The sequence below is a fragment of the Triticum aestivum genome, chromosome 6B, assembly GCF_018294505.1.
Source record: "Triticum aestivum cultivar Chinese Spring chromosome 6B, IWGSC CS RefSeq v2.1, whole genome shotgun sequence".
NCBI lineage: Eukaryota > Viridiplantae > Streptophyta > Magnoliopsida > Poales > Poaceae > Triticum > Triticum aestivum.
Window position 1 is genome coordinate 29,229,875 of NC_057810.1, and position 72,089 is coordinate 29,301,963.

The 72,089-nt window shown below is 45.0% G+C and overlaps 2 protein-coding genes across 3 annotated transcripts; one reads left to right on the forward strand and one right to left on the reverse strand.

Annotated features, from left to right (window-relative positions):
• Window positions 1-27,751: 27,751 nt before the first annotated feature.
• LOC123138696 (uncharacterized) lies at window positions 27,752-28,831 on the forward strand. Its single transcript, XM_044558618.1, has 2 exons — window positions 27,752-27,943; window positions 28,016-28,831. Exon 2 carries the CDS (start codon window positions 28,202-28,204, stop codon window positions 28,829-28,831), a length of 630 nt encoding a protein of 209 aa, XP_044414553.1. The 5' UTR covers window positions 27,752-27,943; window positions 28,016-28,201.
• Window positions 28,832-40,432: 11,601 nt separating this feature from the next.
• LOC123135527 (disease resistance protein RGA5) lies at window positions 40,433-54,710 on the reverse strand. 2 transcript variants are annotated; one of them, XM_044554630.1, is made up of 8 exons: window positions 54,473-54,710; window positions 53,405-54,242; window positions 47,261-49,318; window positions 46,887-46,995; window positions 44,580-44,717; window positions 41,797-41,915; window positions 41,192-41,306; window positions 40,433-40,983 (listed from the first exon to the last, which is right to left on the reverse strand). In XM_044554630.1, exons 2-8 carry the CDS (start codon window positions 54,226-54,228, stop codon window positions 40,567-40,569), a joined length of 3,780 nt encoding a protein of 1,259 aa, XP_044410565.1. In that variant the 5' UTR covers window positions 54,229-54,242; window positions 54,473-54,710; the 3' UTR covers window positions 40,433-40,566. The 2 variants fall into 2 exon arrangements, with proteins under 2 accessions (XP_044410565.1, XP_044410566.1); XM_044554631.1 differs by having other exon boundaries at window positions 53,405-54,236; window positions 54,473-54,643.
• Between the last annotated feature and the right edge of the window lie 17,379 nt (window positions 54,711-72,089).

Here is a 72,089-nt window from a genome sequence, read left to right on the forward strand (position 1 = left end):
TGTGCAAGGTGGCCTAACACAAACAGTTTTTAAGAGAATGTCATGTGTGATTGCTCATCGATCCAACACGGTTTATTCCTAGAAACTGTGTGCATTGCCTTAGGTCATCGCCCATGGTATTTTCTCAATAATCGTTTGCAATAGCAAAAACCAATTAGCAGGCTAATTGCCCTATTATTAATAATTCATTTATTAATCTAATTGACATTCATATTAAACACATAATATATTTCATTCCCATATTAAGGAAGCAGGATTTCATAATTGAAATGCATCAGAGTACAACATGATATAGCTTCAGCACTCAGCTACCCCATTTCACAACTGCACCAGCACCAAGTTTCACATGCAACATCTAGAACCTTTCGAAATTAGCATCATAGACGGTACATAGACAGATGCATGTCATCTAGAAAACTGCTGAAGCGGAAGGCGAATATTGAGCCTTCATTCATGTTGAGGGTCTTTGCAACTTTAGGCCAGTGCCTGTGGATGATTGACCGTCCATCCTACGTCCTCTTCAGGAAGACTTCAATATTGAACCGTGGGTGTTGTATGAAAACTTTCCTCGCCTCCTGACAATAGAGGTGGTTTGAGAGGTAATCATCAGTGAACTGATTTGGAAAGGCCTGAAAACAAGGATGTGCATAAACATCAGTGGTTTGAGAGGTAATCATCAGTGAACTATATAGGGTATAGAAAAAATGTTGATGCAAAATAAGCACATTGCAGATTCATCAGATTAATTCAAGCCACATGGAAAACACATTTATCCAAACCAAGCATGATTAAGAACTAGGAAATATAGCACTTGTATATGTTTCTCATGTACTAAGTGCAGCCAAATTCCATTTCTTCCTCACATGGTATACAATAACAGAATGCAGCCACAACAATTGAACATCACATTGCAGAATTGAACCAAGCAGTTAACTAAACACGACAACAAATGAACCAAACCTTAACTGAGCAACACATTGCATAATATACAATATTCCTAATAGAAGATCATACAGTTAACCAAAGCAAGCATGCTTAACAACTTGGAAATATAGCAATTGTATTTGTTTCTCGTGTATTTAGTACAGCCAAATTCGATTTATTTCTCACATGGTATACAATAACAGAATGCACACACAACAATTGAACATCGCATTCCAGAATTGAACCAGACAGTTAACTAAACACCACAACAAATGAACCAAACATCAACTGAGCACCACATTGCACAATATAACATACTCCTAATAGAAGATCAGACAATTAACTAAACCAAGCATAATTGACAACTTGGAAAATTGCACCCTAAAGAATTGAACATCACATTTGCAGAATTGAACCAAGTAGTTAACTGAACACCAAATTGCACGACATATAGAACATATACACTAGAGCAGAAGATTGCATGGTAAAAGTAGATAGCACAATTCACTAGAATTTGTTAAGGAAAGGCAGCAGCGAGCAAACTGAACATGGGTCCTTATAGTGAGCTTAGAAGACAAGCTACTCATTGTCAGAGATATAAATGATGATTGGCTCCTTGGACATGGAAGAGGGCGAGGCCTCCGCATCGTGGGTGCCCTCGTCATAGTGGTGAGTTGCCTAAGCCGCTCCGGGCACCAACCTGCTGGCTCTCCAGATGAGGTAAGCACGTGCACGATGAGAAAACACCTCGTAGTCTTCGTCGAAGGTACCGACGGTGACCTCGAGAAACGCCACGAACTGTCATTTAAAGCAGCCAACCACTCTGCAGCATCGGCGCGCGAGGCGTCGAAGGTGGCCTCGACGATGAGGTGCTCCTCCAAGATCTGGGGGTCGACACGAATGGAAGCCATCGCAACCTCATCCGCGCGTGCGGTTGCAATTTGCTTCTCCGCTGCCAAATGCTCCTTGAGATCCTGGATATACTGCGTGCACCATGGCTTAGGATGGTGCTTATTTGGTGGAGGGGTCAGTGATTTGGGTGGAAGGTGTCACGCTTGCGCCCGCGGTCGGGGCATGTGGAATGTGGAAGGAGGAGGAGGATGGGGTTCGGGTGTGGATTACCTACATGGATAGGTGAGGCCGAGCAGCGTGAAGGAGGGTCACCGGCGAGGAGGCGGTGCTGCAATTAAGGAGTGAAGGTTTCAACTTGGAAAGGAAGGCCAAAACATGGGAAATGTGGCTTTTGGTAAGGGGGATGGGGCGGGAAGGTAGATATTTCCATGGAAGCCGAAAATTTGGAATCGCTTCAGCGATAAAACTGGCGTGGAAAGTGTCATTAGACACAGTCCATTATTCAGAGCGGGCTGTGGACTATAGCCGACGAACCTTCTCGAGTAAGCCATAGGCGTACTATACAACGATGATGCTCCAGGATATTTTTTAGTGCATCTCACATGGTTGGTGATAATAAACTATGTGGGATCTACTTGATTTTTCATCTTGATTTGAATTATATAATGTGGTCACAGCTCCAAAGGATGGTGTTTGAATTGCTAGAACTTCTATCTATAGTGAACATGCAACAATAGGTGTGTCGTCAAAAAAATTGGAATTATTCAGGGTTCGTTTGGACATTTTTATACGGTAACTTGGTTTTCTAGGAATTTTAGGTGCACAATTCAAAATTAAACCACATGCACATGCTCCGGTGCACCAAAATGGGTTGTAAAATGATATACATGTCCATGGCTTGATGCTTATGCCCATTCAAGAAATGGGGATGAATTTCAAACACCACGGCACTGTGGCTCTCCGGCAAACGTTGAGGTGCTTGCTTTTGTAATTCTAGTAAATCCAAAAGTCGTCGGAAATTCATGAAACTTGGCATGCTATCATGGAGCGGCATCAACATGCCGTGGTAAATTTTTTGTCCCATTTAGGGCAGGTTTGGGTATAAGCTTCTCATAAACCAGAGCTTCTCACAACAAGTGTGACGGTTTCGGTAGGGAACGTTTCACCTTTCTGGACGAAACGCTATCTGTTGCATCTTCTCGATTTCAAGTTTTTCCCTATTGTTAGCATAGAACAACATGAGTGTTGTGTCAATTTTTGAGATTTTTTAGGGTTCGCTTCGACTATTTTATACATTAACTGAGTTTTCTTTGCATTAATGTGCATAATTCAAATTTGAACTACATGCACATGCTCTAATGCATATAAATTAGTTGAAAATTCAAATCTGTGTCCTTGGTTGCATGCTTAATTAGATCCCATGCAAGAAATGAGAATGAATGTCAAACACCCTGCTACCGTCACTCGGCCGCAAACAGTGAGACATATACCTGGTTTTTAATTCTAGTAAATCCAAAGCTCGTCTGAAATTCATGAAACTTGGCATGTTGTCATGGAGCGGCATGCTCATCCGAATTTTTTTGTCCCATTTGGGGCAGGTTTGGAGATATGCTTCTCACAAATGAGAGCTTCACACAACAAGCCCGATATAGGGAACATTTCACCTTTCTGGACGAAACGATATGCATTTCCTCTTCTCGATTTCAATTTTTTCCTAGTGTGAACATAGAACAACATGGGTGTTGTGTCAATTTTTGGGATTTTTGGGGGTTCCGCTTGGACATTTTTGTACATTAATTGAGTTTTCTATGCATTCATCTGCATAATTCAAATGTGAACTACAGACACATGCTCTAATGCATATAAATTGGTTGAAAATTCAAATATGTGCCCTTGGTTGCATTCTTAGGTCCCATGCAAGAAATGGGAATGAATGTCAAACACCCTGCCACCGTCACTCGGCCGCAAACATTGAGATACCTGGTTTTTAAATTCTAGTAAATGCAAAACTTGTCTGAAATTCATGAAACTTGGAATGCCGTCATGGAGCGGCATCAACATGTCATGGTAAATAATTTCACCCATTTGGGGCAGGTTTGGGGATATGCTTCTCACAAACCAGAGCTTCTCACAACAAGCCTGATGCTTTCGGTAGGGAACATCCAACCTTTGGGGACAAAACAATATCCATTGCCTCTTATTTCTTTGAAATTTTTTCTCATGTCAACATAGAACAACATGAGTGTTGTGTCAATTTTTGGGATATTACGGGGTTCGTTCGGACATTTTTATGCATTAGTTGAGTTCTTCAATGCATTCATGTGCATAATTAAAATGTGAACTACAGGCACATGCTCTAATGCATATAAATTGGTTGAAAATTCAAATATGTGTCCTTGGTTGCATGCTTAGGTCCCATGCAAGAAATGAGAATGAATGTCAAACACCTTGCCACCCTCACTCGACCGCAAATATTGAGATACCTGCTTTTTAAATTCTAGTAAATGCAAAACTAGTCTAAAATTCATGAAACTTGGCATGCCATCATGGAGCGGCATCAACATGCCGTGGTAAATTTTTTGTCCCATTTAGGGCAGGTTTGGGGATATGCTTCTCACAAACCAGAGCTTCTCACAGCAAGTGTGATGGTTTCGGTAGGGAACGTCCAACCTTTGGGGACAAAACAATATCCATTGCCTCTTATTGCTTTGATTTTTTTCTCATGTCAACATAGAACAACATGAGTGTTGTGTCAATTTTTGGGATTTTCCGGGGTTCGTTTGGACATTTTGTGCATTAATTGAGTTTTTCAATGCATTTATGTGCATAATTCAAATTTGAACTACATGCGCACATGCTCTAATGCATATAAATTGGTTGAATATTCAAATATGTGTCATCAGTTGCATGCTTAGGTCCCATGCAAGTAATGGAAATGAATGTCAAACACCCTGCCATCATCACTCGACCGCAAGCATTGAGATACCTGGTTTTTAAATTCTAGTAAGTCCAAAACTCATCTGAAATTCATGAAACTTGGCATGCTATCATGGAGCGGCATCAACATGCCGTGGTAAATTTTTGGTCCCATTTGGGGCAGGTTTGGGTATATGCTTCTCATAAACTAGAGCTTCTCACAACAAGCATGATGGTTATGGTAGGGAACGTCCCACCTTTGGGGACGAAACGATATCCATTGCCTCTTATTGCTTTCAAAAAATTTCTTGTGTCAACATAGAACAACAGGGGTGTTGTGTCAATTTTTGGGATTTTTCGGGGTTCGTTTGGACATTTTTATGCATTAATTGAGTTTTTCAATGCATTTATGTGCATAATTCAAATTTTAACCATTCACGTGACACCACATGTCTTGGTTTTAATGGATCTTGATTGCAAACATTTTAGAAAGAACACCCGTATGCAAAGTGAGAGCAGGATTTGTGCATCTCCTCAACGTAAATGGTTGTTTTGGATGACCCGTGTGAAACCACTTACAAACAATTTGGTAAGATTTGCATCTGTCATATTGGGTATGTTGCCATTTGTCAAACTAGAAAGATTGACATTTGTTGATCTAGTAACATTGCCATTTGTCAACCTTGTAACACTGCGATTTGTCAAAATATGAAGCTAAAAATCACTAGCAGTATCTAATTTTTGCAACTAAAATTCAGTAATTAAGCATAGATGGAGGCGAGGAGGCGTGTTCAGCCGGGCGTGCAGCGGGCGGTACAGTACTATTCGATTTGACAGCGGGCGGTGCAGTACTATTCAATTTGATAGCGGGCAACATAGTTCCCAATACGGCTTTAATGCAGATGAGGGAGAGGGTAGCGGTTCCCGAAATGTTGAACGGCCAATGATGCATCCTCCTTCAATTAGCATCATGAATGCATGAGGGAAGTAATGGGAGGAGGACCGGGAAAAGAGGCACCACGATCTGAATGCAACGCAGTTTGCACTCATATAAAGGCGCCCCTCCATTCCAATGCATCTACCACATCATACGCACCTAAGCATTTGCCTAAGCACCTACACTAAATGCAAAAGTGCTCACTCCAGACCCATGCCAGCGATGTGCGCGAGTGGCCAGTGGTTGTGCTAGACGGTCCACGACGCCGGCCTGCGGCATGGCACCGAGGATCATCTCCAGACGGTGTTGGTGACCGACTGGTGGATTGCCGTAGTCGACGCTAGCTACGACTCTCAGTTGGACCAGATGATCGTTGCCACCACGAACAAGTTCACCGTCGTCAAGAAGCTCGCGAACGACATCGTCGTACTCCTCCAGCCCGTGCGCGTGGGCTCCTCATTGCCTGCCATCCTAATCGGTGTTGGAACCTCTTTCAAGCACTGGTGGCCCTCCGACTTCCCGCCAACGCCACGAAGAATGTCCACCTGTAGGTCGCGCTCGCCGTGCGCCTCGCCCTACAAGAATTCGTCGACCTACACATCCACGTGTAGGATTAAATCGTGTACATAGGTATCTACAAGGCCAGTGAGGACGCTACACCTTTGACCTTCTTCAACCGGCTGGAAGCCTTGGATGCCTTTGCTGAGAAGCACCTTGACCTCGCCACAAAAGCCGCCACTCCTTAGCCGCCGATTGGTGACCCAGCGCACTGAGTTGAGGAGGAGGAGGTCATACGTTGATGGATGCATCTTTCTTCTTGCCATCTTAATTCTTATTGTGCTATTGCATTCTCGTTCCGGTCAATACAGACATGTGTGACCCCTTTGCTTAATTATATGCATCACTGTAACTAGTACTCCATTTGTCAATTTATAAGTTGTGCTGCCAATGTTTGGCGCCGGCGCACGACACAATAAGCACACCCATGACGACACATAAAGAGAGGACATCCAGCGGTTCCAATGGCGATTTGTCAAAATATGAAGCTAAAAATCACTAGCACTATCTAAATTTTGCAATTAAAATTCAGTAATTAAGCACATATTTCATTCATAGATTAAGAAGTCGTGCTTAATTTATACAAACAGTTCAACTGTTAGGTGCAACAGCGCGCTCTGCTCGCGTCCGTCGGTGCGCTCGGGTTGTGGACAGCTTTTCCATGCGTGTTCAACTGCTATATGCATATATATGGTTGCTCGCTGTTGAGGCGACCGCAGAGCACTCTGCTCGCGTCCCTCGGCGCGCGCTCTGCCATCGGTTGGCCCTGCACACGATCACATCGGGGGGCCCATATGCATGCGGTTGTGCTGCGTGCGTTGCCATGCGATGCAGTCACGTGCGACATGATAGAGTTACACGTTGTGAATTAGAACTACCATTAGGACGTGCCATCCAGTCTCCCCTTTAATTACCGTGGCCATTATAACCTTAGTCTCCTCAACCTTTTGATCGCGCCCCACAACACAACAAGCACACCCACGACGACACATAGAGAGGGGATCTCTAGTGGCGCTCCAATGGAGTTCGGAGAGCATAAAGTGGAGACCCATGCGAGGCATAAGGATCTCTCGGTGGTGTACACGATCGACCCGGCCATGGTGGATGACTACATCAACACCATTGAGAAGTTGCTTGCTAGAGACAAGTACAAGGTGGTCGGCATTGACCTCCAGTACACCGCCGGTAGTCCCGGCATAGATCAGAAGGTTGACGTTGCCAAGTTGTGTGTGCGCCATCATGTCCTCACCTACCACTACTGCATGGCCAGAGAGCCTTGTGACCATTTCAACAGGTTTGTCAACATCACCAACTACAAGTTCGCCACGATGGAAACCACCGATGATGTAAAAGCGCTCAGTGTTACGGGCTTGGCCTGCGAGAACCTTGTCAAAATCCGTGACTACTACAGGGTCTGGGGCAGCACGAAGAAGGGCTCCCTGGTCGAACTCGCCTCGGCCATCATTGACCCCTACTACAAAAAGATGAAGCAGGATACCCAGAGAACAAATCCCGTACCCTGGCATAGGGCCTGGATGCGGTGACTGGATGAACCTCACCTCATGTTTGCGGCCAAGAGCGTGTACAGATGCTACAAGATGCACAGGCGGATCGTTGACATGAGGAAGTGCCTCGTTACCCATATCGACCAGCCTGGATCGAGCCACAAGGAGAGCAAGCGTCACAAGAAGTAGATGATGATCAGATGTTTGTTTATGCTAGTTAATCATGCATGTAATATATAGTTTACTTTATTGGTGTGTGGAAGTATCACATGTGTAGTAGCCACCTATGTAATTGGATGTTTAATTTGGTTAATCATGCATGTAATATATATATATATATATATGTGTGTGTGTGTTATTGTTCTATATGCAATCCCATCGCAGAACACACACGTCTTATTAGCAGCAATCGTCTGTGTTATTATCGGTCTTCACACACATTTCTGATTACAGACCTGTTTGCCGCATATCACACACATCTTGTTATATTGAACCGTTTATGTTCTCTTATCTCAACACAAACTGTTCATCCGCATGAACCGCATGCCGTATATCACACACACCTTGATTTGGCTGACAGTTTCTTTTGTGTTGCCTAATCACAAACAGTTCATCCTGGTGAACCGTATGCTGTTTATCGCACACACCTTCATTTGGGTGCCCATTTCTTTTGTTGCTCCGCATCGCAATCGGTTAATTGCATTGAACCGTATGCCCTACATCACACACGGAACTAAAATCTGAACCGTGTTTAATGCATCCGTTATCACAAACGTTTTCACCTTTTTGACATTTTTTTACACCACTGTTTGCGATTAATGCATCGCACACAGTTTCGTCAAAGGGTCTCTAATCATAGTGTCGCGTTAGCAGCATCCTGCAGTAGTGATTGCAATAACTCCATGGGTGTCCCTCTTCGACTCACCCAATGAGAACATCACCGCAAAGTGCCTCATGGCTAAAGCCACCAACAAGGTAACCCCCAACATCAAAACCACCATCACTACTAATCCTTCCTTGACGGATTGCATTGATGAAAGTGAGGGGTCGAAGGAGGAATAAAATGGATTTGAGTATTTTATGAGTAAGCTCAAGGGTAAATCCAAGAAGCACTTCGTTGCTCTCTTGGAACAACTTGGTGAAGCCAATGACATGATCGAGGCTCACGAAGAAACCATCTCTAAGATGGAAGATCATAGTCGTGACTATGCCGATGTCATATCGGATCTCTCTAATGCACTTGAGGAAGAGCGTGGTCATCGTTTGGCTCTTGAGAAATCACACAATGATGATCATGCTAAGTTAAAAAAAGATCTTGATCATGCTCTTGTTGTATCTCGTGTGCTCAATTCCGAGAAGGCTAAACTTGGGGTTGATCATGCTAGACTCAAGGAGGAGTTTGACATACTTGACAAGGCTCACAAGGCCTTGAAGGGTGCTCATGCAGGCCTCAAAGAGTCTCATGATCAACTCCAAGTGAAGCTAACCAAGGAGAAAGCCACGTTTCCTCATATGGTTTTAATTGATAATGCAAATGCTACTAACCCGTGTTGTAATCATGTGCATCTTGTGGAGGAGAATGCCAAGTTGAAGGAGCAACTTGAGAAAGGCCTTGCATCGTGCATACAAGGAGAGAAGAACCTCGACGACCTTTTGAGCAATCAAAAGGAATTTGTGGCCAAGTAGGGGATTGGGTTTGCAATCAAATCCAAGAAGAAGAAGAAGAAGAAGAAGAATGACAAGACCATGCAACCTCCTCCTCTGAAGAAAACCTTTGTGAAGGAGGGAGAGGGTACTCCTAAGGAGAAGAAGAACAACACGAAGGGTGTCAGTGTCAAGAAGGGCAATGCTACTCCTCCCAATAAAACCGGCGATTTTAACCCATCTTATGTGTTATGGCGTGCTAGTGATGGGCATGTTTATGCCAAATTTGTTGGTTCTTATTATGAGTACATTGAATGGTCTATTTGGGTTCCTAAGACCCTTTTTGCTAACATGAAAGGACCCATTACAAAATGGGAACCTAAAACCAAGCATTGATCTCTTGTAGGTGTTTGCTTTCGGTGGGGGATCATGGTTGCTTGATAGTGGAGCCACAAATCATATGACCAGAAGCAGGGACTTGGTGGTGGACGTGCATAAAGTTTCATCTATGCCCACCAATGTCGAATGGGGTGATGCTTCATACTCTAAGGTATTGGGGCTTGGCAAGGTTTGTCATTTCTCATGATCTCACGATCGTGAAAGTCATGCTTGTTGAGTCCCTTGCATACAACTTACTTTTCGTTCGTCAACTTGACTCATGGGCTTTGCCACTTTCTTTGATATTAATATCGTGGCCCTCTTGTGGAGCAAGACTCTTAAAGCAGCCTTTGTTGGCCATGTCGAAAACGGTCTTTATGTGATTAACTTTTCAGAGCGACTCACTAAGAACGCGACATGGCTAATGGCTAACGTTGACGTGGGATGGCTTTGGCATCACCGTTTAGCCCACGTCAATATGATATCTTTGCAAAGTCTTCTCAAGGGAGACCATGTCCGTGGACTAACAAATTTTGGTTTTGCCAAAGATCGTGCTTGCAGTGCTTGTATCAAAGGAAAGCTACATGAGAAGGCTCACCCACCCACGACTATCATCTACTCGAAGATGCCCTTGGAGCTCCTTCACTTGGATCTCTTTGGGCCTCCATCCTTGATAGTCTTGGGGGTAGAAAGTATTGCTTGGTGATTGTGGATGATTATTGAAGATACACTTGGGTATATTTCTGCAAGAGGAAGAGTGAGACTCAACAAAACGTCGTCGACTTTGCAAATGAAGATCAACGTCAACACAATGCAAAGATCTTGACAATAAGAAGTGACAATGGCACAGAGTTCAAGAACTACACCTTGGATGAGTTTCTTAGTGATGAGGGGATCAAGCATCAATATTCCACACCTTACACCCCTTAACAAAATGGTGTAGAAGAGAGGAAGAACCAAACGTTCATGGACGTGGCAAGGGCCATGATGGCGTAGTTCAAGTCTCCCTACAACTTTTGGGCCGAAGCCATCAACACCGCTTGTCATGCATCCATTCGGCTCTATATCTACAAAGGATTGAACAAGACTCCATATGAGATACTTACAGGTAACAAGCCCAACCTCAAGTACTTCCGGGTGTTCGGTTGTAAGTGTTTGATTCTCAAGAAAGGTGTTCGTTTCTCTAAATTTGAGGCTAGAGCTCATGAGGGAATATTTGTTGGTTATGCTACAAACTCTCATGCTTACTGTGTCCTCAACAAGTCCACAGGACTCATTGAGGAGACGTGTAACGTGGAGTTTGACGAGAATAACGACTCCCAAATGGAGCAAAGTGGTACTTGTGATGTAGGTAATGAAATCCCTCCCCAATCCATAAGAAGAATGGGTGTTGGTCATATCCTACCCATTGAGGAACTCCTTGTGGCTGAAGGAGAAGGACAAAGTTCCACTCAAGTGGATTCATCACCAACCCAAGACCCACATGCTTCCGAAGAACAAAGTGAAGGGCCTCAACCAAGTGAACAAGACCAAGGGCAAGATCAATCTCAAGATGGTGGTGAACCACCAAGTGATGCCCAAGCTCAAGTTCTACCCCCCAGCAAGTTCAAGATCAAGTGCAAGCTCGAGATCAAGAACAAACTCATGACAACGCTCAAGATGATCAAGTTACCGCTCCTCAACTATCTCAGGAGGAGGAATTGGATCGTTGTGCCGCCAAGATTGCTTCCAAGATCACTACCAAAGATCATGTCATGAAGAATGTGCTTGGAAGTTTGAGAAAGGGGGTAACCACTCGTAACAATTGGCAAACTATTGTGAACATCATGCGTTTGTTTCTTGTGTTGAACCCCAAAAGGTCTATGAGGCGCTCGAGGATCTGGATTGGCTCAACGCCATGCATGAAGAACTCAACAACTTCAATCACAACAAGGTGTGGAGATTGGTGCCAAGGCCAAATGGGAACCATAATGTCATTGGAACCAAGTGGATATTCAAGAACAAGCAATATGCTCATGGGATTATCGTTCGCAACAAGGCTCGTTTGGTAGCACAAGGCTACCCCCAAGTCGAGGGTATCGACTACGGTGAAACATGTGCTCCCGTTGCTCGCCTTGAATCTATTTGTTTGTTGATTTCTTATGCTTCTCATCATAACTTCAAGTTGCAACAAATGGATGTGAAGAGTGCTTTTGTTAATGGTCCTATTAATGAGTTGGTGTATGTCAAACAACCCCCGGGGTTTGAGGACCCCATGTTCCCCAATCATGTGTACCAACTCGATAAGGCACTCTATGGCCTTAAACAAGCCCCACATGCATGGTATGAGCACCTTACCGAGATGTTGCAAGATTGTGGGTTCGAAATTGGGAAAATCGACCCCACTCTTTTTACAAAGAAGGTCAAAGGGGAGTTGTTTGTATGCCAACTATATGTTGATGATATTATCTTTGGTTCTCCTAACAAAGCTTCCAATGAGGAGTTTGTCGCTCTCGATCATGACCTCGAAGTTCAAGATGTCCATGATGGGGGAGTTGAAGTTCTTTCTCGGATTCGAAACCAAACAAAGAAGATAAGGAACCTTCATCAACCAAGCCAAATACACCCAAGACATGCTCAAGAGATCCAAGCTAAGTGATGTCAAGCCGGCTTCCACTCGAATGCCCATCAAATTCCAACATGACATTGATCCCAATGGTAAAGCGGTGGATCAAAAGTTATGTCGTTCCATGATTGGCTCCTTGCTTTACCTTTGTGCATCTAGACTGGATATCATGTTGAGTGTGGGAACTTGTGCAAGGTTTCAAGCCGCACCTAAGGAAGGCCACTATGTGGCGGTCAAGCGAATCTTTCGATATTTGGCTCATACCCCAAACTTTGGCTTATGGTACCCAAGAGGAGCTAACTTCAACCTTTTGGGCTATTCAGACTCGGATTGGGCGGGAGACAAAGTGGATAGGAAGTCATCCTCCGGAGGGTCTGAAGGAAATATGCCCTAGAGGCAATCTTAAAGTTGCTACTTATATTCCCTTATATCATGATAAACGTTCATTATTCATGCTAGAATTGTATTAACCAGAAACTTAGTACATGTGTGAATACGTAGACAAAACATAGTGTCCCTAGTATGCCTCTACTTGACTAGCTCGTTAATCAAAGATGGTTATGTTTCCTAAGCATTGACATGTGTTGTCATTTGATGAACGGGATCACATCATTAGAGAATGATGTGATGGACAATACCCATCCATTAGCTTAGCATTATGATCCTTACAATTTTATTGCTACTGCTTTCTTCATGACTTATACATGTTCCTCTGACTATGAGATTATGCAACTCCCGAATACCGGAGGAACACCTTGTGTGCTATCAAACGTCACAACGTAACTGGGTGATTATATATATGCTCTACAGGTATCTCCGAAGGTGTTTGTTGGGTTGGCATAGATCAAGATTAGGATTTGTCACTCCGTGTATCGGAGAGGTATCTCTGGGCCCTCTCGGTAATGCTCATCACTATAAGCCTTGCAAGCAATGTGACTAATGAGTTAGTTGTGGGATGAAGCATTATGGAATGAGTAGAGAGACTTTCTGGTAACGAGATTGAACTACGTATGATGATACTGATGATCGAATCTCGAGCAAGTAACATACCAATGACAAAGGGAACAACATATGTTGTTGTGCGGTTTGACCGATAAAGATCTTCGTAGAATATGTAGGAGTCAATATGAGCATCCAGGTTCCGCTATTGGTTATTGACCGGAGATGTGTCTCGGTCATGCCTACATAGTTCTCAAACCCGTAGGGTCTGCATGCTTAACGTTCGAGACGATTTGTATTATGAGTGGTGTGTTCTTTATGACCGAAGTTTGTTCAGAGTCCCGAATGAGATCACGGACATGACGAGGAGTCTCTAAATGGTCGAGAGGTAAAGATTGATATATTGTAAGGTAATATATGCACACCAGAATGGTTCCGATGAAGATCGAAGATTTTTCGGAGTACCGGGAGGTTACTGGAACCCCCCGAGAAAGTTATTGGGCCAATTGGGCCATAGTGGAGGAGAGGAGGCAAGCCACGGGAGGTGGCACGCCCCCCCCCCTTGCCCCAATCCTAATTGGACAAGGGGAGGGGGTGCAGCCCTCCTCTTTCCTTCTCCCTCTCTCCCTTCCCCTTTCCCATCTCTGTTGATTGGAAGGAGGGGGGCCGAATCCTACTTCGACTAGGAGTCCAAGTAGGACTCCCCCCTTTGGCGCGCCCCTCCTAGGCCGCCGGCCTCCTCCTCCCCTCCTTTATATATGGGGCTGGGGGGCACCCCAAAGGCACACCAAGAATTCTCTTAGTCGTGTGCGGTGCCCCCCTCAACAATTTACTCCTCCGGTCATAGCGTCGTAGTGCTTAGGCGAAGCCCTACGCGGATCACATCATCAACACCGTCGCAACTCCGTCATGTTGACGGAACTCCCTCTCGACCCTCTACTGGATCAAGAGCTTGAGGGACGTCATTGAGCTGAACGTGTGCTGAACACGGAGGTGCCGTACGTTCGGTACTTGGATCGGTTGGATCGTGAAGACGTTCGACTACATCAACCGTGTTAACTAATGCTTCCGCTGTCGGTCTACGAGGGTACGTGGACACACTCTCCCCCTCTTATTGCTATGCTTCTCCTAGATAGATCTTGCGTGATCGTAGGAATTTTTTAGAAATTGCATGCTATGTTCCCCAACAGTGGCATCCGATCCAGGTCTATGCGTAGATGATATGCACGAGTAGAACCCAAAGAGTTGTGGGCGATAATAGTCATATTGCGTACCACCAATGTCTTACTTTGCTTCAGTGGTATTGTTGGGTGAAGCGGCCCGGACCGACATTACATGACCACGTTCTTGAGACTGGTTCTACTGACGTGCTTTGTACAAAGGTGGTTGGCGGGTGTCTGTTTCTCCAACTTTTGTTGAATCGAGTTTGACTACGGCCGATCCTTGTTGAAGGTTAAAACAACACATTTGACGAAAAATCATTGTGGTTTTGATGCGTAGGTAAGAACGGTTCTTGCTAGAAGCCCGTAGCAGCCATGTAAAACTTGCAACAACAAAGTAGAGGACGTCTAACTTGTTTTTGTAGGGCTTGTTGTGATGTGATATGGTCAAGAAATGATGTGATATAAATTGTTGTATGAGATGATCATGTTTTGTAACAGAGTTATCGGCAACTGGCACGAGCCATATGATTGTCCCTTTATTGTATGAAATGCAATCGCCATGTAATTGCTTTACTTTATCACCAAGCGGTAGCGATAGTTCTAGTAGCAATAGTTGGCGAGACGACAACGATGCTATGTTCGAGATCAAGGTGTCAAGCCAGTGACGATGGAGATCATGACGGTGCTTCGATGATACAGATCAAAGACATAAGATGATGATGGCCATATCATGTCACATATTTTGATTGCATGTGATGTTTATCTTTTATGCATCTTATTTTTCTTAGTACGGCGGTAGCATTATAAGATGACCCCTCACTAAATTTCAAGGTATAAGTGTTCTCCTTGAGTATGCACCATTGCTACAGTTCGTCGCGCTGAGACACCATGTGATGATCGGGTGTGATAAGTTGTACGTTCACATACAACGGGTGCAAGCTAGTTTTGCACATGCAGAATACTCGGTTTAAACTTGACGAGCCTAGCATATGCAGATATGGCCTCGGAACACTGAGACTGAAAGGTCGAACGTGAATCATGTAGTTGATATGATCAACATAGAGATGTTCACCATCGAAAACTACTCCATCTCACGTGATGATCGGACATGGTTTAGTTTATTTGGATCATGTGATCATTTAGATGACTAGAGGGATGTCTATCTAAGTGGGAGTTCTTTAGTAATATGATTAATTGAACTTTAATTTATCATGAACTTAGTCCTGATAGTTTTTGCATAGCTATGTTGTTGTAGATCAACGGTCCATGCTACCGTTCCCTAGAATTTTAATGTGATCATAGAGAAAGCTAAGTTGAAAGATGATGGTAGCAATTACACAGACTGGGTCCATAACTTGAGTAATATCCTCATTGCTGCACAGAAGAATTACGTCCTAGAAGCACCGCTGGGTGCAAGGCCCGCTGTAGGAGCAACTGTGGACGTTATGAACGTCTGGCAGACTAAAGCTGATGACTACTCCATAGTTCAGTGTGCCATGCTTTACTTCTTAGAATCGGGACTTCAAAGATGTTTTGAACGTCATGGAGCATATCAGATGTTCCACAAGTTGAAATTAATATTTCAAGCAAATGCCCAAGTTGAGAGATATGAAGTCTCCAACAAGTTCTATAGCTGCAAGATGGAAGAGAATAGTTCTGTTAGTGAACATATACTCAGAATGTCTGGGTACCATAACCACTTGACTCAGCTGGGAGTTAATCTTCCTGATGATAGTGTCATTGACAGAGTTCTTCAATCACTGTCACCAAGCTACAAAGGCTTCGTGATGAACTATAATATGCAAGGGATGACGAAAATGATTCCCGAGCTCTTCGCAATGCTAAGGCTACGGAGGTAGAAATTAAGAAGGAGCATCAAGTGTTGATGGTTAACAAGACCACTAGTTTCAAGAAAAAAGGCTAAGGGAAGGAGGGGAACTTCAAGAAGAATAGCAAGCAAGTTGCTACTCCCGGGAAGAAGCCCAAGTTTGGACCTAAGCCTGAAATTGAGTGCTTCTACTGCAAAGGGACTGGACACTGGAAGCGGAACTGTCCCAAGTATTTGGCAGATAAGAAGGATGTCAAAGTGAAAGGTATATTTGATATACATGTTATTGATGTGTACCTTACTAATGCTCGTAGTAGTCCTGGGTATTTGATATTGGTTATGTTGCTCATATTTGCAACTCGAAACAGGGGCTACAGATTAAACGAAGATTGGCTAAGGATGAGGTGATGATGCGCGTCGGAAATGGTTCCAAGGTCGATGCGATCACCATCGGCACGCAACCTCTACATCTACCTTCGGGATTAGTTTTAGACCTGAATAATTGTTATTTGGTGCTAGGTTTGAGCATGAACATTATATCTGGATCTTGTTTAATGCGAGACATTTATTCATTTAAATCAGAGAATAATGGTGGTTCTATTTATATGAGTAATATCTTTTATGGTCATGCAACCTTGTTGAGTGGTCTATTTTTGTTGAATCTTGATCGTAGTGTTACACATGTTCATAATATTGAAGCCAAAAGATGCAAAGTTGACAATGATAGTGCAACTTATTTGTAGCACTGCCGTTTAGGTCATATTGGTGTAAAGAGCATGAAGAAACTCCATGCCGATGGACTTTTGGAATCACTTGATTATGAATCACTTGGTGCTTGCGAACCATGCCTCATGGGCAAGATGACTAAGACTCCAATCTCCGGAACAATGGAACGAGCAACTAACTTATTGGAAATAATACATACCAATGTATGCGGTCCAATGAGTCTTGGGCTCGTGGCGGGTATCATTATTAGCTAACCTTCATAGATGATTTGAGGAGATATTGGTACATCTACTTAATGAAACATAAGTCTAGAGCAGTTGAAAAGTTCAAAGAATTTCAGAGTGAAGTGGAAAATCATCGTAACAAGAAATAAAGTTTCTATGATCTGATCGTGGAGGTAAATATTTGAGCTACGAGTTTGGTCTTCATTTGAAACAATGTGGAATAGTTTTGCAACTCACGCCACCTAGAACACCACAGCATAATGGTGTGTCCTATCGTCGTAGCCGTACTTTATTGGATATGGTGTGATCCATGATGTCTATTGCTGATTTACCGCTATCAGTTTGGGGTTATGCTTTAGAGATGGCTGCATTCACATTAAATAGGGCACCATCGAAATCCGTTGAGACGACACCATATGAACTGTGGTTTGTCAAGAAACTCAAGTTGTCGTTTCTTAAAGTTTGGGGCTGCAATGCTTATGTGAAAAAGCTTCAACCTGATAAGCTCGAACCCAAATCGAAGAAGTGTGTCTTCATAGGATACCCAAAGTAAACTGTTGGGTACATCTTCTATCACAGATCGGAAGGCAATATCTTCGTTGCTAAGAATGGATCCTTTCTAGAGAAGGAGTTTCTCTCGAAAGAAGTGAGTGGGAGGAAAGTATAACTTGATGAGGTAATTGTACCTTCTCCCAAATTGGAAAGTAGTTCATCACAGAAATTAGTTCCAGTGATTCCTACATCAATTAGTGAGGAAGATAATGATGATGATCATGAAACTTCAGATCAAGTTACTACCGAACCTCGTAAGTCGACCAGAGTACGATCTGCACCAGAGTGGTATGGTAATCCTATTCTGGAAGTCATGTTACTAGACCATGATGAACCTGCGAACTATGAGGAAGCGATGGTGAGCCCAGATTCTATGAAATGGCTTGAGGCCATGAAATCTGAGATGGGATCCATGTATGAGAACAAAGTGTGGACTTTGGTGGACTTGCCCAATTATCGGCAAGCCGTAGAAAATAAATGGATCTTCAAGAAGAAGATTGACGCTGACGGTAATGTTACTGTCTACAAAGCTCGACTTGTTGCAAAAGGTTTTCGACAAGTTCAAGGAGTTGACTACGATGAGACCTTCTCACCCATAGCGATGCTTAAATCTGTCCCAATCATGTTAGAAATTGCCGCATTTTATGATTATGAAATTTGGCAAATGGATGACAAAATTGCATTCCTTAATGGATTTCTTAAATAAGAGTTGTATATGATGCAACCAGAAGGTTTTGTCGATCCAAAGGGTGCTAACAAAGTGTGCAAGCTCCATAGATCCATTTATGAACTGGTGCAAGCCTCTCGGAGTTGGAATATATGCTTTGATAATGTAATCAAAGCATATGGTTTTATACAGACTTTTGGAGAAGCCCGTATTTACAAGAAAGTGAATGGGAGCTCTGTAGCATTTCTAATATTATATGTGGATGACATATTGTTCATTTGAAATAATACATAATTTCTGGATAGCATAAAAGGATACTTGAATAAGAATTTTCAATGAAAGACCTCGGTGAAGCTGCTTACATATTGGGCATCAAGATCTATAGAGTTAGATCAAGACGCTCAATTGGACTTTCACAAAGCACATACATTAATAAAGTTTTGAAGAAGTTCAAGATGCATTAGTCAAAGAAAGGGTTCTTGTCGGTGTTACAAGGTGTGAAGTTGAGTCAGACTCAATGCTCAACCACTGTAGAAGATAGAGAGAAAATGAAAGTCATTCCCTATGCTTCAGCCATAGGTTCTATCATGTATGCAATGTTGTGTACCCAACCTGATGTGTGCCTTGCTATAAGTATAGCAAGGAGGTACCAAAGTAATCCAGGAGTGGATCATTGGACAACGGTCAAGAACATCCTGAAATACCTGAAAAGGACTAAGGATATGTTTCTCATTTATGGAGGTGAAAAAGAGCTTGTCGTAAATGGTTAGGTTGATGCAAGCTTTGACATTGATTCGGATGACTCTAAGTTGCAAACCGGATATGTATTTGTATTGAATGGTGGAGTTGTCAGTTGGTGCAGTTCCAAGCAGAGCATCATGGCGGAATCTACGTGTGAAGCGGAGTACATAGCTGCTTCGGAAGCAGCAAATGAAGGAGTCTGGATGAAGGAGTTCATATCCGATCTAGGTGTTATAGCTAGTGCATCGGGTCCAATGAAAATCTTTTGTGACAATACTGGTGCAATTGCCTTGGCAAAGGAATCCAGATTTCACAAGAGAACAAAACACATCAAGACACGCTTCAATTCCATCCGCCATCAAGTCGTGGAGGGAGACATATTGATTTTCAAGATACATACGGATTTGAATGTTGCAGACCCGTTGAATAAGCCTCTTCCACGAGAAAAACATGATCAGCACCAAGACTCCATGGGTGTTAGAATCATTACTTTGTAATCTAGATTATTGACTCTAGTGCAGGTGGGAGACTGAAGGAAATATGCCCTAGAGGCAATAATAAAGTTGTTATTTATATTGCCTTATATCATGATAAATGTTTATTATTCATGATAGAATTGTATTAACCGGAAACTTAGTACATGTGTGAATACATAGACAAAACATAGTGTCCCTAGTATGCCTCTACTTGACTAGCTCGTTAATGAAAGATGGTTATGTTTCCTAACCATAGACATGTGTTGTCATTTGATGAATGCGATCACATCATTAGAGAATGATGTGATCGACAAGACCCATCCGTTAGCTTAACATTATGATCGTTACAGTTTTATTGCTACTGCTTTCTTCATGACTTATACATGTTCCTTTGACTATGAGATTATACAACTCCCGAATACCGGAGGAACACCTTGTGTACTATCAAATTTCACAACGTAACTGGTTGATTATAAAGATGCTCTATAGGTGTCTCCGAAGGTGTTTGTTGGGTTGCCATTGATCAATTAGGATTTGTCACTCCGCGTATCGGAGAGGTATCTTTGGGCCCTCTCGGTAATGCTCATCACTATAAGCCTTGCAAGCAATGAGACTAATGAGATAGTTGCGGGATGAAGCATTACTGAACGAGTAAAGAGACTTGTCGGTAACGAGATTGAACTAGGTATGATGATACCGACGATTGAATCTCGGGCGAGTAACATACCGATGACAAAGGGAACAACGTATGTTGTTGTGCAGTTTGACCGATAAAGATCTTCATAGAATATGTAGGAGCCAATATGAGCATCCAAGTTCCGCTATTGGTTATTGACCGGAGATGTGTATCGGTCATGTCTACATAGTTCTCGAACTCGTAGGGTCCGCACGCTTAACGTTCGATGACGTTTGTATTATGAGTTGTGTGTTTTTGATGACCAAAGTTTGTTCCGAGTCCCGGATGAGATCACAGTGATGATGAGGACTCTAGAAATGGTCGAGATGTAAAGGTTGATATATTGGAAGGTTATATACAGACACCGCAAAGGTTCCAAAGAAGATCGGGGATTTTCCGGAGTACCGGGAGGTTATCGGACCCCCCCCTCCCGGGAAAGTTATTTGGCCTATTGGGTCATATTGGAGGAGAGGAGGCAGGCCACGGGAGGTGGCACGCGCACCCCTTGCCCCAATCCGAATTGTATAAGGGGAGAGGGCGCTGCCCTCCTCTTTCCTTCTCCCTCTCCCCCTTCCCCTTTACCCTCTACGTTGATTGGAAGGAGGGGGCGAATCCTACTTGGACTAGGAGTCCAAGTAGGACTCCCCCCTTTGGTGCACCCCTCCTAGGCCGCCGGACTCCTCCTCCCCTCCTTTATATACGAGGGAGGGGGGGCACCCCAAAGGCACACCAAAAATTCTCTTAGCCATGTGCGGTCCCCCCCCCCTCAACAGTTTACTCCTCCGGTCATAGGGTCGTAGTGCTTAGGCGAAGCCCTATGAGGATCACATCATCAACAACGTAGCCATGCCCTCGTGCTGACGGAACTCTCCCTCTACCCTCTACTGGATCAAGAGCTTGAGGAACATCATTGAGCTGAACTTGTGCTGAACACTGAGGTGCCATACGTTTGGTACTTGGAACGGTTGGAGCATGAAGACATTCGACTACATCAACCGCGTTAACTAACGCTTCCGCTTTCGATCTACGAGGGTACGTGGACACACTCTCCCCCTCTCGTTGCTATGCATCTCCTAGATAGATCTTGCATGATCGTAGGAATTTTTTTTGAAATTGCATGCTACGTTCCCAATAATTTCTTGGTTGCTCTTTGGTGAGTTGGCCTTCTAAGAAGCAAAGTTGTGTGTCTGTCTCGTCCACTGAAGTGGAGTATGTGGCCACCAGTAGTTGTTATGCTCAACTTCTATGGATGAGGCAAAATTTAAAGGATTACGGTGTCATTTGTGACAAAGTGCCTCTTTGGTGTGACAATCAAAGTGCCATCAAGATCTCTCTCAACCCGGTGCAACACTTCAAGATGAAGCATATTGAGATTCAGTATCACTTCATCCGAGATCAAATTAGGCGAGGGGAGATCGAGCTCAAATATGTCAACACTCATGATAACCTTGCAGATATCTTCCTGAAGCCCTTGGATGAAGCGAGATTTCACGAGTTAACGCATGAGCCAAATATCATTGATTCGAGCAATGTGGCTTGAAACTTTGCACACCCCACCATACTCATCTTGATATCTTGTTTAGATGTAGGCATGGATATAGGGGAAGTGTTGTTCTCTCAATGAACTCTCCCTCCCCCCATTATGCATAAATTGATGAACTCTTTCACATTAGCCATTTTTATGGTACTTGTGCTTCAAAGACGAGTTTTGGTCATGGGCCCAAGGATAACTCTTCGTGGTGCCAAACCAATTAACTCAAACATAGGTGGCTCCGGCCACCGCCCTCTCCTTTTGAGAGGTTTTGTTTCATGTTTGGTCCTCATTGTCTTTTGCCTTCTTTTAAGTCGTGTTTGTGTTTGAGTTGCATCATGTGTGTGCTCATTTGCATGTCCGGTTGCTTGAAGTTTTCATTGCAAAGGCCGTGTTTTTTCTGTTGTGCCGAAATGTGCACTATCTTGGGATTATGCTACTACCATGGCAAGCCATGGTACTACCGCTGGAGATGGGTTGCTCCTGTGCTTGCACAGCTGCCTCGCAGGCACGGTACTACCGCTTCCATCACGACAATAATTTTTTACTGCCGCTAGAAGAGCGGTACTACAAACCTGTGTGCGGTACTTCCGCCCGGGAGGTACTACGGCAATGACCCGCGATACTACCGCGCCGTCGCGAGCGAGTGGGGGTTAAGAGCGGGCAGGGGGAGTTCCAACTCCCCCATACCCATTCATATCTTTTCCCCACTTTATCTCTCTCTCCTACCCACGAACTGCGCCGGAGGACCTCGTCGGATCTCTGTCTCCGGCCGCTCTCCCCGCATTTTGACCGGTCGGATCGATCCCCACCTCGCCCTTTTGCCATTGAACCCGGTATCTCCCTTAGTCTTTCTCTCTTTACCTTGTTGTTTTGCTTCTAGGTTTTGGGAGATGCATGTGTAGTTCTTGAGATTTTTGGCTAAATCGCTGCAAGAGGAGAGTGTAGGACAGTTCTCGTGCTGTAGAGATGCTATTTGGTGTTTTGCAACTCTGTAATTTTGAACAACGATAGTACCGATCCATATTTCTGGATGTTCCTAGATCTACTCTTGCCAGATTCAAACCCGTGCGGTACTACCGCTCCTCTCGAGCTGTACTACCGCCCGCTCTGGCGAGATCCGCCCCGTGCGGTACTACCGCTCCGTTGGAGCGGTACTACCGCCCGGTGCACGGAAGTAAAAAAAATTACTTCCGCTCTAGGCGCGGTACTACAGTGCCATCCCGGTGTAGTACTACCGCGGCTAGAGCAGTTGTACCTTTTTACGTACGCATCATGGTGCGGGTACTACCATTGACATATGAACTACCTTGTTGTGACTAGCCAATCTCATTTCTACATGTTTTGTTTGTTTTGGCCTTGGTCTTTGCAATGACACTTCTCGTTCTTCTTGTGTGTTTGTGTTGTGTGTCATAGGTGGTGGCTCCAATGTTTGTTGCTCGAATCCCAGCCACGACACGAGATCCAAGCGGCTTCGCAATCAAGAAGCACCTGAGGGCCCCAATGCCCCACAACGGAACGTCAAGCACACTGCCAACAAGCTCAAGGAGCCATCTGTCGACATGGATGAGATGCCTCTAGCCGAGTTCATCACCTGATGGAGGATCAACCCCTAGTGAAGCCTCATGAGAATGTCAGAGGGAATGATTTGTTCTGGACCAAGCAGCAAAATCTCATCTACCTCGATGTGATCAAGTCCAAGCAGAACATCTATGTTCTAGTTCAGTGGAATGATATGAATCATCTGGAGAAGGACCGGACATACTTTGGTGAGTCGTTGGATTTGGTGGAGCAGTACATTGAAGAGTTTATCACGTTCCACATGGACTTTGACCCGGAGATCATGGCTCAGTTCTTTGCTTCCGTCCACTTCCACACGGATGAGGAGCAGACTATGACTTCGATGACCAATGGGAAGAGGATGTCTACTAAGTGGAAGGAATTCATGGAGATGTTGCACGTTCGTGATGAGGGGCTCAATGTGCCCGTTGGTGTCTGCCCTCACGGCAACCCAGAGTCCGCCAACAAGATCAAGCTTCAACCGTTCCTTGTGGAGAAGAAGTTAGCCAATGAAAACAGTCTTGGGTGCTCAACCCTTTCCTTGACGTCTTGCACCGGATCATTCGCAACACTCTCTTTCCGCGCATTGGTGACAAGGACAAGGTGCATGCTTATCTCGTGGATATGATGCTTCTTTGTGAGGAGGCGCGTCGTCAAGTTCCCCAACCACTTGACGTCTCTCATATCATGTGGGTTGAGCTCCGGTTTGCGGTCGTCAATCGCAAAGTTCCCATCTATGGACCATACCTACACCTCTTATCTCGAAGACTTGGGAGAATCTCTTTCCGGGTGAAGAGTTTCTTGCTCCAAACTGGGTCTGCCATGAGCCTATCAAGCTGCATCAGAAGAACAAGTGGGCCAATACCCCTACCCGGGTTGAGGCTGAGGCTGCTAGGATGAATGTTGATGAGGACGAGTTATAGGAGGAGGAGGCTGAGGACAGTTTTGTGGGGTACGCTCCTCCCTCTACTAAGCCCTCTTGGGCTAAGAGGCTGAAGGCAAAGATGAAGGCTCTATTCTGCATGCAGGACAAGGGGTTGTACAAGACCCATGTTGCTCAGAAGGAGACCCATGTTGCTCAGAAGGATGGTGGAGGGCTATCAGTGGACTGAGTTAGAGGAGGAGTCCATTCCCACTGCCGACACCGATGAGGAGATTATTGGGTGATCACTGCATACGGAGCTACCACCTGTGTTGTAGGTGTCCTCTCTGCCTTTTTGGTGTCTCAGTGCCAAAGGTGAAGAGAGTGTAGTATTTGCGAGTCGTGTCTCTTTGTTTTTGTTTAGTTGGACCTTCATTCGTTGCTTTGGTTTGTTGGTTTGCGTTGTGTTCGTGTGAGACCCGGAGACTATCATATGGTGTGAGACATATGCACTCAAGCTTATCTTTTTGTCTATTATGCTTAGTAGATTGTGAGCTTATGCTATCTTGTGCCCTTTGCTTTATGCTCATATACTTTACCTTGCCTCCATGCTTAGTGTCATTTATATTGTTGGAAGGATTGCCTTGTCTATAAAATATAGGGGGAGTGTTGATCCTAGTATGTGTGTCATGCAGTCCAAAGCATATCTATAGAGTGCACACATCTTGGGGGGTCCTCTCTATATTTTATAGATGTTGGGTTTGCTTATGGTCTTTTTTATATCCTTATGTGCAAATCCCGTATTGTCATCAATCCACCAAAAAGGGGGAGATTGTAAGGGAATATTTCTCCCTACGTGGTTTTGGTGATTGATGAAAATGCATTTGTGGACTAATCCTGTGTTGTGCATTGAGCATTTCAGATATCTTATGTCTAGGCACAAGACGATTCGGTGCCCCTCGGAGCCTAATGAAGATGGCGTTTCTCTATGTTTCTTTTCGGTGGATTGGAGTGGTGGGAAAGCCGTAGTATTAAGAGGGGGTCCGCTTCGGAAAGGTTAGGGTGGAATCAACACGTACACGTCTGTTCCTTTGCACCACATTTCCTTTGCTTCTTTGGAGCACCGTCCGTTTATTCGTGTCTTTACAAAATGAAGGCCTCCAAGTGTTATAGTTTTGTGGTGTGCGGTAATACTGCTCAAGGGAGCAGTAGTACTGCAGTGGCCCATGGTAGTACCGGCCAGGAAACCGGTAGTACCGTGGCATCTAGACCAGAACACTGACGTGTGCGGAAGTAAATTTTTACGTCTGCACCCTACGCGGTAGTACCACTCCCAGCGTGCGGTAGTACCGTGCCGGATTTTTGCATAGACCGAAACTCAGCGGAAGTAGACACAGATGTAATTTTATTAGTCCGTGCCTTCCCAGCCTAGTCGAACCTTGCCTTGCGGTAGTACTGCAAGGACGCGCGGTAGTACCGCTCCAGCGGTTCTACCGCTCATTGCTTTAACGCAACAGGGCCTCGTCTGGTCTTTGCCGCGGGAGCGGTAGTACCGCACCGTCGAGCAGTAGTACCCGAGTCTGTGTGGTAGTACCGCAGGTCGCAGGCTGATGAAGTGGGTAACGGTTGGATCTTTCCCCCCACTATATAAAGGTGGTCTTCTTCCCCAAGTTTACTACCTCTACCCTCCCCAAGCTCCATTGTTGCTCAAAGCTCCATTTTCGCCCGATCTCTCTCCCTAGCCAATCAAACTTGTTGATTTTCTAGGGATTGGTTGAGAAGGCCCTGATCTACACTTCCACCAAGAGAAATTTGATTTCCCCCACAAATCCCTTGCGAATCTTGTTACTCTTGGCTGTTTGAGCACCCTGGACGGTTGAGGTCACCTCGGAGCCATATTCCATCATGGTGAAGCTTCGTGGTGTTGTTGGGAGCCTCCAATTAAGTTGTGGAGATAGCCACAACCTTGTTTGTAAAGGTTCAGTCACCGCCTTCAAGGGCATCAATAGTGGAATCACGACATCTCGCATTGTTTGAGGGCGTGAGGAGAATACGGTGGCCATGTGGCTTCTTGGGGAGCATTGTGCCTCCACACCGCTCCAACGGAGACATACTTCCTCTCAAAGGGAAAAGGAACTTCGGTAACACATCCTCGTCTCCACCAACTCCACTCTTGGTTATCTCTCACCTTTACTTGTGCAAGCTTATATTGTGTTGTATCCTTTGCTTGCTTGTGTGCTTGTTGTTATTGCATCATATAGGTTGTTCACCTAGTTGCACATCTAGACAACCTACTTTGACGCTAAGTTTAATTTGGTCAAGAAAAGCTAAAAATTGTTAGTTTCCTATTCACCCCCCCCTCTAGTCAACCATATCGATCCTTTCAAACGTTTATCAAAATGTTTTGCATTGCATTATTGTGTACTACTCTCCTCCGATCCATATTAATTGATGTAGATTTAGTACAATTTTAGTAAACAAATACACTCATTTGTTTCGAGGGAAACACATGATGACAAGTTCATGGAGTTGCGCCATCTCTTTCCTCCTCCCCAAGAAAAGCTCTTCTCCTCCCATCGGTGCCGCTGCCGATTCTCCACACCTTCAATGGCCTCTAGGGCATGGAGGTGCGGAGGATCTCGGCCCCCTGCCGGCATGAGGGACCCCGTTTCTTGTTAGGTTTAGCATCTTGGTTGGGGATGTGTGACGGTGGGGATGACCCTTAGTAGGAATAATGTCTTTCATGTTCTATCCCCGTCCTGATGGTATGTATAGCATCGTCGGAGGGCGTGTGGAGGTGTGTCTCCGTTGAATCTCGCGTGATTCGGTCAGTGCTGATCTTCAGTGGATCTGTTTAGATCCGGTCTTCGTTTGTCTCCTTTCGGGTGTTTACAAGTTTAATCCTGCTGACCTACGAGTTTCTTCGTCGGCGATGGTTATTACTCTGGTGCGCTGGTCCTATGGAGCCATAGCACGATGACTTCCCGACTTTTTAGTACAACAAGGTTTAACTGGTTCCGATGAGGGAGGGACGATGACGAGGGCACGCCTTCGGCTCGCTTTAGTACTTGTAGTCGTCGCTAGGTGGTCGTTGTAATTTTTATTACCTGTGTTGTTCCTTGTACTCCCATGAATGAATATGAAGAATAGAATGGAAGTTTTTCCTTGCAGAAAAAAAACTTTATTGAAAGAAACAAGCACACGATGAAACCTTATCATAGACTTTGGGAAGAATCCCGCAAAAAAAAAACACTTTGCGAAGAAGACGACGAAACACCACGTAACATCAACAGGATATAAATTTGCCCGAAACTAAAGAGAAATTACCATAAATCTCAAAGCAACGGTGCATGATAAAGGTGTTTGATCTCGATTTTTTTAGAAGGTTTGGTGTCTAGATTTTTGGAATTTCCCCTTCGATAACTCTTCAATCCCTTTGTTTGAGTGTAAAAAGAACTCTCTAATCCCTTTATGTAGGTCAGACGTCATCTATCTCTCTGCTGTTCGCCACAAAACTTGCAGGTTGAGAATATCGATCACAATTCCGCAGCAGGCTAGGTTCACCAATCTAGCCGGACATGGCACCAACATCATCTAGCATCCTGCCGGCCAAAAGGGGTCGGCGACGCCGCGGGGCGAAGCGTGCCCGCGTCGTTGCCTCCACCGCCGACTCTGACAGGTAAGATCGTGATCCGCCTCCAGTTGCTCATCTGTAGATCTCTTGTGCCTAACTCAGACGTGCCGTCCGCAGGAGGGACTGGGGGAGCCTGTCTTGCGGGCCGGCCGTGCTGATCGCCGAGCGCGCTCTCTCCGCCGACCTCGCCGACTACGTGCGCCTCCGCGCGGTGTGCAGCGCGTGGCGGCGGTGCACCGCGGATCCCCGTGCCGATGTGCGCGGCGGCGCCCTAGACAGAAGGTTCCAACCTGACACTGGATCATGCTCGATGACAGCGTCTGCCCCCGCCACATCCGCTTCCTGAACGTCTCCACCGGGGAGTGCGTCCGGACGGCGCTCCCGGAGCTGGACGGCCGAGTCGTACTCGCGCCCACGCCTGAGGGCCTCCTCCACCTGCTGAATGACGATGAGACCCACGCCCTCTGCCTGCTGAACCTGCTCACCGGCTCCCACACCGACCTCCAGCCGGCGACCGCGCTGCTCTCTGGTTACAAGCCAGACCGTTTCTTCCAAAGATCAACCGGTGACGAGGAGGCGCTCGAGGTGTACGGCGTAGGGATTGCGCATGACTCGACGGTCGTGGTCAACTTCGGGGAGCACCAGCAGCTGGCCGTCGCGAGGCCCTGCGACGACCACTGGACGAGGCTGCGCTGCGAAGAAGACCGGATCCACGGCCCGATCCTGTCGTTTGCAGGCCGCGTGTACTGCATCGTGTGTGAGACCGTCATGGTGGTGGACACGTCACCAGACAACCACCCGCCGTGGCTGACCAAGGCCGCCACGATCACCAGACACCTTGCACCTGGTCGACAACGGCGGGGAGCTGCTGGTGGTGCACCGAGTACCCCGCCTGGCCTTTATCAGGTTCAATGGCTACGCCGTAACCAATAAGGCATACCGGGTTGATCTGGACGCGGGGACGACGACAAGCGTCAAAGGGGGCTTCGGCGGCCGCAAGCTGTTCATAGGCATGCACCGCACACTGTCCGTGCCGGCCGGGTTGTCTCCGTTCATCACCGGCGACTTATTATTCTATGTCTGGGTCGGCTGGAAGTCCAAACACGACGCACACAAACAGCTTGTGCAGCCACATAGTATTATTGAGTGCATCTACAGGTACATCGACGGCCACAAAACTAACTGATTCTTTTACTATACTCATGTATTTTAAATTTTCAATACTATACAATTCAGTCACTACAAAAGCCCTGCTGCTAAGTATGTTATCCATACTAGTATTAAATTTGTCAAAGTTGTTCCAAATTAGAAATGCTGTACAGTGATACAAATAGGTTGTTATGGATTATTATCATACTGGTGGACAACACAATTATAAATTCAAAAGATGTTGCTTGTATCATGTCCATGACGTATATGTTTCTAAAGGGTATAAGATTATCTTCCCTGTTGTAGCATATATCTTCCTTTCTGTCACCTACTGAAAAAACAATCATCTTCCTATTTGCCAGAGAAGCAAGTAGAATTTGATCTTAAAACACTTTGTTGATTAGATTTTTTATGTACATGACATTTAAGATAAATTCCTCCCTTGGAAACAATGGGTTAGCGAAGAATTAACTATTTTCTCATGCCTTAATAGCCATAGACTATTAAGATTAAATGTTGTTTTGTTAACCAAAAAATTATTACAGAATAATTTTTATGATTAACATGGCTGGGAACTGTGTAATAGATAATTTGGATTTAAATTTTCCATATCAAAATATGCTGAAGAAATTTCTTTCATGATTGTTCGTAAATTATTAATACTTAGTATCCATATTACGCAAAATATAAAATATCCCATATATAATCACGTGTTTATATTACATTTTTGTGTCTAGTGATACATCCGATTTTGTTTTGTTACTGTAGTAATTAGGTGTTATTTTGAAGATATTTTAATAGCTAAAAATTTCTTTTACTCATGAGGCACCCGGCGGTGTTCAGGAGGAGCTCGTTGAGCCGGTCAGTACACGCCGTAAATTCATGAAATGAGCCGCTCCATCCCAAATGACTTATCCTGGTAGGGCAAATGTACTCTTCCGCATCCTGACCAACTAATTAGTGAAGCACATCAGCCTTCCTTGTAGAAGAACGGCATGCTCCTTTGTTTATATCATTTATTAGGAGCAGAAAGTAAAGCAGTACAAATTTTGACTGTATTTAAAGTTGACAACATACATATGGAGATGCGGGATATATCTGAACATGATTAGGAGAGCCTAGCAACTCGGATTAAAAGGATGGAGAGGAACATGAACATGAGAGCTGAGGACACTTGACTTGAAAGAGAAAAATCACCGCTACCTGCCATAGGCAGGAGAAGGAGGATTGGAAGGGAGGAGGAGGCAGCGTCAATGTCTAGGAGTCCACCTAGATATTTTTTTTTTGCGGGTAAAGAATTGTATTACTCAAAGATCAAGTTCTTACAATCATCACGGACAATCCTCAACACTTCCTCTGGGGCCCGATCCAACCCAAGTAATGGTTCGGCCCTCGGATCTAGCGAAACTAGCAAGTTTATCACTAGCTTCATTTTGGTTACGAGGTACATGAGTAATACAAAACTTTCTAAGACTCAACAGGTACTTGATCTCACCCACCAAAGGGGCATAAACTGAGCAGTCCATCTCCTCACAAGAAATCATAGACACTGCATTGCTCGAATCCATCTCAACTTCAACTGGTAGCTCCGCCCGCTGGATTGCAAAGAACAAACCTTCCATGCATGCACATAGCTCTGCCTCCAATGAATCTCTACAAGAGAACAGGGTTCTACATGATGAGAAAATTACCGCTCCAGCGTTATCCCGCAGGATCATCCCGGCTCCCGCTCCACCTGATTCAGCAAAGGAACCATCTGTATTTAATTTGACCCAGCCCCTCTTGGGGGGGGGGGGGCTTCCACGGTGTATCTTGTACAGGCTTCTTCATATATTGCTCCGCACCACCAATGATTATGCTTTCTTTCCCTTTTGCTGGATCCCAGCAGTCACCAACCCGAATCCCAATCAATTCATCCAGGTACCTTTGGAGGAAACGTACTGACACTGCCATGGGAGGGGACGGTTTGGCATGTGTAACCTCATTGCGTATGAACCAGCATCTCCAGAAAATTAGCAATATCATGCATCGCTGAGTATCACCCAGTTACCCAAGCGCGTTGAGGAGCCATTCCTTTCCCGAGTTTTGAAATGATAACAGGTCGGGGATCTGCCATATGGTGGACATATGCTCATATAAGTCCCGCCCCAACTGACACCTTATAAAAGGGTGGAAATTATCTTCTTCCTCCATGCCACAGACAGGGCATGTACTACTCAGCTCCAGACCAATCCTGTGTTTATTCTTCCAAGTGGGCAGTGAATCGATTGACAATCTCCATGCAAAGTTTCGAATTGTAGGGGGGACGTTGCACTTCCATATATATTGCCAACACGAACGATTACTGTCCGGTGACGTACTAGACGCCACAGCAGTAGCCCTGTTAGCCTCCTTGAACGCTAGATTATACGCCGACTTGACCGTAAACCTGCCCTGCTTCTCTGGACCCCATGCAATCACGTCGTCCCCAAGCCTAGGAGACGCTCTAATTTTTAAAAGTTCCTCCACATCCGCTGGTACAAAGAAACGTTGCAGCACCTCCAAGTTCCAGGATCCGTTCTCATTCAGTAAACCAGCCACGAATCGAATACGACACCGGCCACGTTGCGATACTGGTTTGTAAGAGAATGGTCTCGGGATCCAGTTATCTCTCCACACCCTAATATTGCGCCCATTCCCAACTCTCCATATCAAACCTTTCTTCAAAAGATCAAGACCATGAGATATCGCCAGCCATGAAGAGGAGGCATTGCCTGAAAATATTGTGTCCTCCAAACTGCCACTGGGGTAATATCTCGCCTTTAGAACTTGCGCGCACAAGCTTTCAGGTTTCGTCAATAGACGCCATGCCTGCCGGGCCAGCAAAGCTTGATTAAACATCCGGAAGTCCCGGAAACCAGGCCCCCCTTTGTTCTTAGGCTGTAACAGGTGATCCCATCCTCTCCAGTGGACTTTCCTCTTTCCTTTACTAGAACCCCAATAGAAATTCCGTACCATTCGTGTCAAATCATCACACACAGAAAAAGGTAGCTTGAAAACCCCCATGATGTATGTTGGCAATGCTTGTGCTACTGCTTTGATCAAGACCTCTCTTCCTGGTTGCGCCAAAAGGCCATCACCCCACTGAATCAGACGCTTGGTTAAACTAGTTTGAAGATTCTGAAACTTCCCCTTGGACATGCGCCCCTTGGGGGTTGGGAGACCCAAATATTTTTTTTCAAACACCATCGAAGTGACATTCAGAACATCTCGAACTTGCTCATGTACCACCCCTGGACAAGCAGCACCAAAAAATATTGAACATTTATTAAAGTTCAAACTTTGCCCCGTTGCACTCTCATACATGATCAAAGCTGCCTTCACATTCTCTGCTTGTTCACTAGTAGCCTCAAAGAACAGCAAGGTATCATCAGCAAATAACAAATTTGATATAGCCGGAGCCCTTCTACAAACTCTCAATGGTGTTATACTACCAGTTGCAACCTTACTCTTTAAGATCGCTGATAACCCATCCGCAATAAACAAAAATAGGAATGGAGATAGAGGGTCACCTTGCCGAAGCCCACGCGACGGTGCAAATGAATCCAAGAGGGTCCCGTTTAATTTAACACGATATCTCACCGATGTGACACAAGTCATAATCCAGTCAATCCATCGCTGAGTGAAACCCTGCTTTTGCATCACCTGCTCCAAGAAAACCCAATCCACTCTGTCATAAGCATTTGATAAGTCCATCTTGTATGCACAACAACTCTTAGTAGGATCCTTCTCCTGTTTGATGTAATGTAAACATTCAAAGGACACAAGAGCATTATCTGTGATCATCCTGCCTGGCACAAAGGCACTCTGTTCCGGAGAAACCAAAGAGTCTAGGAGAGGCCTAAGCCGATTCACCAAACACATCGAAATCACCTTATAGATTACATTACAGAGGCTAATAGGCCTATAATCAGAAATCTTTGCAGGGTTAGAAATTTTAGGAATCAGAGCAATGGATGTAGAGTTTACCCCTTCTGGCATAATTCCACTGACAAAAAAGTCCTTAACCGCTGCAATCACGTCAACTCTGACAGTGCTCCAATTCTGCTGAAAAAACCTCGTAGGGAAGCCATCTGGCCCCGGTGCCTTAAGTGGCCCAATTTGGAACATTGCGTCTGATATCTCCTTATCAGAAAAGACCGCACATAATTTAGCATTATCCTCCTCCGTCACCGTTTGCTCCAAAAGATCCAGAACCGGGGTAGCATCAAGAGTTGCATCCGCTATGAAGATATCATGAAAATAATTATTTGCAATCTCGCTCATCGCTACAAATTCTGAATGCACCACGCCAACACTATCTGTTAGTCGTCTGATTTTGTTTTTCCGTGCCCTCCAAACAGCCTTATTTTGGAAAAACTTCATATTCCGATCCCCCTCTTTCAACCATGAGATCCTCGATCTTTGCAACCAAATCATCTCCTTTTGATACAGTAACTCATTCATTTTATATGTCACCCTACGAATATCCTGGTGGTCCGCATTCATGTGCATAAGCTCCTCAAGTTGGGTTCTGGATTTGGCCAGTTCCCTTGTGACATTCCCAAATTTCCTTCCCCAAGTGTCGAGTGAGATCATGGTCTTTGTCAGGGCGTCATGCAACTGGGCAAGGTTGCGTACACCCCCCACCGCTTCCCATGCTTCCTTAATCACCTCCCACAATGTACCATCTGTCTCCCAGAATAACTCATACCTCCTTGGCTTTGCACCCGTCGGCCCTGGGTCGGCCGAGGCCTTGAGTAAAAGAACTATATGATCTGAACATTGTGATGCAATATGAGAGACAACCGCGAAGGCAAACATGTTCCTCCACAGATTTGTAGCCACCGCTCTATCAAGCCGAACCCGAACATTATTTGCGCCAGTTCGTTTGTTGTCGTAGGTGAAAGGCACCCCTCCGAATCCAAGATCTACCAAGCCACATACTTCCAAGAAGTCTCGAAAAGCAACCATTTGAGATTTAGCTCTCAGAGTCGCCGACATATGTTCAAAATCCCACATAGCCTCATTAAAGTCACACAACACCAACCAAGGTAAATCACTCACGGTTTTAAGGTTCTGCATTGTTGCCCACATAAGATGTCTATTCTCAACTCTCGGCTCACCATAAACGCAAGTGATCCTCCACTTTTCTGCATTCTGATCTATCTGTACATGAGCATCAATATATCGTTCTGTTTTATTCAGAATCTCCACTACATATGACTCGTGCCAAAACAGGGCCAAACCACCACTCATCCCTTCACTATCCACACCACAAAACCCCTTGAGGCCGAGACGAGCCCGAATCCTCCTCATCTTTTCCGTCTTTTGCCTAGTTTCACACAGGAATACCAAATTGGGGGAATGCGACTGGCAAATCGTCGCAAGCTCACGAACTGTGCAGGAATTCCCCCCTCCCCGACAGTTCCAACTGAGTATACTCATTGGGCTCGGAGGCCGCCTCAACATGCATTAGTGAATCAACTCCATCTTCCTCACCTCCCTGCTTCCTCCTCTTTACTATCAGCTTCTTCCCAGGAGTAGCATTGCTTACACCACCGCTTGATGAAGTTTCTGCTGCTGTTACATATTCTATCTGTATCACTGTATTCGATACTTTACCCTTCAGGTTTGGAACCTCCTGGCCTCTCACATTAATAGACCCATCCGAACTGATCAAACGTTTTTTGACATTCCTCCCATCCTCGCCTAACACAAGATTGACACCAGGAGCCACTTGCCCCGCACCATGCCCGCTTACTGGAACATGTCCCCGTCCACCTCTTCCTCCACCACCAAAACCATCTCCTAACCCTCCTCTCCCTCTTCCACCCATAGATCCACCACCGCGCCTCGAACCCATCCCGCCCCCTCCTCTGTCACCACCACCAAGACTAGTCAGTTCATTTGTCCAGTGAAGCCAATCTCCCCACTCACACGATGCAGGATCATGTATGCCATCACCGCATTCCTCCACTACATGCCCCATGCGTCCATAGAAAAAACAAAAATCTGGGAGCTTCTCATATCTAACTGGATACTTCTTCCTCTCCTTCAAAGTGATCGGCACAAATCTCACCAAAGGTTCCTCCAGATTCACGAAAACTCTTACTCGAAGATGATTTGAAGGGTTTATCCTCCCCTCATTAACAATCACTGTAAAAGGTGGCTTCCCCACCTTCTTTGCCACCTTCTCCGCTAACTCTTTCTTCCTTGTGAGGCCGTCCAGGAGGCCCTCAATACGCGCCCATAATGGATACATGTCCAGTGCATACTGTGCCACATCCGTGAAGCCATCATATTCAACAAGAATCACTAGATCCCTTTGAAACTGCCATGGACCTCCCTCCATTACCCTCTTCCAATATCCAAGACAGTGACATTGAGCCAAGAACAAATTCGGCCCCTTGATGTTGAACGTAACCCCTTGCGCGCATGTCCACGCGTTCCTCGTCGAGTTTAGCAACGCTGCATGGCTAAACGGTCTCATCGTCTGAACCCTAAACAGCGCCAACCAACGCACATCCCTTATCAGATCATCCACTTCTCCAGACAGGTCTAGGTCTTCTTCTTTCCTCCCCATGCAGGTTTATGCCTTCGAATGCATCCTATAGGTTTGGATCCGGACCCAGGTGGCCGAAATCCTCATCCGCTTCCTCTTCCCGATCTTCCCCCATCGCCCTCTCCTTATTTCATCATCCTCCCCATCGGTCACCTCCCTCTCCTGGCCGACCCCCGACTCTCTACTTCCTGCTAACCCGCCCTCAGACTGTGTCTCCATCAGCATTTCCTTCGATGCACCATCGTTCCCTTCAGCTAGATCCTCCATGCCTCCCCGAGCGCGAGCTACGGAGCAGGTGGCTGCTAGAGACGGCCCGATCAGTGTAGAAACCCTAGGTAGACTCTGCCGTCGCCGTCGGAGGAAAGGTTGGACCCCAGGGAAACCCTAGTGGAAAAAATAAGATAGGTTCCACCTAGATTTTAATCGGTGGAATATTTTATTCATCGACCCTGCTTTTTTGGTTGAATATTTTATTCATCAGAACCATCGTGAACTCCCCCCCCCCCTTTAAATTCGATTGGACTTTTTATGGTTGGAGGCCTGCCTTTTTTTTCTGAGGAATCGGATGGATGTTTTTTTTCTTTTGTTTCACTAATAACGTTAAACGTGTCCCGTGGCTTTTTTATGGGACATCGAGACCATCTATTTTACGTATGTTTTCCTTATATCCTGAACGTTGATTCTACAATCCTATGGTGTAATTAATGTAAATGATGTGGATTAGTTAGAGGACTTGAAAGGTGCCTCCAATTAGTAAATATAAGATATAAGATATAAGATATCAGGCCAACAAATTTTGGTGCGGGACTGGCTATATGTAGGTCACGTGAAAATTTATTCGGAAATACTAGCGCCCACACTTGTGGGCGTTTGCATCTCGCCCACAAGCGTGGATCCACGTCCGTTTGTCGTTGCATGAATCTTGACATGTTTGTGGTGCCATGTAGGACTGGGCTGGTGTGTGGGCATTCATCCGGTCGCCTACATGTCCGTTTCGTCACACGGTGGGCCGGTGTGTGGGCGTTTAGCAGTTCGCCCACACGTCTGTTTTCACTCACGCATAAGGGCTGGTGTGTGGGCATGTGCCATCTCGCCCACACGCCGTCTCCTCTCCCACACCCAAAGCTGCCAGTTGCCATGTGTTTTGCAGTGTACATGGCAACTGCCCTAGTGTGTTTGTAAGCAGATGGCAACTCTTTTTTTTACCTAAACATGTCAGTTGCCATGTGTTTTGCAGGTATACGGCAACTGCCCTAGTGTCCTTGTAAGCAGATGGCAACTCTCTCTTTACCCGAACATGTTATTTTGACATGTCTTTTTATAGCTCTACACGGCAACTGCCTAGTGTTAGTAGGTGGCAACTCCTAAGGTTTCAAATCATGGCAATTGTAGTAAACCAGATTATACATGGCAACTGCCTAGTGTTAGTAGGTGGCAACCCCTAAAGTTTTCAAATCATGGCAACTATAGTAAACCAAACCATAACATGGCAACAACTGCAGTTGTCCAAAATGACATCTGGCACTTGACCTGAGATGGCAACTGCAGTTGAGCAATCATGAAAACTGTAGTTGTCCGACATGACAACCGTAGTTCAGCGACATGGCAACTGCAGTTAAACGGACATTGAAGAGGGTCCGGACCATGGCAACTGCGGGGACGCGTGGTGACTGTCACCCGGGGCGTGCGGGACCATCAAGTAGGTGGCTAAGAGAGGTCGTGTGGGCGTTATCCATTTTGCCCACACATAGGCGTGTGAAAGGGGCCGTGAGGAAAAAAGAGGTGTGTGGGCGCTAGTTGTTTTGCCCACACGCCTGATCCTCTTAGACACCATACAAAATGTGTGGCCAGGTCCTTTAACACCCACACGTGTGGGTGTTATCGGCGTTCAATTTATTTTGGGTAAATCGAATTTCTTGGCCATGAGATTAAATTCCAACGACCGTCCTTCTTTCTTCTTCCTTTGACTCTATTCCTCCCCCAACCGTTCCTCCTTCCACAAAATTGATTATTTATCCAAATTGCAAATTCAGTCAACGCATATAGCTGTTGGGTAGTTGTAAAGGGGTGGAAATTTGCACCACATTTTAGAAGTTTGACGAATCTGCATCATATATTGCAGCAATAGTATCAATTTGCATCAAATTAAGCTCTTCAGTCTTCACACATATTCAGTAGTTTTCATCCAACTCTAGCCCGCGACTCCCCGATAGATTTAGCCCACACACTCTGGGCATTACTCCGATGTTGCCTTCATTTGTTATGTCTATGCGGTGCACTCATCCGCCATTGCCGAATCATCCAGGCACCATTTCTATTAGCAAGATAGCGACAACCTCAAAATATGCTATTAGCATGCTATATCGTGCTATTAGCGAGACATTGTACATCAATATATTTAATGAGACAATTCTCAATACGCTATAGCGTGCTATTAGCGACGTTATAGTACGCTATTTTTTCCAGTGGTTCATAGGCATGCACCGCACACTGTCCGTGCCGGCCATGTTGTCTCCGTCCATCACCGGCGACTTATTCTATGTCTGTGTCGGCCGGAAGTCCAAACACGACGCACACAAAGAGCTTGTGCAGCCACATAGTATTGTTGAGTGCATCTACAGGTACATCGGCGGCCACAAAACTAACTGATTCTTCTACTACTCATGTATTTTAAATTTTCAATACTATACAATTCAGTCACTACAAAAGCCCTGTTGCTAAGTATGTTATCCATATCAGGCGAACAAAATTTGGTGCCGGACTGGCTATATGTAGGTCACGTGAAAATTTATTTTGGGTAAATCAAATTTCTCGGCCATGAGATTAAAATCCGACGACCATCCTTCTTTCTTCTTCCTTCGACTCTGTTCCTCCCCCAACCGTTCCTCCTTCCACAAAATTGATTATTTATCCATGATTATTTATCCAAATTGCAAATTCAGTCAACGCATATAGCTGTTGGGTAGTTGTAAAGGGGTGGAAATTTGCACCACATTTTAGAAGTTTGACCACTATGTATCGTATATTGCAGCAATATTACCAATCTGCATCAAATTAAGATGATTAATTGTTTACTATCATGAAGTCTGTAAAGATTTGTGTTTGGGACTTTAGGTAGCCTCCACAGGAGTCAGGGTGTACGACACGAGCAAGCTTTTCGGCCCACTCGTGGCCCATTAAGGACCGGACCGTACGGTCCAGGACCGGTAGGAAAACTGCTCGGTCGGGGCTGCAATTTTCGGCCCAAAAAACTGTCGGTCTACTCCTGTCTTTAACCGAGCCGCTCGGTCGGACCGAGAAAACGTAGTCACCACCGCTGCCGTGTCTCGTCGTCGTGGCCACCGGCAGCCCCCGTGTGAACCATCATGTCCCCGAGCTTCCCCTCTCATCCCTTCCTCACTTTCTAGTGCGCCATAGCCTCTTGGCGCCGTTCGCCATCGCTGCCGTGCGTGCACCGGCGCCGATCTGAAGTTCTCGACCATGGAGTCGATCCCAAACCTGGCACCAATCCTGCCATGGCGACAACACGTACACCGGCTACTAGATGCCCCAGATATGAAAACGCGTCGCCGGCACAACCAGGAATATCTAGGCATGATCCGAACGCTCTGAAGGTGAAGCCACCGCTGCTGTGCGAGGAGTCCCTCTGTGCTCGTCGGGATTTCTCACGCACTTCAGTTTCGTTGGTTTCGTCAGTGTAAGAAGGAGCAATAGGACAGAAGCAGGTCGTATGTTCATGTATCTGTCGAGTGTTACAAATGTACAGAGAAGAGGAGGATGTAGGTGCGGCCACTACGCTAAGAACCTCCATAACAAACTCATCTAGATAAGCTCGTGCTATCATGCACTAGAGACTAGGACTGGTACTTACGGAGAGAGAGAGCTACGTTGGTTCAGTTTCAACAGGTTCAGAAAATTCAGTTTGTTGGTTTCGCCAAAGTTTCAGCTTTTAGCTAATTTCTCATGCACGTCGTCCACTTCGTCACATCAGTCATGCACGTAGCCCACCTCGGCACTACACTCGCACACGTCGACGCCGGTGGTTGTTGGCCGGTCCAGTCAGTTTGGCTCGGGCTTCGTTGGCGCCGGTCCGATCCCCCAAAACAGGACCGCTCGCCTACTCGGTTCGGTCCGGTCCGGCCCGGCGGCGGCCGGTCCAAACGACGGCTCGGACCAGGACTGGACCGGCCCGGACCGTGTCCACCCTGAATGGTGGTGGACACGTCATCAGACAACCACCCGCCGAGGCTGACCAATGCCGCCACGATCATCGGACCACGGCCCACTGATAGTGCTCTCGACACCTTGCACCTGGTCGACAATGGCGGGGAGCTGATGGTGGTGCATCGTAATACCCCGCCTAGCCATTATCAGGATCAATGCCTACGCCATAACCAATAAGGCGTACCGGGTTGATCTGGACACGGCCCCTACGCCATAACGAAATTTTTTTTTACCTCCACAACATCACCCCTGTATGCTACCAAGGTCACCTTCAATGAGCCATCGTCGACCAGGCCCTTCGCCACCACGGCCCTGCACCCAGCACACTGTCGCCACCAGCCATCACCTTCACTCGCTGACGCCACCCGATTCGTCGCCGCAAGTAGAGCATGGGATAGGTCTACGCTCAATGCCCACCGACGCCTCCGAAGCAGCTGCTACCGAGCTGACCAATGTGACGTCGGCGGCGTCCCCAAAATCCTTGGACTAGGGCTCCTGAGAGATATAAAATCACAGCACGTGGTCCTTTTCGAAGATATAAAATCACAGCACAAAAGGAAGAGCCTGGCTGGTGACAAGTTGTTGTACAAACGGTGCATTTAATTAACACGGTAAACAACACACGTCGCGCCTACCTGGGACCCAACACCTGCAGAGGAGGCGCTTCAGGCCTCGCGTTCTTATTTGATGATGGCAGAAGAGAAGAGGCGCTTCATCTCGTGTTCTCTTTCGCCCAGAGGCGCTCCTTCTCCTTGACAAACATGTGGAACTCAAGGATCCTGCGCCTGACGTCCCTGAGCCGCTCCGCATTGACGCCGCGGGCAAAGATGAACTTCCAGCTCTGGCAAGCCACAACGAGCTCATGCGCCTCCATGAGCCTCTGGTTTAGCTTGGCCAGCGGTTGCGCCATCTCCCGGTCCAGCCGCAGGTCAGGGAACAAGGCGTTGATTTCGTGCAGGCACTGTGCGAGGTTCTCACACTCGAGCCTGTTCTGGCGGGCCGTCGCCGCCGCCCCGAGAATCTTCAAGATGAGCTTGTGGGCGTGCCTACACTCTGTGACAGCAGAACTGTCGGCTTCTCCCCCATACGGCAACGGCATCCACCTCTCCTGTTCCGCAGAGCGCCAAACCTTCAAAATACGATGGACCAGCGGAAATGAGGATCGATCAAGTAATCTTGCAAATGAATCCATGCACACCTTTTGCAAACCAGAAGTTTTTTTTTATATATATATATAGATGCAAACCTTCTTGTAAACAATACAGATTGATACAGTACAACTAGTACCATCTTTTCAGGCTCTGTCCTCTGTGTATAGCTTTTCTGAGGGAACTCACCTTGAGGGGCCACGATGGTGCTGATGACGACTCATTTTTTGATTCCTGAAGAACCATACCTGACTCCAGGCGACCTGAAGCCACAGTTGATGGCAGATCGGGCAGCTGAGGCAATCTGGAGATAACAAAAAAAAAATCTGGAGTATAACACAAGAAGAAGAAAATGACAATATACTCTTATAGCATGCTATGGTTTAGCAAACACACACACACACACACACACACACACACACACACACACACACACACACACACACACACACACACACACACACACATACACACACACACACATTGTAGTACGTTTTACAGCGCTGGGAAATGTCCAAAAAGAATTGTTATAGCACTAGTGTTCTTGTCTTGAAGATATATTAGAATCTGTCTTGAAGATAATGGTAATAATGGGATGAAAAAAGAATGAACAAAGGCAATGTTAAGAGGAATTGCCGCTTGAATGTGGAAGAATTCGTTGAAAACAAACGGTCCAAGACTCAAAGGATTATATGGACTGTGCGACACTAATCTTTTAATGGGAGCTCCATACATTGTACGATAACCAAAATAACAAAACTCACCGTTCCTTGGACATGTGGAACTGTGTTTACCTTGATAATTCTGCAGAATCATTTGAGTCGTAACACTGCATTTCGTGGCCTAACCACTCACGATATCTAATATTCTTCTTGCATGTTTCACAAAACACTGTTGCAAGTACACATACAGCCTGTGTTTCAAACTACTATGATTAGAACATATAGATATGCATCAAACAAATTTAAATAAATATGTGCTCCCTCTGCAACTTAATATAAGACTTTTTTGGCACAACCCCCCTTCACAAAATGTATAAGGGTAGTATGGTCTTTTCAGAGAAACATATACCCACCTCCGTATGGGTCTTTCTTTGGGGACGTACACATACGTGTTTGCACATCCTGTCCGCCTCCCCTCCGTCATGGACCGGCCCATGCCCAATTTTACAATTTTCTTTTGCTACACTATTTTTTCCTAAAATTCAAAAAATGGATGCGTATGTGGGATTGGGATTCGAACACACAACCTGAAGGTTCACAACCCATGCCCAATTACAGGAACTTTTTAAAAAACTCATGATTTTTTAAAATTCATGAGCTTTTAAAAATCGATGAACTTTTTTTCAAACTCGATGAAAATTTTCAATTTTGTGCTTCTTTCTCAAATTTTTGAACTTCTTTTTTAAAATTGATAAACTTATTCAACTTTTATGAACTCATTTTCAGTATTGACAAACTTTTTTCCGAATCTATGACCTTTTCTTCGTTTTTCAGTGAAGTTTTTTGATTTTTTTTCGTACTTAAATTATTTCCTGATTTCTTTTAACCATGCATGGATGCCTACCATGGGCACGCACCCTTGCTAACAAAAGTTGAGGTCATTTCTCACATGTTCAGAAAAAGCATGTTATACAGAGGGTGTTCGGGTACAGCAGAAGGGTCCGTTTGTGAATACCTGGTTTTTCACATCCGTCAGATGGTGCCAATTTTTTTCCATCACCTTATATCACCAATTCATGCCATCATGCCAAGTTGTTTCCGTTTTGACAAGTTTAGTATTTTTTGGAGTTTTCCCGGTGAAAAAGGTCAATGAATGGTCGGATTAGTTGCAACGTGCAAACGGTGCCCGATCATTGAAACTAGGCATGAATGCCTACCACGGGCACACACACCCTTGGTGGCAAAATTTGGGGTCACTCCTCACATGTCCAACAAAAAAACCATGTTAGACCGAGGGGTGTTCGGGTAGGCTAGAAGGGTCAGTTTGTGAACACCTGGGTTTTTACTTCCGTCAAATGGCCCCTTTTTTCCATCACTTTGTATCACCAATTCATGCCACCATGGCAAGTTGTTTTCGTTTTTGAAACGATGTCCGAATTCATTCAAACCAAGCATGAATGCCTACTATGGGCACACACCCTTAGCAGCAAAATTTAGGGTTATTCCTCTCATGTACAAACAAAAACCATGTTAGACAAAGGGTGTTCGGGTGGCCAGAAGGCTCCGTTTCTGAACACCTGGTATTTTATATCCATCAATGGCCTCAATTTTTTCCATCACCTTGTATCACCAATTCATGACATCATGTCAGGTTGTTTTCGTTTTCAACAAGTTTTGTATTTTTTGAAGTTTTCTCGGTGAAAAAAAGGTCGATAAATGACCAGACGTGTTGCAACATGCAAACGGTGCTCGAATTCATTCAAACCAGACATGTAGGCCTACCATGGGCATGCACCTTTGGTGGCAAAAGTTGGGGTCATTCTCACATGTACAAAAAACATGTTAAACACACAGTGTTCGGGTCTATTTGTGAACACCTCGTTTTTCGACATCCGTCAAATGCACTATTTTTTTTCATCACCTTGTATCACCATTTCATGCCACCATGCCAACTGGTACTTTCATAGGACAAGTTTTTTTATATTTTTTAATTATTTCGGTGAATAAGAGCATGTTGACAGTGTCATAAGCCGTTCGAATCAGGCATGGATAGATGCCTATTATGTCCATGTCAGGCTACTGCTAAAAGCCGTTCGAATCAGGCATGGGTCATTTATTCATAGTGCAAAAAACACCAGTTAAGAGTAGGGTGCTGGACTAGCCTAGACGGCTGCATCCGTGCGCACGTAGTTTTCTTAAATTCAATGCTTTTGTTATCTCAACTATGAGATTTCCATAATTACAAACCAACATCAACATATCTTTATGTTCTAACCATTTATATTAAATTTTTCAATAATTTTGGAATTTCAAAATATGTATGAAAATGTTAAAAGAATTAACAATTTTATAAAAAATGCTAAAAAAAATCCCAACACTTGTTGAAAATTGTGAACGAGAAAAATAACTAAACTCAAGAAAAAAAAATAACAAAAAAAGAAAGAAAAAGTAATAAATAGATAAGGAAAAGTGCGACAGCCATGGCCCAGCACGCCGTCTGGGCCTGTTGGGCAAGCCCAAGCATGCGAGCTGACTTTGTACAGGACGCAGAAAAATGGAATCTAGACACAAGTGGTAGTTTTCCTCCTTGGTTACTTTGCTATGTATTAGAATTGGAGGTTTCGATTTCGAATCACAGTGCATGCATAATTTTTTGGAGGTCACCAGTAAGAGAAGGATTAAATGGGCTGGCCCGCACGCTTCGCCCGTGGCCGGTTAGGCCTATGTATTTCTACTTACAGCGCGGAAGTTTGTTTGAAATAAGACCATCATGCCCTTTATTATGAAAATGTACAGATCATTCTCAGCCCTTCACGTATTTAGGTTGTACTGAAGCGGAAGTGTTTGTTGTGTCAAAAAACGTCTTATATTAAGTTATAGAGGGAGTAGCTTCAAAGGTAAATGATAAATTATACCTGATGTTCATGAAGTTCAATTGCAGGCAATTGGTACTCACAATATTGACATACAAGCAACCTCTGTGTGCACTGTTCACTTTTATGAAGATCCAATATTTCCCGTTGTAAGGTTTCTTTGCAAAGGGGGCAACTTACCTGCTTTTGAGAAGATGCACTTATTGTAGAAAACAACAGAAGGTCTTACAAAAATACTGCAAATAGTGCATTTTACTCTTCTTGTTCCTATGGAAAGCAATGTTGCATTGACTCCCAGTTTCAGTTGTGAGGTGTGTGTATCCAGTTTGCAAGTACAACAAGAAGATAACTAGCTATAACTCCATGACAACTTCATGTATGTGCGGAATTTTGCTCGACGACTTCACAAGCGCAAGATCCCTGCCCTTCTTTTCAAGCTTGACATAAGAAAAGCCTTCGACTCTGTCAAATGGAAATTCATCCTCGACCTCATGCAACGTAGGGGATTCCCTGGCAAATCCCGTGATTGGATTGCTGCGCTACTTTGCTCCTCATCCTCGCGTTTCTTGCTCAATGGGCTGCCTAGGCCTCCCATCAAGCATGGTCACGGATTTCAGCAAGGGGACCCGATCTCACCGCTACTATTCGTCCTCGCAATTGATCCGCTCCACCAAATACTTGAGTTGGCAACTAGGAAGGGCCTCCTACATAAGATCCGGGGACAAGGTGCTATGATGAGAACCCCATTATATGCGGACTCTCCACCATCCTGAAGGGCTTCGATGACGTCAAGGGTTTGTGCACCAACTTCCACAAGAGCTCGGTTGTGCCCATCCGGTGTGCCAACGTTGACTTGGATCATGTCCTCAATGCCGTTCTGGTGTCCAGAGCCACCTTCCCGATGAAACACCTGGGACTCCCACTCTCAGTCTGGCAGCTCAAGACTATGGATTTCCAATACCTTGAGGACAAGGCGGCCGGCAAACATGCCACCTAGGACGACCAAAACATCACCACCATTGGGCGCACGACACTTGTAAAATCGTTCATTGCCTCCCAAGCAGTGTATGCCATCACGCCTCTCATCGTGCCACCGCGCTCTCTCCACAACATCAACAAACTAGAAAGGGCTCTTTGGTCTGCGTCGCATAAGACGGCCGGTGCCAAATGTAAAGTGAATTGAAGGTGGTTTGTCACCCCCAAGGAGTACGGAGGCCTTGGGGTTCTAGACACTGACAAGTTTGCTTGGGCCTTACGTCTCAGGTGGTCATGGTATGAATGGAAGGAGCCAAACAAGCTTTGGGTGGGGCTTGGGCAACCTTGCACGGAGGAGGACATTGACTTCTTCTATGCCTCAACGACCATCGTTTTGGGAAACGGTGCCAAAACACCTTTCTAGGACTACCCGCGGCTTCTTGGGCAGAAACCGAATGTCATTGCACCTTTGATTTATGAGGCCTCCACACATAAGAATTGGAAAGTGCTCGAAGCCCTCAATGGAAACAATTGGATTCTTAAGATCTGCCACAACACCGTCGTCACCGGTGCCCACATCTGCCAATTCTTCACGTTATGGATGCTTGTGCATGACCTACACCTGGATCCACAAACTGACGATGACATTATTTGAAAACACGCCAATGATGGGACCTACTCGGCGGCCACCGCATACAAGGCACAGTTCCTTGGCCTGATGCTTTCGCCCATGGATTTTATGATCTGGAAGGCTTGGGCCCCTCCCAAGGTCAAGTTCTTTGCTTGGTTGGCTATCTAAGACAGGATTCAGACTGCTGATAGACTGGAGCGCCTCCATTGGCAAAACTGTGGGCTTTGCCCGTTGTGCAAGCGGGTTGGCGAGACGGATGCGCACCTCCTCTACAAATGCCGCTACACCATTCGGCTATGGAACTCGGTCATCCTTGAATTCGGTCTTGTGCACATGGACACCTCCTCTTAGCACTTGGATAGATCAGTTTTGCAATGGTGGGACAAGCGAACCTGCTTGCGAAACCCAAATCGACGAGCCTTGGCCTCGCTGACAATGCTTGTCTCTTGGACAATTTGGAATGAGCGTAACGCTCGGGTCTTCCGGTGCAAGAGCGCGCCGCCGCCGGTCCTCCTCCGTGCTATCATCGACGCCGCCAAGCTTTGGGTGCTCGCGGGTGCTAAAAAACTAGGGTGTATTCTTCTGCGCGAGTAGTTGCCATGCCGCATGTGTGGGTCATTTGTAACACTATATAACTCTTCTTTCTTATTTAATGAATGAGGCAAATCTTTTGCCTCCGTTTCGAAGAAAAGGTACTTAGAAAAATCATAGGTTTTATGTACGACTTGTCTGAGAGAACTCACCTTACAGGGCAATGATGGTGCTGAAAACTCTTGTAATTCGTCAACTAAACTACCTGATTCCAGGCGACCTGAAGCGACATTTGATGGCAGATTGGGAGGTTGAGACAACCTGGAGTACAGAAAAATAAAAATTGTCAAAACATTATAGACAAGATAAAATAACAATATACTATAGCAAGCTTTGATTTCACAGAAACCACATTGTGAGATGTTGTACGGTGCTGGGAAATGGCCTAGAAAGATTTATTGTAGCACTTTTGTCTTACGGTTAATAGTCTTTTTTCTGACAAATGATGCTAATAGTGGAAGAAAAGAAACGAATGAATAAAGGAAATGTTGCAGGGAATTGCCACTTTAATAAGGAAGATTCATACCCAGTGTCCGCATGTTTGTTCATATCAATCGCTTTCTCTAGAACCCCATGTTTTTCACCTACTGTGCCTTTTTCTTGTCTCAAATGATGTTTTTCCGAAGGACAACATTTTTCCTCGACTGGATCCACCCATTGTAAGTTACGTCTAGGAAACCTTGGATGCTTGTTTATGGCATTGTTGATTGCTGACTCTGCAGCACTCCATTCAGACTCGGTGGTAGCTCCTATTTTCCCAGCAATGTCGTGGAGGTTTAAGAGGTGCTCAATTCCAGCAAGCATATTGTCATACTTCTCCCCAATATGTGTGTTGAAACCTAACTTGAGTCTTTGCAGATTGGGCATGGCTCCTGGCATAAAATGCATGCAAAGTACACCACATCTAAACTTAAAATACTTGAGAACTGGGAATTCCCTATCGTTGAAGACGACCCTTCCCTCAGGAGCTGCATGAACAGATAGTGAGAGAACTGTGAGGGAAGGTAATCCGGCAAGGATGGCAATATCAATTGTCGGCAATTCTCTGACAGCAACTTTCATAATGCAGGTTTTGTGGAGTTGTCCGATCCACCTGGGAAGTCTAGAAAAGATGCAAATGGGCGGCAACAACTCAAGTTTCTCTAGAAACATGGGAGTAGGCATGCTGCTTGAGCCATCAAAAAGAACAACAGTTCCAGCAATACCAGGAGCAAGAGTGAACGATTTGAGGTTGCAAAGTTTCCGAAGTGAAGAGGCCAAAGCTACCAGATTTCTCTTCAAATGTTCACTAGAGGGTGATGAAGAATAAGTGAGATGAAGATCCTGCAGGTTTGTCAGCTCACCAAGGCCCCATAGGTTGTCTTCGGAGCTATTGCCAATGTCAAAATACATGAGCGTACGTAGAGATCTGATGCACCCAATACCATTAGGTAGATTTGCACCTCGGAGGCAGAGATGCAACAAGCTCGAAAGTCTAACAATATCCGGTGGAACATCAAGTATTCTTGCATTTATTTCCAGTGTCTCCAGGTGTTTCATTGCTTCAATCTTATCTGGTAGCTTTACAGTGACATTACATGTGACCTGCAAATATCTCAGCCAAAAAAGTTCACAAATTCCTGTAACGTTCAACATCTTGGCTCCAGTATCATCCCAAATATGAAGGATTAGGACTCGAAGAAGCTTAAAAAATATGAATAAAGGCATGCTAGTAAACAGTCCAGAAAAGAAGAGTGATCGTGCTTGTGATAATCTGGTACTTGCTGGTGTCGTTGCATATGCTGCACTACCAAAGTGTAGCGACAATCGACGAATTTTATCAGTAAGTGGTGTTGTTGTTTGCGAATAATCCACCATAGTGATGAAGTTATCTTCAATGGACTTGTATGTAATGAGATCAAGTACCAGCTGGTGTACTGAATAAGACAAGAACTCAAAATCATTGGTGATATCCATAACTTGGATCAGGCCCATACTGACAAGCTCACCAAAATAGCTCCCGGCAACTTCCTCCATGTCTTCACCTTTGTTTGCACATATTAAACCCTCAGCTACCCATTGCTTCATCAAATCATTTTTTGAGAATAGGTAGCCCTCTGGATATGTACTAAGATAGAGCAGACATGTCTTCAAATAATGTGGAAGACTATTGAAACAAATGTCCAATATTTGTCCCATAAACCCTTCCTTGTTAGGATTTGTCCCAAAAATGGAATGAAAAGAATTCTGTGCACTGCCCCATTGGTCTAGTTTCTCAGGTTGGCTTGCTAAAATTCTGGCTACAATGATGATTGCTAATGGCAAGCCACCACAACTTCTAATAATCTGAGGTATAACATCTTCAAACTGTTGCGGACTTTGATTTCCTGAGACAAGGATTCTTTGGAGCAGTAATTTCTCTGAGTCATTATCACTAAGAGGTTCCATTTTAAAAATGTGCTCAGGGCAAAAACAACAGCATGCGAGAGCTACTTCCATACTCTCTGTCGTAGTTATTATTCTGCTGCAACCACCCTTTGGAAATGCGCGACTAACCACATCCCATACCGAGGTAGCCCATAAATCATCAATTATAAGAAAGTACCTGACAGATATTGTGTGTGTAGCATGCTTGTTAGCCAAACACCAAGAAGTCAATATAAAATAGAAACAATTTAACATTTAATTTTTTCAAGAGCATCAGTTTCTTAACACGATTCAGAGAATTCTAGCATAAAGCGCAGCGAAGACCATGGTTTGGCTTCTGTTTTCAATGATGTCAGGACACCTGTTTCATGGAATGTCAATTATTTTTACGAATAGATACTCTTGATGGCACTCTTTGCAAGTATAAAATGTTGTGAGGAGCTAGTTACAAAAAGAGAGGTGAGAGGGGTTAAAATGTAAATGTAAATTTTATATACTGAGACAAAGAGGAATTAATCGGGAGTGAAGGTTCTTCCATAAATCCCTAGCTTTCCCCTTTAACTTCCTGCATGGAGAAGAGAAATCTTCCTAATCCAACTACAATGATTTTTTTCCACTGGCACTGTTTGTTAGCCAACTACAGACTAGCTAACTCTCCGCACATTAGGGAAGTAGACTTGCTATGTTGTGGACACACGCACACACATACAAGTGAGGAGAGCTGTGCTAGTACTACTTTATATTATCAGTGCAACAAGTGACCATGAAGCGATTGACAACCTCTTTATCGCGTTGGGTGCAAGTGTTTGATTGTTTGTGCATGTGCATTTGATTGTTTGTGCATGTGCAAAGATTTAAGACTTGCTTGTACATCCTACTGGATTGATACCTTGGTTCTCAAAACTAAGGGAAACTAGTAGAGTGACCCGCGCATTTGCGTGGCTAGATTATATACATGTTCAATGGACATAGTTGTCTCGAATTTCAACAATTTTGACATGCTTTCGAACGCACAACTTTGCTAACTATTTATATATGAATATGAATATAGTTGTCTTTTATCCACCTATTAGAATGTTTGATGTAATGTATATTCTTAAATTAGATATATATTGACCATGTATGCATTAACAGGGGAAATGTGCTTCTTTTCTTTTTATATTGCATTAAAAATTATATGTAAAGATAGATGTACTATGCATCCATGTAATAAGTAGTATTATTCATAATTTATTCATAATTGGTTATTGGTAGATCGTGTTTATACGAAACCAAATCGCTAATGTTATAGTTTACTTTTTTAAAAGCACATGTAAATAGAGGTATGTTCTTTAAATTAGATAACTATCTGCAGCGCATCTGCCTTGATAGATTTAATGCACACCACATATCTGTGTGTGTGCGCGCACGTGTCTTGTTTTAGCCTTTTAAGTTGGTCTTAGGTGCAAAAGTGTTAGAACTCCTTTCCGCATGAATATTCGTTGATAAAATTTCAAATGATAGTACTTCGCAAAATCATATGCAACGACTATAATGTTATAATTTATACATGAAAAATATATTTTGTATATTAATTGCTAATGTTATATATGTTTGGGTACAGCCAATCTTTTCAATGTAGGCGTTTGTGATTCTTTGTCGATATTACATGCAAAAAAAATGAGCTGCGTTAATCCGATTCATATGCTGCTGCGCTGCCAAGGTTTCCTTTTTTTATAGGTAGCTGCGTTAATCTAGTACGTTCGTATTTCTTAACTTTTGAGCCGTAAATCTCTGCCGTTTCTATTATTTTATGTATATTATAAAAGATAGATAGATAGATAGATAGATGGCCTGATTACAAGTGAAGGACCCGGGGTCCTTTTATAGGCCGGGTTGGAGGTGCACACAGCACACACACTGAAATCCCTACGTATTTGCATGTCACTTACGGGACTACTACCACGACCATGCAAAGCACCTTCCTAGCAACTACTACGTAATTGCTTGTACAGCTATAGTCTACTTCTAGTCAAGTCCTCAACGCCAAGGAAACTACCAGGAAATAACTAGGAAACTACCTAGTCCTTACAAGCCAACGAAACTACCTGCCCAACGTGTTGTGCCCCATAGGCAGGGTCTGAGCTCACACTGTTAGGCGATCCGAAAAATATCAACCAAGAAATCCATAAGCAAATGGCATCAGTGAAATTCCTAGATGTTGACTCTTCTAGTTTTTTTTCTTATTTAACAGTAGGGAGAGCCTTAGGGCCTGTTCTGATCTCCTCCCGCTCCTCCACGCTTCACAAAATTCTGGAGCGGAGCTGAGCCGAACGATTCCGGCGGAAGAAGCTAGCTTCGGCAAGCTCAGCCTCCCTCCCGTGCAATTTTGAGAAGCAAGGTCAGATGAGCTTCGCGTTTAACAGAAGCTGGAGTTGCACCTATTTACGAGAGTTTGCCACCGCAAGAGAAAACGATTCATGCTGACTCCTCAACATTATGGTGCTAAGACAGGCCAGCCAACTATTTCAGCCCAATCTGGTGGGCTCGACGGAAAGCCATACACGAGAACGAGTTCTAGAGTCCGTTGTCAACCATAAGTTTCATCAGGAGATTTCTGGAGGAACTCGACATCGCAGCTATTCAAGTTTCGAGTGCGCAGCCGGGCCGCTACTCAGCTCCGAACGTGCGAGCTTTGCTGCCACCAGCAGGAGAAGCAGCAAAAATAAATTGTGACGGAGGTATCTCTACTCTTGGGGAGAAAGGGGCATCGGCTGTAGTGTGCCGGGACAGGTCAGGCAAATTTCTAGGGGCATCAGAGGTTGTTTTTGATGGTTTGATCGACCCGTCAAGTTTGGAGGCGCAAGCATGCAGCGAGGCTCTTGCCCTTCCACGTGACTTAAATTTGCAGAGTCTCGAGATCGCTTTGGATTGCTTAGAGGTGATTACAAACATCAACAGAGAAGCTTCGCCAGTTTATGCGCCAATATTGCATGAAATCTATATTACCAGGAACCTTTTTCCTTCTGTTATTTTCTGTTTTGAACGTAGGGAGAATAATTTCGAGGCCCACTCGGTAGCAAAAGGAGTTGCGTCTCTGCCGGTGGGCCACCATGTGTGGCTAGGGGTACTACTACCAGACATTGCTTGTATTCCGGATATGATGATCCTTGAATAAATCCCTAGTTACCTTCAAAAAAAAGCTAGCAACGATGAAGCCAGCGACGCTGCCGAACGGGCGTGATTCGCTGTGTGGAGCAAGAAGCTACAAACAGAAGCTGAATTTGGAGTGTTTTTAGGAGCGGGAGAGTTTCAGAACATGCCCTTAGTGACTCTTCTGTTCACTCTTCACAAACATAATTTCGAGAAGATTTTAGTGGCATAAACATAGGAAGTGTCTAATCCCTTTATATAGGACCATTCCTAGCAAAACCAATATGATCTTAATTTAAAACAAACCAACAAACTTATGTTTTATTAGTAGATCTTCTGAGGTGTTTTGAGTGGAGTTTCTTCAGAAATAACTGCTGGAAAGCAGTACTGAGAAGCAACATGGCTCCTCGATATGTGTGTAATCCTATATACCTAAATAGTGGATCCCCACTATGAAGCCTGCCCACTATCTCTATTATCTTAACACGCACACATGCGACCTCATCAAATGCCCACCACAACATGCATGAGATTTTTTTTCATTATTAGTTAATCTCATGGACACCTCCCATCACACGACACATGCCACATCATCAAAGGTCCATTGAACATGCACGGAAAAAAAATTATTATATTATGTGACTTATATTCAATAAATATTTTAGCTATACAATAATGAAATACAATATATAACATGTGCTTTTGTTTCAGTTCATATATATTGGCAGTTTAACTTTTCATAAAATCAAATCACACAGACTTAATTGGAATCGATTCCCCCGGCAACGCGCGGGGTATCCTCTAGTTTTCTAAGGGGCATAAGCTGAAGCCCAAACAAACCGGGCTTAACTTGGAAACAAAGTAATTTAGCTTATCTCTAAGCCCATGCCACATCTGATGTCTCTTGTGGCATGTGTCCTCAGATGCACTGCTAGCTCCACATGACACTACTTTTCCACATTAACAAAGTGGAGGTAGATAACTGGAATGTTGTAGGTTGATTTTCTCAATTGGCTTAAATGCTAACGCGGTAATTCCCAAAAAATGGATCAATGTCGCGAAACAAAATTTGCATATAATTGGGCAATGATTATATACTACTGTAAAAGAAATGGCTACAAAGGACTATTACCTCTTGTCTTGTAGATACTCTCTGAGGTCGTTAATTAGGTGGCGCATCTCACCATGGTTGGGAGATTGGTGCGGTCGAACTTGCAAGAGTATGTTCCTGAGAATACGTCTCATATCGGGCTTTTGTGCTGTCCGAACAAATGCCCCACACTCGAATTGTCCACGGAGTGTACCCCACAACTTCAAGGCAAGAGTGGTCTTACCGATTCCTGCACCACCGACAATGGACACCACCTTGAGCTGCTCCTCTCCATTGATCAACCACCGCTCGAGCTCATTTGATGGTCCTTCTATGCCAACAAGGTCATCAGGATGTGGCAAAATAGTTGGACGGCCATGGCCAATAGGTGAGTACCTAGGATTGGCGGCGCAATCATCAAACTTGTACCTCCAGTAGCGCTGAATCGCCTCATATGCTCGAGACCTGAATTCTGAAATTTTGTGGGTGATCCCAGGTCGCCACTTGTGCCTCTTTGGAAGGCGGTCAATCTTTACCCGAGAACGGGTTTTATTTTTGCGGTGATTAGCTCTAGGGATCTTGGCACGGCCATGAGCATGGACGAATTGGTCGGCAAAGTCCTCCATGTCATAGGATAGCTCGCGCACATCCTTCATCCAGTACCTCACAAACATAGGAGGGTCCTGCGGCGCATCAGAGAGCTTCAGCATGAAGTTGTATAGGATGCAAAGATGAGCCCTGAGTTGATCGATATCATCCATCAGAACCCCCCGCAGAGCCCGGTGTTTGGTCGCAAGGAGCTCGTCGAGCTTGCGCGGAAGGGAGCCCATGGCGCCCAACGAAGCGCTGATTGGACTCAGCTCCATGTTGATCTCTGTCGCTAGCGAGAACACAGACCAATTAGATGTGAAATTTCGCTACCACTTCCTACAAATTCAGGACAAAAGTAGGAGAGAGAGAGAGAGAGAGAGGAAAAGAGATCTAGCTAGGACATAAATCATAGCGGTCATCCCAGATCCAAACAATAATCAAGTCTAGAAGGGACAAATTCAGAGCATTCAGATTGTTTAGGTGCAATTAGCAAAATAAAAGGAATGGAAAATGACATACATACTGTGGTGATCCGGCCGGCCTGAGCTTGGGCGCCGACGCGGCCAGCCCGGGGGTGAGCACCTGCACGACCTGGACGTCCCAGAGCCAGAGAAGACAGTGGCGGCGCGGTGCGTGAGGGATTTTCCTTGCCGAGGTGTTGATCTGGTTTGTGGAAACACTACAAGTCAACGACACGGCGTGCTCATCTTGTCTACTCCTACCAGCAATAAGCAGATCAGAATATTTAGAGAGCAATCATGCAACAAGTGGACTAGTAGTATGAAAGAAACATTCTACTAGTACCTCTGACCCGGAGTAGTAGGGCCGGGTGAGGTCATCTGCTTACAACATTGATCAATCAAGCTCCACTCCGGCCCGCGGCCGCCCGACACACGGTCCGCGCGCCTGCCCTGCTCTTCTTGGGTGGGCGGTGGGTCCTTGTGCCCGGCCCGCGGCCACTGCCGCCCAAATCCAAGGCACATGTCGATCGCCACGCACAGCAGAGTGCGGCGGTGGCCGCCTCAAGCCACTCCGGCTGTAGGTCCTGACCTGTACATTCATGTCGGTCCATTACCGCCAACCAGCGATGATGACGAGGCCCTCCGTCTTGATGATATTATATGTTTAATATGTTCTATATGAAGATTGCTATGTTTTATATGTTTTATCATCTACGTAGTTTGCATGCTTTTGTATGTATTTGGGGAGGACATTTGAGGACCACGACTAGGAGAAACAGGGCTTGCACTCACTCTATGTGGATGTAAAGGACCACAAATTAGGCAACCATGATTGTAGATGCTCTAATGCATGCAAATGTTCCAACCGACCATCCGGATACAAAAATGGACCGTCCAAATGGGTCAGATTGGTTTAGAAGTCCGAAATTCCAGAAACCGACCCAAACAGAGGGATCTCTATGGTAGTTTGGAGGCCCGCCACGTCGGACTCCGAACCATCTATCCCATCCAAAAATCCCTTCGGTCATCCAGCTCTAAAACTCTTCGCGCATTCACATCGGCTGGCTGGCCTCCCGCCTACCTAGATTCATGGTAGCGTGCCACTTGAGAAGCCTACTCATACTTTATGTTTTGAATCAGAATGATCGAATCCATTGAACGATGGTTACAGGCCCCCTTTTATATCTCCCGAAGAGACACGACGATCCCTCGAGGAGGCGTCGGTTCCAGGAGATCGAAGGGAGGCGTCGGTTGCGGGACAAACCGCAACGACGGCTTGGGCAAGGGGAGATTTTCCCCTAATTACAGAATTATTTTTAACACTCCCCCTAATCTACGCTTGACCATGTAGATCATCTTCACGATTGTCCGGGAAGCTCTATCATCTCAAAAGATTCTCCTTCAAAAGTTCTTCATAAAATCTTTGATGAGGTCCTGAAACATATACTCACAAAAAAAGATAGCATAATATGATGTCATTAAAATGAGGATATCTCAAGAAGAGACTCCCATGACACCTGCAAGTCCCTAAGTCTTCGCATACCAATTCCATGAACACATTTCTGAAATGTAGAATTTGGTAGAGACTTGGTAAATAAATCAGCAAGGTTGTCACATGATTTGACTTGCAGAATGCTTATTTCCCCGCCTTTCTGAAGATTATGGGGAAAGAACCATTTAGGAGAAATATGCTTGGTGATATTACTCTTGATGTATCCTGTTTGCATCTGCGCAACACAAGCCGCATTATCTTCATAGATAATGGTAGGTGATTTTATCGAACCCATTCCACATGACTGTTGTATGTGGTTTATCATTCTGCGAAGCCATACACATTCGCATGTTGCTTCAAATAATGAAATTATTTCAGAATGATTGGTAGATGTTGTCATCAGAGTCTGTTTCGAAGACTTCCATGACATAGCAGTACCACCATGTAGGAACACGAAGCCGGTCTGAGATCTGGCATTATGGGGATCAGACAAATAGCCGGCATCTGCATACCCAAACACATCAGAGTCCTGATTTTTCTGGAACTGGAAAAGTAGGCCAAGATCCTTTGTGCCTTGGAGATATCGAAAGATATTCTTCACTCCAGACCAATGACGTTTGGTGGGAGCTGCGCTATGTCTAGCAAGTAGATTCACTGCAAATGCAATATCAGGTCTTGTGCAATTCGCAAGATACATAAGCGCTCCAACAGCACTAAGGTATGGAACTTCAGGCCCCAACACCTCTTCTCCATCATCCCTTGATCTGAACGGATCTTTCTCTACGTCTAGAGATCGAACCACCATGGGAGTTTTAGATGGATAGGATTTGTCCATATTGAATTTCTCCAATATTTTCTGGATATAGGCAGATTGGTGTACCATGATTCCTGTGGGAAGATTCTCAAGTTGAATACCTAAGAAAAATTTGGTTTTACCCAAATCCTTCATCTCAAATTCCATCTTTAGGTGATTGCGTGCTTCATCAATGTCTGGTGTGCTGCCGATGATGTTGAGATCATCAACATACACAGAAATGATGCAAAATCCCGTAGAGGACTTCTTGATGAAAACACATGGGCAATCAACACTATTGGAGTAACCTTTCTGAAGAAGGAACTCACTGAGTCGGTTGTACCACATCCGTCCCGACTGCCTTAAGCCATATAATGACTTATTCAGCTTTACACAATACATGTTGTGTTTTGCATTTTTATTCGGGACAGGGATTCCATCAGGAACCTTCATATATATGTCCGAATCTAGTGACCCATAAAGGTATGCGGTCACAACGTCCATCAACTGCGTAGATAGACGATTTTGCACTACCAAGGATATAAGATATCGGAAAGTGGTTGCACTCATTACTGGAGAATATGTTTCAGTGAAATCAATGCCGGGTTTCTGCGTGAAACCTTGTGCTACGAGCCTTGCTTTATATCTCACCACCTCATTGTTCTCATCACGTTTCCGGAGAAAAACCCATTTGAATCCCACAGCGAAAACACTGGGAGGTGTAGGTATTGCTTCAGTGAATACCTTTCTTTTGTTAAGCGAGGCAATTTCTACTTGGATTGCATCCTTCCATTTAGGCAAGTCGGAGCGCTTTTGGCACTCAACGATAACCTTGGATCATGATCAGTGAGAAGGGTATCTGCAATCTTGTCAGCAAAATATATGTCGACAGTCGTAGTCTTACGGTCAAATAATTCTCCAGAATCAACATAGTTAATGGAAATTTCCTGCACCCCTAATGACTCTTCGTGATTTCCCAATACGATCGAGTCTGGGTGTTCCGATGTCCCAGTCAGTTTGTGCATACTGGAACTGGGTTGTGGAAGTTGACCTTCCACTGGGTGTATACTAGCCATCAGGTGTTTGTCAACATTGAGTTGACCTGCATTTACTGACTCTGAGGTTTTTCTCCTCGCTTTCCTTTGCTGCTTTCTAGAAGCATGCTCCAGGTCAGAGGCCGTACTACTCCCCCTCTTTTTGGGAATAGGGAGTTGAGTGGTTTTTATTGGTACCTCCACTCTTTCTGGCGCGTTTTTGGCCGGATTTAAGGATTTTGTAACACCTTTCAGATCAGTAAATGAATATGGCAGATTATTTGCAAGATGTTGCAAATTAATGATCTTCCGAACTAGAAGTTCGGTCTCTTGGGTACGTGGACCAGAGGATGAAATGGCATGAGCATTCCAATCAATTTCCGGGCATTCTTTCTGGTACTTGAAATCTCCCCCTAATGCCGGAAAATGTTCCTCATTAAATATGCAATAAGCGTGACGAGCTGTGAACAGATCCCCAGTCAGGGGTTCCAGGTACTTAATAATCGACGGCGATTTGTACCCCACATAGATCCCCAACTTCCTGTGTGGCCCCATACATGTCCGCTGTGGTGGTGAGATCGGGATGTATGCAGCACATCCGAACTTACGCAGATGGGAAATGCTTGGAGGATTTCCACGTACCAATTCCAGAGGGGAAGAACTGTGATATGCAGTTGGCCTCAATTGTATCAAGTCAGCAGCGTGTAAAACAGCGTGACCCCAACAAGAGGTTGGCAAGTTGCAATTCGTCAACAAAGGTCTTGCAATGAGTTTGATTCTCTTAATCAATGCTTCAGCCAAACCATTTTGTGTATGGACATATGGAACAGAGTGCTGAACTTCAATGCCCAAAGCCATGCAATAATCATTGAAAGCACGTGAGGAGAATTCTGCAGCATTGTCCATTTGAATTGATTTAATTCGACTTTCAGGATAATGGGCTTGCAACTTAATGACTTGCCTCATTATCTTGGTAAATGCATGGTTTCGTGTGGATACAAGACACACATGTGACCATCGTGTAGATGCATCAATCAGAACCATGAAATACCGGAAAGGTCCAGATAATGGCTGAATGGGACCACAAATATCTCCTTGAATACATTCAAGGAACTAAAGTGGTTCAGCTTGTATTTTGAGGTGCGAGGGCCTCAAAATTAGCTTTCCCGTGGCACAAGATGTGCACACAAAATCAGAAGATTGAGGAAATTTTGACTCAAGCAAATTATGACCAATGGAATTGCTAGTAATTTTTCTCATCATCCCTATTCCAGGATGGCCTAGGCGATCATGCCAGGTTTGGAATGCGTTAACATTCTGAAAAATTACTTTGTATGCAACATGTTCCACGGGTTTGATGTACATATAGTACAAACCAGACGATAGAGAAGGAATTTTCTCATGTACCTTTTTGCCATATCCGTCATCTTTAGTAAAGAGTAGATACTCCTCTTTGTTGTCTTCATGGGTTTCAATATGAAAACCATTTTTACGGATATCTCGATAACTGATCATGGTACGAGCAGAATCGGGATACAGCAATGCATCCTCAGTTGTCACATATGTACCACTTGGGAGTGTGAATATGGCACGTCCAGTACCAACAATCACAGTATCGCGTCCAGCGATAGTTAGAATATCTCCATTTGTCTTTTTCAGAGTTTGGAAATATTTCATCTCCCTCAGTATAGAGTTTGTGGCACCACTGTCCACAAGGCATAATTCCTCTTCCATCGGATTGTCCCCGTAGAAAACTATATAAAACAAAGAATTTTTTAATAAGAAAAACTCATAGTAATATATAGAATACAATCTTTATTATATCAAATGTGCTGATACAATACAATATAAAGACAACAATAAACTTATGTTCTTATTACAATCATCACAAATGGACATAATTAAGTAGATCACTAAGGAGATTGAGGGACTAGTCGAAGTCGCCAAACATGTTGTTTGCAGTGTACTCAATCAACGTGTTCTCCAATTCAGCAGTAGCCTCAGGCAGATAAGGAACCACGGCATTGCTCGGTCCAGGAGGAACATCGTGCGAACCACCAGCTCCTTTTGCGCTATCCGGATGAAGGTTGAAGTTGGCTTCAAACCTTTTCCCTTGAGGTGCTTTGCGTCCCTGTGATTGCTGGTACAGCATAACCAGATGCTTGGGCATTGTGCACTTTTCAGTAGAATGCATGTGGCATCCACACTTGTTGCAAAGCGTAGATTTATCAAACCTGGGCTTTGAAGTGCCTTTTCCCTTGCCTGGGTATCTAGATCTCCTGTTCCCATTACGCTTTCGCTTATGCTCGAAATTGGTTTGTTTACCCCGAAAGGTACCATTAAACTTTTGTCTATTTGCAACATTCAGATGGACTTCAGGTAAAGGTTGTGCCCCAACTGGGCGTTGAGAGCCATTCTTAGCGAGTAGCTCATCATGCTTTTCAGCCTGAAGTAACATGTGAATGAGCTCGGAATAGACAGTGTAGTTACGAGCACGGTATTGCTGTTGGAGGATCCTATCTGAAGGGAGCATAGTAGACAAGGTTCTCTCTATCTTCTCCCCCTCAGTAGGTTCCTTCTCACAAAAACGCAGTTTGGAACATATCTTATGAACAGCATGGTTGTACTCACTGATGGACTTGAAATCCTGAAGACGGAGATGAGTCCAATCATGGAGTGCTTCTGGCAGGACTACTGCCTTCTGCTGTTCATACCTCGTTTTGAGGGCCAGAAACAGAGTACTAGGAGATTCCTCCTGTAAATACTCAGACTTGAGATCTGGATGAATATGGTGCCTTATTATGAATAAAGCAGCATAGTTCTGCTATTCTATCAGCGGCGTGGCCCCATCCGGGAGAGGAGTCTCCGGGGGTTGTATTGCACACGCTATCCCACGGGACGCAAGACTGATCACTAGTAGAAAAGGGGGCAATGGTCCAGGCCGGTCCAACCCATTAGTCCCGGTTCAATCCAGAACCGGGACCAATGGGGGCATTGGACCCGGTTCTTGAGCCCCGGGGGCCGGTCGGGCCACGTGGGCCATTGGTCCCGGTTCGTCTAGACCTTTTGGTCCCGGTTGGCGGGACGAATCGGGACCAATGTGCCTTGCTCCTGGCCCACCACCATTGGTCCCGGTTGGGGGAATGAACCGGGACCAAAGGCTTCCCTTTAGTCCCGGTTCATGCCACGAACCGGGACCAATTAATTGCCTATATATACCCCGCGAGCAGAGCACTCTCACTGCTCTGTTTTTCGTGGCCGGCGAGGAGAGAGCTTTGTGTTGCTCTAGCTCACCTCCTATGCACACGAGGTGTTCGATGGAATGCCCGAGCCACACTACTTAAGCTTTCTCCTCTCCAAGCTCCACCTCCAAGCTCCATTTTTCTCAATATTTGTCTAGGTTTAGCGGTCCGTCACGTCCCGTCCCCGTCTTCACCGCCGTCGATCGCCCACGTCGCCGGCACCACCGTGGTGAGCCTCTTGTTCTTATCTTCTTTCTGAAAGGAGAAAAAACTCTTACTTGTATGTTTATATAGATACTTGTATAATTTTCTTACTTTTATTATTGCATCTTATATAGTGCGATGGTTTTGGTATCCGCCCCCGTCGGCCCTCGTCCTGTCTATGATTCAGATGTGGTATATATTATCTTTTCATAACTATTGGTTCATTTATTGTTTATGACAATTATGCCGACCAACGTGACATAGATTTTATTTATCTAGGAGGTTGTTGAACCGGAAATTCCAACCGACCCTATTGTCGAGAGGTTAAATTTATTTGAAGAAGAAAACAATTTGTTGAAGGAAAAAATTAGAAAAATTGAGGAGGAGAAGATGATATTGGAGTTGCATGTTGCGGATGTCGTCGATGATCACAAGATCAAGATGGATGCAATGCGCTTGAAGATTAGAAAGATTAGAAAATATGCCATTCATACCGAGGCTTGGTATCATTATGCCGTTGGATCAGTTGTTACATTGGTTGCGATTATGATCGCATTTTTTTCGCATTGAAATGTTTTACATAGTTTCAGTGTATGGTTTAATTAATTTAGATGCTCTGCAGAGCTTTATGTTGTTAGATGAGAACTATGTATGTACTTTGGTTTTAATGTGATGATGAACTTCTATTAATTTGGTCACTTAATTATATAATGCACGCAGATGAACCGGCAATGGATGTACGGTTCAAGACACACCTCCGAGTACATTAAGGGCGTGCATGATTTTCTCGAAGTGGCTGAGGCAAACAAGCAGAATGGTTTTATGTGTTGTCCATGCCCTGTATGTGGGAATACGAAGTCTTACTCTGACCGGAAAATCCTCCACACCCACCTGCTTTACAAGGGTTTCATGCCACACTATAATGTTTGGACGAGGCACGGAGAAATAGGGGTTATGATGGAAGATGGCGAAGAAGAAGGGTACGATGACAACTATGTGCCCCCTGAATACGGTGATGCTCCTGAAGATCAAGAGGAACCAGACAATGTGCACGATGATGCTGCAACGGGCGAAGCTACTGAAGATCAAGAGGAACCAGACGATGTGCCCGATGATGATGATCTCCGCCGGGTCATTGTCGATGCAAGGACGCAATGCGAAAGTCAAAAGGAGAAGCTGAAGTTCGATCGCATGCTAGAGGACCACAAAAAAGGGTTGTACCCCAATTGCGAAGATGGCAACACAAAGCTGGGTACCGTACTGGAATTGCTGAAGTGGAAGGCAGAGAATGCTGTGCCTGACAAAGGATTTGAGAAGCTACTTAAAATATTGAAGAAGAAGCTTCCAAAGGATAACGAATTTCCCGACAGTACATACGCAGCAAAGAAGGTCGTATGCCCTCTAGGATTGGAGGTGCAGAAGATACATGCATGCCCTAATGATTGCATCCTCTACCGCGGTGCATACAAGGATCTGAACGCATGCCCGGTATGCGGTGCATTACGGTATAAGATCAGACGAGATGACCCTGGTGATGTTGACGGCGAGCCCCCCAGGAAGAGGGTTCCTGCGAAGGTGATGTGGTATGCTCCTATAATACCACGGTTGAAACGTCTGTTCAGAAACGGAGAGCATGCCAAGTTGATGCGATGGCACAGTGAGGACCGTAAGAAAGACGGGAAGTTGAGAGCACCCGCTGACGGGTCGCAGTGGAGAAAAATCGAGAGAAAGTACTGGGATGAGTTTGCAAGTGAGCCAAGGAACGAATGGTTTGCTTTAAGCGCGGATGACATTAATCCTTTCGGGGAGCAGAGCAGCAATCATAGCACCTGGCCCGTCACTCTATGTATGTATAACCTTCCTCCTTGGATGTGCATGAAGCGGAAGTTCATTATGATGCCAGTTCTCATCCAAGGCCCTAAGCAACCCGACAATGACATTGATGTGTACCTAAGGCCATTAGTTGAAGAACTTTTAGAGCTGTGGAATGGAAACGGTGTACGCACGTGGGATGAGCACAAACAGGAGGAATTTAACCTAAAGGCGTTGCTGTTCGTGACCATCATCGATTGGCCCGCTCTCAGTAACCTTTCAGGACAGACAAACAAGGGATACCACGCATGCAAGCACTGTTTACTTGACACCAATAGTATATACCTGGCAAGCTGCAGGAAGAATGTGTACCTGGGCCATCGTCGACTTCTTCCGACCAACCATCAATGTCGAAAGAAAGGCAAGCATTTCAAAGGCGAGGCAGATCACCGCAAGAAGCCCGCCATGCGTACCGGTGATCACGTACTTGCTATGGTCAATGATTTACACATAATCTTTGGAAAGGGTCCCGGTGGACTAGCTGTTCCGAGTGACGCTGGGGGACACGCACCCATGTGGAAGAAGAAATCTATATTTTGGGACCTACCCTACTGGAATGACCTAGAGGTCCGCTCTTCGATCGACGTGATGCACGTGACAAAGAACCTTTTGCGTGAACCTGCTAGGCTTCTTGGGCGTGTATGGGAAGACAAAAGATACAGCTGAGGCACGGGAGGACCTGCAACGTTTGCACGAAAAAGACGGCATGCCTCCAAAGCAGTATGAAGGTCCTGCCAGCTATGCTCTTACCAAAGAAGAGAAGGAAATCTTCTTTGAGTGCCTGCTTAGTATGAAGGTTCCGACTGGCTTCTCGTCGAATATAAAAGGAATAATAAATATGGCAGAGAAAAAGTTTCAGAACCTAAAGTCTCATGACTGCCACGTGATTATGATGCAACTGCTTCCGGTTGCATTGAGGGGGCTTCTACCGGAAAACGTCCGATTAGCCATTGTGAAGCTATGTGCATTCCTCAATGCAATATCTCAGAAGGTGATTGATCCAGAAATCATACCAAGGCTAAGGAGTGATGTGGTGCAATGTCTTGTCAGTTTCGAGCTGGTGTTCCCACCATCCTTCTTCAATATCATGACGCACGTCCTAGTTCATCTAGTTGACGAGATTGTCATTCTGGGCCCCGTATTTCTACACAATATGTACCCCTTTGAGAGGTTCATGGGAGTCCTAAAGAAATATGTCCGTAACCGCGCTAGGCCAGAAGGAAGCATCTCCATGGGCCATCAAACAGAGGATGTCATCGGGTTTTGTGTTGACTTCATTCCTGGCCTTAAGAAGATAGGTCTCCCTAAATCGCGGTATGAGGGGAGACTGACTGGAAAAGGCACGCTTGGAAGGGACTCAATAATATGCAGGGACGGATAGTCTCAAGCACACTACACAGTTCTACAGAACTCTACCTTGGTGACCCCGTATGTCGATGAACACAAGAACAGTCTGCGCTGCAAACACCCGGAGCAGTGCGACGACTGGATTACATGTGAACACATCAGGACTTTCAGCAGTTGGTTGGAAGCACGTATCAGAGGTGACAACACTGTTTGTGATGAGCTGTACTTGTTATTCAGGGGACCATCTTTGACTGTATTGAGTTGGAAAGGATACGAGATAAACGGGAATACATTTTACACGATTGACCAAGATCAAAAGAGCACCAACCAAAACAGCGGTGTCCGCTTTGATGCAACAACCGAGAGGGGAAATGACACATATTATGGTTACATAGTGGACATATGGGAACTTGACTACGAACATGATTTTAAGGTCCCTTTGTTTAAGTGCAAATGGGTCAATGTGTCAGGAGGCGGGGTACAGGTAGACCCACAGTACGGAATGACAACAGTGGATCTGAAAAATCTTGGGTACACTGACGAACCGTTCGTCCTAGCCAATGATGTGGCACAGGTTATCTATGTGAAGGACATGTCTACCAGACCGAGAAAGAGAAAAGATAAGGAAGCGAATACATCATACGATGAGCCAAAGTGCCACATAGTTCTTTCAGGAAAAAAGGACATCGTGCGAGTGGAGGACAAGACAGACATGTCTGAAGATTATGAAAAGTTTCATGAAATTCCTCCCTTTAAAGTCAAGGCTGACCCCAGCATCCTGATAAACGATGAAGATTATCCATGGTTACGGCGCAATAAGCAAATGACACAAGCGAAGAAAAAGTGAAGACTTTCTCCCGCAACTATTATGATGATACCATGCCAACTTTGTAACTGACGAGTATGATACCATTGTCCGTTTGTACATGCACATGCTATGTGTAGGTCAATTTATGATACCATGCCAACTTTCAACTTTTTCAGAGTTCATTTAAAATGCTTTAATGTCTTATGGTTCGGCCCTCGTAATAATTAAAAATAGCAACAATAAGTATTTTGTTGTAAGTAGAAACAAAATAAAATAAATAAAGCAAGAAAGAAAACAAAAAAACAAAGAAGTGGAAAGTTTATAATTTTCCTAAAACTAAAAGCAAAAATAATTAAAAATAAAGCAAAAAACAAAAGAAAATAAATAATGCACAAAACAAAACAAAAAAACTGGAAAAAAATAAAAATAGCAACAATAAGTAAAGAAAACAAAAAAACAAAAAAAATGCCCCCCACTGGGCCCCCACCTGAATACGACTTGAATCCCTACTATGGGCCAGGATTCAGGCCTGCAGTAGGCCCAGAAGGCCCATCAGGCAAAGCAGTCGCAAGTAGGCCCATAAGCCTGCAGTAGAGAGGAGTTCGAGAGGGGTGCGGCAGTGGGGCTTATAAACCACTGTTCGTGACCATCTCAACTAGCGAGGTGGGACTAAACTTTGGCCCCGATGCGGGCAGCACAGGGGCCTTTGGTCCCGGTTGGTGGCTCCAACCGGGACTAAAGGGGGGCATTGGTCCCGGTTGGTGCCACCAACCGGGACTAAAGGTCGCAGCTTCCCGCCCTTTGGGCTGCCGAAAAAGAGGCCTTTGGTCCCGGTTGGTGGCACCAACCGGGACTAAAGGGTGCATTAGTCCCGATTTGTGCCACCAACCGGGACCAATGCTCCTTGTATATAAGTAGCACTTTGCAGTTTTGCAGAGTTCATCGCCACCAGTTGCCCCCCGACGACGCCGAGCACATCGACGCCGCCCGCCGCCCCCGCCGTCGCCGTCGCCGTCGCCCGCGCCCGTCGTCGTCGCCGGCCTCCCCGAGCCCGCGCCGGCCTCCCCGAGCCCACGCCGTCCTTCCGAGCCCGCGCCCGCCGTCGTCGCCGCCAGGCTGCCCCGTCGCCGTCGCCCGCCCCCGCGCGCCGCCACCGCTGTGAGCCGCCGCGCCGCACCGGCTCTGTTTTTTTTTCATTTTTATTAGTTTATTTTTTTGTTCAATGTATATATATGTGTATGTATGTGGCTATATATATATATATATATATATATGCGGCTCTGTTTTTTTTCATTTTTATTAGTTTAATTTTTTTGTTCATATATATATATATAATGTATATGTGTATGTATGTGGCTATGTGTATGTAATGTTCAAAAATTGTTCAGAGCATGTTTTTGTTCAAATATGTATTTATTGTTCATGTTTTTTTTCTGTTCATAGATTTTTTGTATCTATTGGCTCTTCGTCGCTCTGTATTTATTGTATCTATTGGCGATATTAATTACTATATAATATGCAAATGTTTATATATTCATATGAACAATGCATTAGGCAAAACCTTTGTTTTTTTCTAAATTTTCTATTTGAACATTTTTTTTAAAACAAGCAATACTAAAAGAATGAGAGGAAAAAGGAAAATAAGAAGAGGAAGAAAGGAGAAAAAGAGGAGAGGAAGAAGAGGAGAAATAAATAAGAAGAGGAAAAAAGAAGAAAAAGAAGAGGAGAAGAAGAAAGGAATAGAGGAGAAAGAAGAAATTCTATTTTTTTCTTCTTTCTCCTCTATTCCTTTCTTCTTCTCCTCTTTTTTTTCTTCTTCTTCTTCCTTCTTCCTTTTTCTCTTTTCTTCCTTTTCCTTAATTATTTTCCTTTCTCGAGGGAGAAAAAGAAAAAGAAGAGGAGAAGAAGATATAACCCCCTCTAGATAACTTCGACATGAGGGGCGGTCGATATATATATATACCCCCTCTCGACCGTGATAACTTATACAACTGCAGCACCCCCCTTGGCCCTCTCGCTCGACCAAAACTCTCGAGGACATCCAAACCCTAGAGAGAAAATGATGTTGGTCTCCTACCCCCTCCCGCCGCGCCCCTACCCGACAAATTAACTCTCTCGAGGCCACCCAAATTTATCAAATTAAAAGAGTGTTATCGTCGAGGCCACCCCAAACCCTTGAAGCGTTGTGTCGAGGCCACTAACATGATTCCTTATTGTGATTAGCTAGCTAGTTCTACGTTTGCCACTAATATATATATATATATATATATATATATATATATATCCATCTGTACCATGTTTGAATAATAATAGACATGTTGTAAATATTTGCAGAAACTATGGAGCACTCCCGAGACGAAGAAACATAAGCGATGTTGGGGGACATAATCGCAAATGGATCAAGTGATGATGTTGCGTCATTTCTCCTCGACACCGTTGATCAGCTAGATGAAGAAGAGGGCTATGTTTATGATGGTGGCTTCGACCCATTAATGCCGGTACAAGAGGAGGACTATGTTCATGATGGCTCCGGTGACACAATGGAGGTACAAGACGAAGGAGATCGTGCTGACTGCTCCGGTCACCGATCCGAGTCCGGCCAGGTATATATATATATTAGTTAAGCCTGTGCTGACTAGTTAATTGATGCATCCATTGTTTTGGTATATGTACACATGTTAATTACTGTCGTATTTCTTCCTTATAACTTCTAGCCCTCCGGATCGAGCACAACTTCGGTAAGGAGACGAGGCCCGAAGAAAAAGTTGAGCTCGGATGAAAAGTTTGAGATCATAGAAATCGCGCCCGACGGCGAACCGATTGAACCCATCCGGACAAGGAAGGCATTTTCTGCTCAGTGCGGGGTTCTTGTTAGGGACAGGATCCCGATCAACATCCAGCAATGGTATAAGCCTGCTAAGGATGAAGACGCTGAGGTGTCTTATGTCAATGATATGCAGAAAGAAGAACTTTGGACTGAGCTGAAGGCAAATTTCACCCTACCGCCAGAGGAGGATCTGGAGAAGCCAGTTAAAGAGAATTAATCAAGTCTTGTGCTCTTAAGAAGATGGCAGGCCTAATGAGGAGGTGGAGGAAAGAGCTGAACCAGTTTGTCAAGGGAAAAAAAGACACCAGAATTCATCGGCAAATATGAGAAGATCAAAGATCACTGGCCCACATTTGTGGCCCACAAGACATCGGAAAAGAGTAAGAAGATGTCGGAGACAAACAAGAAAAATGCTGCGAAGAAGAAGCTTCACCATCGCACGGGGTCAGGTGGCTACCTCAAAGCCCGGCCTAAGTGGTCCAAGGCTGAGCATGATCTGCTTGAAAAAGGGATTGAACCAGAGACAATGCGCTGGCTAGACCGTTGCCGGACTTGGTTCTTCGGGGCTGGCGGAACCTTGGACCCTGTAACAGGGAAGTGTCAGTGGACGGACGAGCAACTGCAAATACTAGTCAAGAACCTTCGACACTATATCGATGCAGCGCAGCGAGGGACGTTCCTTCCAAACAGGGAGAAGGACGAGCTCACAATGGCCCTTGGGAATCCCGAGCACTCTGGACGGACACGAGGCACGCCAGGCTCCATTCCGTGGAAGGTTGGTTTTCCGGACGCAGGGGGTTACAAAACCCACGAGAGGAGGAAGAAAATGGAGCAGGAGCAAATGCAGGCGCTGCTTGGAAGGGTAATGGGGCTAGAGGATCGAGAAGAGGAACGAGAAGCAGCAGATCGCAACAAACGACATGCCGAAGCTTCCCCTGAAGCTACCCCGCCATCTCAGCGGAGAAGCAGCGTGGCTTCCACCGAGCTGCTTCAGCCGGAGCATGTCTTGACGGCTCCTGCCAGCTATCCCGTGGATGGTATCATGGAATCTCAAAATTGCCACATGATGGCGCGATGGATGAATTTGAAGGTCAAGGCGGCTGTTGGCCAAGTTTATCCTAGTGGACCCGGCACAACTTATCACTGCCAGCTGATTCCAAAAGGATATGCTAAGGTGATGGTGGATGAAATAACGGAGGGATTTGAGGACCTCGTGCTTGACCAGCCTACCGGTGAAGGGGAGACTGGGCTGGGTTCTGCTCTGAAGACTCCATGCCTATGGAAGAAGGAGCTCATCAACCTTCTGAACTGGACGCCTCCGCCTCCTCCTCCTGCTCCGGCGAGTCAGGGCACTCCGCTTCCTCCACCGCCTCCTCTTCCGGCGAGTGACGATCAAGGCACGCGTGGAGGCACTCCGCCTCCTTCTCCGGCGCATGGCGGCACTCCGCCTCCTTCTCCGCCTGCATCGGCGCTCCCGAGCAGCCAGCAGCATCCTCTTTCTCCGCCTCGCTAGCAAGGGCGGAAGAGACCCGCCGCCGCCCCGGCTGCTCTAGCGCATCGTACTCCTTCTCCTCCGCCTCGTAAGCAAGCACGAAAGAAGACAGACGCCGCAGCCGCTCCGTCTGCTCCGGCGTCTAGCAGCACAACCAGAGGCGGGAGGCAATACAAATACGGTCCATCATCTCTCAAGCCTCTAGAGAAGTTACCGTACGAGAGGTCCGAGGAGGAAAACGATACGATTGTGTAGGCCCACGTGAAGGAGTTCTTTGAAGGGGTGAAAGCAAAGAGCACTATCGATGCCCTGAGGAAACCACCAAAGTCTCCGCCGAGAACCAACTATGAGCGCATTACTGAACAGACATATCTCCAAGCCCGGCGGTCGGGAACTACTGTCAGTGCTAAAAGGTCAAAACAACGAGCAAAGGGGAAAAAATTGCCCAGCTCGGCGAACAAGCACAGCAATCGTGCCCCCCGCTCAATGTGTCTAATGCTCCGGGGACGGTGGCCGGTTATGGCAATCTTGACGATTACCTGCCTGACGATGCACTTCCTGATTTCTTGAAGGTGGACGGACACAGATACGAGTACGGGAAGCCTCTCGTCAAAGATGAAAAATCTCTGACAACAATGATGCGAAGATTCCATAATTGGTACATGGAAACCTGCAGAGAGTCTGATGGTAAGAATGCTTTGTATCTGCATATTAAAGAGGAGCACGATCTCGTTGCAAATGATCTGTTGACTGTTCCATTTGAGGAGTTCTTCGAGTTCTTCAATCAAAAGGCCCTCGATAAATTAATGGTCTTTTGCTACTGCATGTAAGTACTATTTCTGTCATTAAGTCTCTATATATAGCTCGGCTCTTTCATTGCATGCATGTATTTATAATTAATTATCCTCAATATATTATGCAGATTGAGGATCGTCGAGTGCAAAAAACAAGAAATTTATGATATTGGGTTCATTAACACAAATATCATAGATGTATTTCTGGTTAAAAAGAACGTCAAAGAGGCCGAGGACAACTTGCTACGATCGTTGATAAAAAATCAAAACAAAGATACCATACTCTTTCCTTACAATGGCCCGTGAGTGTTACTGTCGTGTGCATATTCGGTTTCCCTTATTACTCAAGCGAGGTTATAGTAATGTAATTGATGAGTTATGCATGCGTGCGCAGGTACCACTATATTCTTCTGGAGATTAAGCTTGAGCGTGGACTAGTAACCGTCTTAGACTCGAGACGGAAAGATCCCAAAACCTATGCGGACATGACTGAAATGCTCAGCAAGTAAGTTCAATCGATCATAATTATCGCACCATATTGGTAACTTTTTGTTCATTTCCTGATATCTCAAGTAATAATAATTATTTTCTTTGTCTTGTAGGGTTTGGAAACAGTTCACCGCAGAAGCTCCGGGACTGCCGAAGGAGCTGCGATATACATACCCGAAAGTAAGTACTACTGGCTAGCTAGTTGCGTGCATCTCTGGCCCGTTGTTTCTATATATAGCTATACTTTCATCAATGCCATTTATAATGCTTCATTATCAGTTTGATTGACCTCTATTTCTCGTAAAGTGCTTGTGGCAGGAGGAAGGGGATGATTTCTGTGGATAATATGTGTGCGAGTTCATCCACACCGCGACTTTGAAAAATAAGCGGGGCTACTCTCAAAGACAATATGAAGTGCGTAAGCAATAATATTCACAATTTCATTTTATTACACCATCATTTCTGTTGAGTTTCATTCATATATATGTATTAATTAACCCCCTTCTTCAAATTAGACGTGGCAGATGCGGAATGAACTCCTAGAACCAGATCGCATGAAAGCAATTCAAGAGGAATTGGCGGGATTCTTTCTTGACCACGTCATCAGTAAATCCGGAGAATACCATGTGGAAATTGATTTCAAATGCTAGCTAGGGGTTTGTAATTATAAGAGATCTTATACATATTGTACATGTATGTAGCAAGTAGCGTCGGATACATGATACGAAAACTTGTTGTTCGACCAACCTCTCGGAGAAGGAGAGGTCGATCGATCACTTCTCTCGGTATGCATGACGAACTTCTGTACTGAATGGTTCTCTCGATCACTTATGTATATATAGTACGTAGCGTCCAAGCACGGACATAAGAGAGGACACTTCTCTCTATTAATTAGCTAGCTAACACAATATATGAAACACCTAATTAAATTAACCCCCCAAAACCCCCAACCTCCCCTCCTTTCAAAAAAAACACAAAAACCCCAGCAACTGGAATGCTGACGCGTGGATGCATTTTGGTCCCGGTTGGTGCCACCAACCGGGACCAAAGGCCCCCTGACTAGGGTGGGCGCACAGAGCCACGTGGAGGCACATTGGTCCCGGTTCTGGATTGAACCGGGACTAATGGGTGGAGGTATTAGTAACGACCCATTAGTCCCGGTTCATGAACCGGGACTAAAGGCCCTTACGAACCGGGACTAATGGGTGGTTTTCTACTAGTGGATCTTGATGTCCATAGCCCATGTAGGGTAATTCTGGCCATTGAGGGCAAGCTCCTCAA

What these genes read in the sequence shown, in the direction of transcription:
- LOC123135527 (XM_044554630.1), bottom strand. Translation starts at nt 54,228, where the DNA reads ATGGAGCTGAGTCCAATCAGCGCTTCGTTGGGCGCCATGGGCTCCCTT. An exon ending in GAGTATCTACAAGACAAGAG is followed by an intron (nt 49,319 to 53,404) that starts GTAATAGTCCTT and finishes AATATCTGTCAG; the next exon opens with GTACTTTCTTATAATTGATG. An exon ending in TTGAACTTCATGAACATCAG is followed by an intron (nt 41,916 to 44,579) that starts GTATAATTTATC and finishes TTTGAAACACAG; the next exon opens with GCTGTATGTGTACTTGCAAC.
- LOC123138696 (XM_044558618.1), top strand. Translation starts at nt 28,202, where the DNA reads ATGCTCGATGACAGCGTCTGCCCCCGCCACATCCGCTTCCTGAACGTC.